The 54,561-nt window shown below is 42.9% G+C and overlaps 1 protein-coding gene across 18 annotated transcripts; it reads right to left on the reverse strand.

The window, feature by feature from the left end:
- Positions 1-16,955: 16,955 nt before the first annotated feature.
- SRRM1 (serine and arginine repetitive matrix 1) lies at positions 16,956-52,138 on the reverse strand. 18 transcript variants are annotated; one of them, XM_038531579.1, is made up of 20 exons: positions 52,022-52,096; positions 51,572-51,644; positions 44,811-44,900; positions 44,425-44,547; positions 44,013-44,142; positions 42,148-42,318; positions 41,334-41,449; positions 39,886-40,089; positions 38,880-39,074; positions 38,042-38,161; positions 35,908-36,182; positions 30,825-30,905; positions 30,223-30,309; positions 28,171-28,315; positions 27,746-27,787; positions 24,042-24,152; positions 21,771-22,250; positions 21,001-21,196; positions 18,510-18,719; positions 16,956-17,987 (listed from the first exon to the last, which is right to left on the reverse strand). In XM_038531579.1, the coding sequence occupies exons 6-20, from the start codon at positions 42,301-42,303 to the stop codon at positions 17,883-17,885; spliced, it is 2,523 nt and encodes an 840-aa protein (XP_038387507.1). In that variant the 5' UTR covers positions 42,304-42,318; positions 44,013-44,142; positions 44,425-44,547; positions 44,811-44,900; positions 51,572-51,644; positions 52,022-52,096; the 3' UTR covers positions 16,956-17,882. The 18 variants fall into 18 exon arrangements, with proteins under 18 accessions (XP_038387507.1, XP_038387504.1, XP_038387503.1 ...); XM_038531576.1 differs by lacking the exon at positions 44,013-44,142 and having other exon boundaries at positions 52,022-52,095; XM_038531575.1 differs by lacking the exons at positions 44,013-44,142; positions 51,572-51,644 and having other exon boundaries at positions 52,022-52,138.
- Positions 52,139-54,561: the final 2,423 nt, after the last annotated feature.

Raw genomic sequence — 54,561 nt, forward strand, 5'->3', positions numbered from 1 at the left:
GGCAAGCCCTCTTGTCTGGGAAGAGGGGGGCTGGGATGGTGTTTAGACCCGCTGCCTGGACTGGGGAGGCTTCACTTTCTCCACCCTCCACATTGGTCTTAGAGAAGCTACCCACACCCCCATTCTCGGCCTGCTCCCCCAGCCCTGGTCGAGGGCGGTGGCCCCTGGCCCTGGGGTGGCTGCCAACTGCAGCTGCTCCATCAGGTTCACTTGCCTTGAATTTGCGATTAAGACCCAGGCGCCAGTCCCTGTTGACTGTTTGAACCGAAAGGACCCAAAAAGTTGGACCGGAGTCAGCCAGGAGCCCTTCCAAAATGAGTGCACAGGGGGCGGGGGTGGAAGGGGCGGGTAACGGCATTTTTTTCTTTTCTGGTTCTGCTTCTGGCCCCTGGGGAGCTTCTGCCCCTGTGTTGCACGAGGATCCTGCCAGTAGCCCCCCCTCACCCCCCATCTATGCCTGAGTGGGCTGGGCTGAGTGGGTTCCTGTCCTTGTAGCTGAAGTGAGGCCTGCGTGTGCTTGTGTGTCCGGGTTGGTGGGGCGGGGGGGGGATCGTGCATTAGATGGAGAGCCTGTGTGCTTTGTGAGGCGCATCCCTGACTGTTCTCTGACTCCGAGTCTTCCCACTTGTGTGGGGAGCGGTTGGAGGAGCAGAGGCTCTTCTGATGGCCGGCTTTCTGTGGCAATTCTAAGTGCCTCAAAAAAAAGCCACATTTACTCAACGAGTCAGTCATCCATTCTGCAGATGTTTATGGAATACCTACTACAGGCCAAGCATTGTCCTAGGCAACAGGGATGAAGCAGTGAATAGAATAGACAAAACCAAACAAAACCCTTTATACAGATTGGCCTCAGTTCCCCTATCTGGAAAATGGGGGCACTGAACCAAAAACTCCTTGAAGTTCCCCTAGGCTGCAAGCATCCGTGGTTCACTGACCTGTCCATCAAACCTGCTTGCCCTTGCCCACAAGACCTGAATCCGCCAGGAGGCCGGGCAGGGGACCTGGAACCTGAGAGCGAGGGGGGTGGGCGGTGAGGGTTCCTGGGCTCATGTGGCAGGCGTGGCCGGGCCTGCCAGCTGGCCCGGCCGCAGCCCCATTCCTGGCCACCCTTCACCTGTTATTGCTCAGCTCTCCCTATTTAGCCTGGGGGCTGCCCTCCCCACCCTCTGACTCACCCGCCTGGGCTTCCCTCACAGTCCACCCTTGACCTCATGGTGCAGCGGATTCCCGGATACCGTGGAACCCCAGTGCCACTGCTTTCTGGCTGTGTTACCTCAGGCAGGCTTCTCATTCTCTCCGTGCCTCTGTGTTTCCCTCTGTGGAATGGGGATAATGATAGCAGCTTTTCCTCATGGGTGATGGACCAGTATATGGCTGGCACATGAAGTGTTAACATCTCATTACACACAGGCTCCTAAAGGAGCAACCGGGCTGGCCTCGGTTCCAGAACAGGAGCCTCAACTTTCTCCTCTACGGAATGAGGATAATAAAGATGTTGGAAGGATAACAGGCAACGCAAAATGCCCCTGCGTGGGTTAGAATTCAGCTCTGCCTCTAACCACACGGAGACCTCGAGCTCATCTCTTTTCTTCTGAGATAGACCCCTCCTTCCTCACCAGCAAAACCTGGATGTTGGGTTTGTTTGTTTTATAAAGAGCCTACTTACTTATTTGAGAGAGAGAGGGAGAGAGAGAGAGAGAGTACAAGCAGGGGGAGGAATAGAGGGCAAGAGAGAAGCAGACTCCCCACTGAGCGTGGAGACCGAGGAGGACTCCATCCCAGGACCTTGAGACCATGACCTGAGCCAAAGGCAGATGCTTCACTGACTGAGCCACCCAGGGGCCTCCAAACCTGGATGTTGTTTGCCCTTCTTTTGGTACCTTGAGCCCCCAGGAGGGCCCCGCATCACCCTACCCCCACCTCTACCCCTGCCCCAGAAGAAGTCTGGTTCCCTTATCCACTGATTGGTTCAGGCAACCTGCCCAGTGGGAAGCAAGGGGGAGCCTGCAGGGAGTGCTGGGAGGGTCTCATCCCTCTTAAAGTGGGTGACAGGAGAGCATTCCCTGCTTGCCTCTGGGTGCCACTGCGGGTCCCTGACATCTCCACAACCATTTGGGGACCGTGAGGGAGAGATGGGCCAAGGCGCCAAGAAAGGAGCCCATCAAGAGGGCAAGAGTCCATTTCCTGATGGCCGGTGGTGTCCTTGGAGTACAGAGCTAGAATTTGCCAAATCTAGAACTATGGGGGTTTTGTGGGACAAATGTTTTTATCATTTAAGCCACTTTGCGTTGGCTTGTCTGTTGCTTGAAGCTAACCGAATCCTAACAGACTCTATTTTTCTTATCCATAAAATGGAGAAGGTAATTCCCACCTGTCACTGTGAACATGATAGGAGGGCACGTGTGTGAAGAGTCCAGTGGCCTCCGCATAACCGGGGCTCCCTCTCGTTTCTTTCTGCCAGGCCCAGGCCTAGGCCCAGGCGCCCCTGGGCACCGTGGCTGACTCACTCCGTCCTGCTGGTTGGGCCCCAGTTATGCCTCCCAGGCTGACTGCATTCTCCTGGCCAGTCCAGCACCGTGAGCAGCAACACCAATGTCAACCCCGACTACACAGTCAATCCAAGTAAGCCAGGGAAGCGGTACTGGGTCTCCTTACAGACACATGTGGCCCAGAGGCAGCCAGGCCTTGGGGCTGAGTCACAAACCGTGCCACCGCCCAGATGTGTGTCATCAGACAGTTACACTCACTGCCGTATGTCTCAGCTGTTTTGTCTGTAAACTGGGAAACAAGGGGCACCTGCCTCCCAGACCAGCTGTGATTAAATGGGCAAATATGGTCAGGTGCTTGGCACCAGTAAGTGGCTTGAAAGCGGCAGTTCCCATCATCTTTGAGTCCCCGGCTTGGCCCACTACAGCTTCCGGGCCCTTCGAAGCCTGTGACTTCAGGGATCATCTTGTCTGGCTTCTTCTTCGTCTTTTTTTTAAGTAGTGCCACTTCTTCAGATAAAATCTTGTGTGAAGGAACATTCATAGCTGCTTCATTTGTAATAACTAAAAATGGAAACAATTCAAACTGCCCCAAAACAGGTCAACGGATGAACAAATTGTGGTGTTCCCATACAGCGGAATATACTGCTCAGCATTAAAAAGGAATGGACCACTGATACTTTGCCAACATAGATGAATCTCAAAATAATTATGCTGAGTAAAAGAAGCCGGACAAAGAGTACATACGGAGTGCTCCCATTTACATAAAATTCTAGAAAATGCAATGAGGGAAGGCAGATCGGTGATTCCTGGATCTATGGGGAGATTTCTTTCTTTTTTTTTTAATTTTTAAACTTTTTTTTTTTAAAGATTTCATTTATTTATTCAAGAGACCCACAGAGAGAGGCAGAGACACAGGCAGAGGGAGAAGCAGGCTCTCTGTGGGGAGCTGGATGCGGGACTCGATCCCGGGACCCCGAGATCACACCCTGAGCAGAAGGTAGATGCTCAACTGCTGAGCCACCCAGGCGCCCCCATGGGGGGATTTCAAAAAGGTCACAAGGAAACTCTTGAGGGGAATGGGAATGTTCACGACCTTCATTGTGTCGATGGACAAAACTTATCAAATTATACACTTTAAATATGTCAAGTTATTGTATATCCACTTTCTCTCAGTCAAGCTGTAAAAAACAAAACAAAACAAAAATCTCATGGGAGAGCCGAATGTGTAAGAGTTGCTAGTGAAGAGTGGAACAGCTCTGGGGATGGGGGTGAGGCCTGGAATCCCAGCCCACGCCCTTGGCCTCGTCCCACGGCTCAGGAATACCCACGGCACGCCTGGCCTTGACCGAGCGCAGTCTGGAAAACCACAGAGGCTTCCGAGAAACGCACAGGGCCTTGCCTGAAGTCCTCCAGACTGCGCGGACTGCAGCCAGGCCAGAAGCCGGGTTTCCTTCCTGTGTAGCCAGAACTCTTCCAGTAGGCGCCGGGGATCGGGGGTGGGTTCAGCAAAGACCTCGAGGAGGGGCGTCTGGGTGGCTCAGCGGTTGAGCACCTGCCTCCCGCCCAGGCTGTGATCCTGGGGTCCGGGATCGAGGCCACACGGAGCCTGCTTCTCCCTCTCCCTCTCCCTCTGCCTGTGTCTCTGCCTCTCTCTCTGTGTCTCTCATGGATAAGTAAATAAAATCTTAAAAAAAAAAAAAAAAACACTCAAAGAGGAGCCCACAGCACCATCAGTCACCGGGTGCGAGGCTGGATCTGTGTGCAGCCCTCTCCTGGGCCCCGAGGGGAGCACGGGAGGCAGCAGCCCCCGGTCTCTGGTCCTTAGGGAGCGCTCGGCCTCACTGGGAGCGAGGACCTGAGCTTCAGGAGGAATCAGAGACCCAAAATTATAAAGATGCCTTGGCGTGGCCTCCCTGGGCTGGAGCACTGCTGCCGGCCAACCACCCGGAGGGCGTGCGTAGGGGCAGTTGCTCCCCAGCAGCCAGGCACAGGGAGTGACGAGCAGCGCATGGTGACAGGCACGGGACGTGCTCTTCCTTACAGGCCCAGGCCTCAGTAGGTGCCCTCGAGCCACGGTCCCTTATTTCCAAGTGCAGACCCTGCAAAGGGGCCAGAGCAGAGCTAGAGCCCAGGTGTCTTCACTGGGCCCCCCGGTAGGGCTGGGAAGTGGGTCCTCCCTGCCGGAGGCTGTGCTCCTCCTGGAAGGACAGGCTGTGGGGGCTGGTCAGCGAGACCAGGGCACCACAAAGATAGGGGCAGAGAGGGGAGGGGGGGTACAGCCAACCATCCAGGCCTTTCCACGGCTGATGCTGGGTCAGGCGACGACAGACTTCCCCGCCAGTGAGCCCTCTGGAATGCTTGGAACTCAGTGGTGACAGTCCAGAAGTTTCCCTTCCCCTGGAGGGCCCTGGAATGGAGGGAAAGTTCTAGATAAGCACCCAGGGCTTTGGCCTTTCGTCCTGCCCTGCCTCCTGTTCCGGGGCCTTCTTGTGTGCAGGGGTGGAATCAGCCACTCCGGGTCACTGGCCCGCCCCTGTGGGCCTGCCCACTTCCCGCCCCAGCGCCTGTGTGGGGACTCAGTAAAGCAACGATCCATGACATTTAGGCAGCTCTTCGCAATCTGCAAGGAATGCTCACACGTGTCTTCTGGAAGTGTTTCTCCCCAGTCCTCACGATGCAGGCGAGACTCACTGGCCCCATTGTACAGATACGGAAACAGAGGCCCAGAGAGATGTGTGGTTCGCCCTGGCCACAGAATGAGCGCTCAGAGTTTGGGTTTTGTTTTTTTTTTTTTTTAAGATTTTATTTGTTTATTCATGAGAGACACAAAGGCAGAGAGAGGCAGAGACACAGGCAGAGGGAGAAGCAGGTTCCATGCAGGGAGCCCGACCTGGGACTCGATCCTGGGTCTCCAGGATCACGCCCTGGGCTGAAGGCAGACGCTTAACCGCTGAGCCACCCGGGCTGCCCTGAGTGCTCAGGGTTTGCTCAAGAACCCAAGGCTCGGGCAGCCCTGGTGGCTTAGTGGTTTAGGGCCACCTTCAGCCCAGGGTGTGATCCTGGAGACCTGGGATCGAGTCCCGCGTCAGGTTCCCTGCATGGAGCCTGCTTCTCCTTCTGCCTGTGTCTGCTCCTCCACCCCCCCTCCCCGTGTCTCTCATGAATAAATAAATAAAATCTTTAAAAGAAAAAAAAGAACCCGAGGCTCTGGCCCCCCACTTCGGCCAGCCTGTTGCCACCTACCCTGGCCTCCTGTAAAGACCAGAGGGATATTCGCGGGCTTGATGCGTGTGATGGAAAGAGCCAACGGGCTCGAGACACCCAAGGTGCGTCTGAGCTTGTTGTTGCTCCCTTTTCTGAACAGACTCGACCCTCTGGGTTTCAGTTTCCTTATCTGTAAAAGGGGGTAATAATAGTAACCACCCATCAGGGTTGACGTGCGAAGGAACACGACGGTCACACATGAAGTACTTGGCACACGGTGGGCAGAAAGCACTCAGTAAATGACAGTGGCTGTTCTATCACGGGCCCCGGCGGTGACACCGTGTCGCCCTGCAGCCCTGCCTCGTCCTGGCTCCTCACTGGCTGCCCAGAGATCGCATGAGAAGGCAGATGGCAAAGGTGCACCGTGTGGGGATGTCTCTCTGCTGTCATACGAACGACCACGCAAGACCTGGCTGTCTGACGTGAGGCTTCTCGTTTTCTGCCTCCTTTGGACAGAAGGGAGCTAAAAACATCCAACATCTCAGACGCTCGGTCCAAACTTCTGCTTTCTCGGAAGGGAAAGCACCGAGGCCCACAGAGGAGCGGGGACGTGCCCAAGGTCACACAGCGAGGCGGGGTGGAGACCGACCTAGAGTTCTTCCCACTGGGCCTTGGGGTTCCCCCGTCCCTCCTCCCCTAAAGAGGACCGGCCAGGAGAAGCCTAGAAATTGTTGCCACATGTGTAAGGGCAAGACCAGGACGTGAAAGTCACGTCTCAGCAGGGGCAGAAGGGAAAGAGGAATATGACGGGTCATGAGTCAAGAGGACAATGGGTCTCCCAAGGCCGTCTTCACCAGTGATGGAGCCATGGCACACACTGTCGCCGGATGAAGGGGCGAAGGCATGGAGGGCCTGGGCCTGTCCTTCCCTCCTGGAGCCTGGGCCCAGCTCTCACCTCGGCTCTTCAGAGGGACACAGTCAGACAAGGCAGGTCTGAGAATGAGGTGAGGAAGATGAGAGCACTCCCCAGGGGGCACCGGGGGTGGTCATTAGGGCTCTGTGTTCTGCATGGGTCGGAAAACCCAGCTCAAAGTAGTCTAAACAATCAGGGGAATGAACTAACACTCACGACTAATGAAATAACGAATCGTGTATCAAAGAGATGGACCTTCAGGTATGAGCCGATCCAGCAGCTCAAGTGATCTTACCACAACGATGATTTAAAACTAGTCCACAGGATCCCTGGTGGCGCAGCGGTTTGGCGCCTGCCTTTGGCCCAGGGCGCGATCCTGGAGACCCGGGATCGAATCCCACGTCGGGCTCTCTGCATGGGGCCTGCTTCTCCCTCTGCCCGTGTCTCTGCCTTTCTCTTTCTCTTTCATGAATAAATAAATAAAAATCTTTTAAAAAATAAAAATAAATAAATAAAACTAGTCCACAGGGACGCCTGAGTTGAGCGGCTGCCTTCGGCTCAGGTCGGGATCCTGGGGTCCTGGGATCAAATCCCACATCGGGTTCCCTGCAGGGAGCCTGCTTTCCCTCTGCCTGTGTCTCTGCCTCTCTCTGTGTCTCTCATCAATCAATAAATAAAGTCTTTTTTTTTTTTTTTAAATAAAACTAGTCCAGATTCTTTCCCACTTCCTTCAAAGGAAGGTCCTTCACGACCTCAGGGCATGAGATTGAGTCCTGCATTGTGCTCTGTGCTCCGCAGGGAGTCTGCTTAAGATTCTCTCTCTCTCCCTCTGCCCTCCCCACCCAATAAATAAATAAATCTTAAAAAGGAAAAAAAAAGGAAGCCTAATTATCCTCCCCTTGAACTGTGGATTGGTCTTAGTCACAAGGGCTTAGAAAAAAAAGTGGAAATGACGGGACACAACTTCAGAGACTAGACCATGGAAGGCACTGCTGGTTCCTTCCCTTTCTTCCCCATCACTCTGGTGGAAGCCATCTGCCACGGAGACGCCCCCTTGGTGGGGAACGGAGGCCTCCTGCCTGTAGCCAGGTGTGCGCCATCCTGGACGTGGAGCCCCCGGCCCGTCAGGTGACTTCAGGTGAGTGCAGCCCTAGGCAACATCTCCCTACAAACCCATGAGAGCCTGAGCCAGAACCACTCTCCCAGGCCTCTGCTAAGTCGACCCTCAACCATGTGAAATAGCGTTTGGGTCTTAAGCTGTTATGTTTGGAGTGATTTGTTCCACAACTGTAGGTAACTAATAAAGCCATGGACTGGCTTCTATTTCTCTGGGAAGTCCCTGGGCTCTGCCTTCCTCTGCATGTTGGCCTCATCCTCAAAAGGAACCCTCTTTCGGCATGAAGAGCTGCCTCTAGCTCCCACATCCCCTCCACGTGTTGTCCGGGGACATTCTCTCCCCTGCAAGCTCTGCTGCTTCTCTTGACACACCACTGGCTCTGACTGAAGAAGTGTCTGTTGTTGTGAGGGGGCAGTGGATGTGTGGCTTGGCCTAAGCCGCCTGAGCCCACCCTGGAGCTGGAGGCGCCACCACCCTCACCCCATCAGATGGGATTCCAATAGAGCCAAATGTGGCTCTGATGGTGGAAGACATGGGGAACCGAGGCTGGGAAGCTGCATAATAGCGGTGACGTCAAGGTGGTGGGGGGGCATGCTCAGGAACAGGAAATTCCCCACAGGCCCAGAGCATCCTCCAGGGTATGGTGATAACATGGCTTAGAAGTTAAGGTGTGGGGGATCCCTGGGTGGCTCAGCGGTTTGGCACCTGCCTTTGGCCTAGGGCGTGATCCTGGAGTCCCGGGATCGAGTCCCAAGTCGGGCTCCTGGCATGGAACCTGCTTCTCCCTCCTCCTGTGTCTCTCTCTATCATGAATAAATAAATAAATAAAATTTATTTAAAAAAAAAAAGTTAAGGTGTGGGCTCCGCAGTCAGACAGGATCCAAATCCTGGTTCTACTGCTCACCAGCTTGGGTGACCTTTCTGTGCTTCAGTTCTTTCATCTATAAAATGGGGTTACGAAGCCCAGGAACACAGATGGAAGAATGAAATGAGGTGCAGTAAAGGTTCGATATGTAAGTCCTATTTTTCATCCACAATATTCACGGGGCAACTCACTGCTGCTCGACTGTCTCTTGCCCTGGCTAGGCCAAGAGGCACCCAAAGGAAGAAACTGTGGTCGTGTGTCTGTCTTGGTAACCCCAGTGCTTGGCACACAGGCGGTACGTGTATGCGGAGCCGAGCCGAGTCATTTGGAAGAGGGAGTAAATGTTCTTTGTGGCTCCAAGGGACAGAGCAAAGCCCAAAGCCAGTGTTGTGGAAGTTTTAGGAATCAGAATGCAATTTGCTTTAAAGGAGAACTTTCACGTAGTAAGAGTAGAGCCACTTATAGGAGTAAATGGGAAAAAAAAGAATTATTTGTTGTTGAAGACTTGCTATGTGCCAAGTCCTGTCTCCTTGAATCCTCGAAACGTTGGGGTAAATACCATCATTAGCCCCATTTCACAGGTGAGGGAACTGATGCACAGAACAATTGAGCACATTCACTAACTCGTTCACCAAATGAGGGCCTCGCCTGCGCCAGGCCCTGGGGATTCAGCCGTCAACAAAGTAGACAGGGGCTGGAGCCAGCGGGGCCTTGACACCTCAGCCGGGGAGTCGTCAGAGCCCAAGTGCATGACCCTTACATGGATTCCTTCCGGAAGAGGAGCCTTACAAAGTGGTGAGTTTCCAGCCACCCAAGGTGTGCAAGAAACTGGAGGGAGCTGGGGGCTGGCTGTGAAGGAATTCCAGTTTGGCACGTCCTGGAGCCAGGGGACTGCGAGGGCTCCACGACTGTCAAGCTCCGGAACCCCCGCAGGGAGCCTCTGAGCAGAAAGGGATGGGGTGGGGGGGGTAGGAAAGAGGAAAAGCGGGAGCAGGAGGGTTCACTGTCAGGGCGTCAGCCCCCGCTGCAGGCACCCAAGGCCGGAGCGCCACCTAGTGGAGGAGTCTGAGAACACCGCTGACGCCGAGAGCGTTAGGGCTCAAGGAAGGAGCTGGAAGCAGGTGGAGAGGCTTATAGTGATGGATGAGCCCGTCGCTAGGAGCCCTTTCCTCAGCGTTGCGGGCCTTTCTGTGCATAATACTGCATGGAAGGTGAGACATACACGTTGTAAGACAGAATGAAAGACCTCTTTTTCTCCTCCACATTGTAAGTCCCCTGAAACGGGATGCAGCCTAACAGATGGCAGCGCATCTTCCGATTGCCAGCAGCCCAGATTTGATGAAACGTGGTCCTAACTCCCACTGGTGGAGCCGTCCTGATGTGCCATGCACAAGCCAAGCCCTTCACATGATGGCCTTCTAGAATCCATGCCTAAGTTCTAGAAGAGGAAACGGAGGCTGAGGGAAGTGAAGTTACCTGCCCGGGCTCACAGTAGGTCTATAGTTGAGAACTGGCAGCACAACACTATCTCGTCCACTGACCCAGTGCCCTGATGTTCTGTCCCCAGTCATATGGTTTTATCATCACTGATGGCCCCTCTGTTCCCATCCCCCTTCGCCACCAGATGTGTGAGATCCACTGGGGTAAGGACTGGGTGTTCACTGTTAATCCTCTCCCAAGCCTTAGGAGAGGCGTACCATTGCTACCAGTACACCTACAGACCTAAAGTTCAGTGGAGACATCTAAAAATCTTTGGTCTACTTCTTACCCAGTCATTTTATTTTATTTTTTTAAAATTTATTTATTAATGAGAGATACAGAGAGAGGCAGAGACACAGGCAGAGGGAGAAGCAAACTCCATGCAGGGAGCCTGACGTGGGGGATCCAGGATCAGGCCCTGGGCTGAAGGCAGGTGCTAAACCGCTGAGCCACCGGGGCTGCCCTTACCTAGTCATTTTATTTATTTATTTATTTATTTTTATTTTTTTTTTAAAGATTTTATTTATTTATTCATGATAGTCACACAGAGGGAGACAGAGAGGCAGAGACACAGGCAGAGGGAGAAGCAGGCTCCATGCATTGGGAGCCCGATGTGGGATTCGATCCCGGGTCTCCAGGATCATGCCCCGGGCCAAAGGCAGGCGCCAAACCGCTGCGCCACCCAGGGATCCCTACCTAGTCATTTTAAAAGGGAGAACTGTAGCCGTGTTTTGCTGTTGGCATGGAGTGATTTATCTAATTTCCAAATGTCTTGGTTTTAGAAAACATATAAACCGTACTCTCCAATGTTAGTTCACAATATGCCCAATGGATAAAAGAATATAAAGCATTACGCATGTATGGCACGACCCTGATATATATACTCATAAACAGGTAAGAAGAAAACCTGGTTTGTTCCATATATTAGAGGGGAGCTGAGTGAGTTTGGGTATAGTCAGGTAGAGAACTTGACCTGAGACAGGTGGCTTTGGTTATATTTGGATGGTGGGACTGCCAATTTTTTTTCTATATATTTTTGTCTCCCAAATTCTCTAAAAGTCAGCATGTATTTTCTTTATAACTGGAAAACATCATCTTAAAATACATTCGTGAAGTCCAAAAAGGATTTGGACATTAGGAGGCAAAGAAAGGACATTCCAGGCAGAGAACAGTAAGAGAAAAACAACAGAATGGAAGTGGGGGATCACAGGATGAGCCTTGACCCGGCCTTGAGCACCTGGCAGGTGCTCAACATATCCTGGCTGCCTGGGGAGATCCCGCTGATCTGGTTGGACTTCACCCTCCAGGTGGGGCTGAGACCAGTCAGACTCACCTCCCACTGGTCATGTTGGTTATGTACACCAAAGCCTCCATGCTTAAAATGCCAGAAGGGTCCCTGCCTGGTTGTGTCCTAGGGAGGTTCTTAACAGATGTCAGACTCTTGGAGACCAGAGGCCATTCTTGCTTATGTGCCTAGAGGGGGTTTTTCCTTCCACGTTACCAATACCCGCTGAAAGCTACCCCCACCCACCCGCCCCCTCCTTGCTTCTGAGGCACCTGGCTAGTTTCACTGGGTCGGCTTCCTCTCACCGCAGCATAATGCAAGTTGGGAGACACTGACAGCCCCCGGCCGAGGCAGTGAGATGAAGTGGGAAAGTACCCGGGGGAGCATTATCCCCAGTGCATGGGACCTTGGGGAAGTCTGTTTGCCTTTGGACTTTTTCTATAGACAAGGGCTAGGCAGATCGGTGGTTTTCACATGGTTTGGGGGTGTGGATCCCTTTATTCAAACAGAACACAACAGGAAAAGCCCAAAGTTAAAAGAAAAAAAATATGTATCTGTATCTCTAGATGCTCACATCAAAGTGGAGTCGAGCCCTTAAAGGTTTATGTTGATCGTCTCTCCTTCACGTCCAAGCCCAGCTACCCAACTACCTTCTCACAGAGAAAATCTCCACTGTCACTTGCCTCACTTAAAGCGCTACGGTTTAAAAACTGGTGGTGGGGGGGATCCCTGGGTGGCGCAGCGGTTTGGCGCCTGCCTTTGGCCCAGGGCGCGATCCTGGAGACCCGGGATCGAATCCCACATCGGGCTCCCGGTGCATGGAGCCTGCTTCTCCCTCTGCCTGTGTCTCTGCCTCTCTCTCTCTCACTGTGTGCCTATCATAAATAAATAAAAAAAAAAATTAAAAAAAAAAAAAGAAAAAAAAAAAACTGGTGGTGGGCCCAGATGATCTGCGAGGTAGTGGCTTTCCAGTTTGCGGCCCAGTACACAAATATACACATGCACGCATGGCCACAGACACACACACGTGTCCTAAAACAACACTTAACCTACTATAGTTCATACTCAAATTACTATTTCATGTTTTCATTTTTTCTTTGAAGATTTTATTTATTCATGAGACTCAGAGAAAGAGAAAGAGAGAGAGAGAGAGCGAGAGGCAGAGACACAGGCAGAGGGAGAAGCAGGTTCCATGCAGGGAGCCCGACATGGGACTCAATCCCAGACCTGGGGATCACAACCTGAGCCGAAGGCAGATGCTCAACCGCTGAGCCACCCAGGCGTCCCCATTTTTTCCCCCTTTAATGCTGGCTGTGATCCAGTACATTTTACAATCCCTTACTGGCTCTCGGTCTGCAGTCTCCCCAAACACTTTCTTAAGGTCATTTATACCTGAAGAGTTTATGATTGTTCCATCTGGTTAGAAGAACCTATAGCCCTCTGCACATATGCTGCCACTCTTGGGAATATTGGGAACATGTCAGCTCCTCCTCCTGTCTGATACACCTGAAATAAAAGGGCATCTTGGCAAAAACCCTTTATGATATACTAGATAGATTTATTCAGAAAAATGCCAGGTTTGGGGTGCCTGGGTGGCCAACTTCAGCTCAGGTCATGATCTCAGGGTCATGGGACCAAGCCCTGCATCAGGCTCTGCGCTCAGTGGGCAGTCTGCTTCAGGACTCTCTCCCTCTCCAATGTTCACATGCTCTCAAAGAAACATATAACTGGGTTATCAGATGGTAGGAGGGATAGTATATTAACTAGACTTGCATCTACCCCTTACTTTTAGTGGGACACAGTCTCCCTAATCTGATCTTTATAAAACAGGAACAAATTTTGTTTGGCCACAGCCCTCCAGCTCCAACCCCTGCTGGCGGTATGAGAGCGCTACAAAGCACTTGACGAATGAGTTATTAGCTCTACCCTACAGACTCGGACAGGGTATGGACTGAAACCTACAGAAATTTAGAAAAATTTTCATGCAGTTACAAATCAGCTTACAAGGGTACTGTGGTGTATCAGCAGATGAAGAGGTGGTCCACATCATTAGCCATCAGGGAAATGCAAATCAGACCATGAGATACCACTTCACACTCACCAGATGGGGTATAATCAAATGGCCCAGCTGAAACAAGGGCTGGTAAGGATATGGAAAAATGGAACTGTCATGCACTGCTAGTGGGAATGGAAGATGGTGCAGCTGCTTTGGAATGGTCTGACACTTTCTTTTTCTTTTTTTTTTTTTTTTTTAATTTTTATTTATTTTTGATAGTCACACAGAGAGAGAGAGAGAGAGGCAGAGACATAGGCAGAGGGAGAAGCAGGCTCCATGCACCGGGAGCCCGATATGGGATTCGATCCCGGGTCTCCAGGATCGCGCCCTGGGCCAAAGGCAGGCGCTAAACCGCTGCGCCACCCAGGGATCCCTGGTCTGACACTTTCTTAAAAAGTTAAGTTGCCGTTATGACCCAGCAATTCCACTCCTAGGTATATATATATATATCCAAGAGAACACCTGTCTACAAAAACTTATATGCAAATATTCTATTCATATTAGCCTGAAAGTAGAACAGCCCAAATGCCTAACCGATGCATGGATAAATGAAATGTGATATATCCATACAAAGGAATATTATTGGGCAATTTTTTAAAAAATGAGGTACCATGTTTGAACCTTGAAACATTATGCTAGATCAAAGAAGCCAGATATGAAAGGCCACATCTTGTATGATTCCAGTGACCTGTCCAGAACAGATGGATCTATAGACAGGAAATAGTTGCCAAGGGGCTGGGGCTGAGGGGACTGCCAGAATAGGAAGGGACTACTAATGGGCATGGAGTTTCTTCTTGGGGCAATGAAAATGTTCTGGAATAGATGGTGGTAGTAGCACACCGTGTGGATATATTAAGTACTACTGAGTTGCACACTTTAGGAAATTTTGAGTTAGATCTAAAAACCAAAAGGGAAGAAAACTGCATCAGATACGGCTGTGATCGCATTGGTTAAAAATCTTTTACAGACACATATGCTAAAATTAGCCATTACCAGAATGGATGCAAGTCACACAGCTGAGAAAATGGGAACCTCTCTTTGTGCTGTTATTGCATGCTATGTATCAACTAATACATTAGAAAAAAACCTTGAAGCCACTGAAGTAGATTGCATCATTATTTCCCTCATTCAGAAGAGGAAATGGCAGCACTTTGGCTCCAGTGTAACCTGACCAAGGTGACACAGAAGTTATGGTTAGAAACCCCAGTCTATAATATATGGCCTGCTTCTCCTTAAAAAAAAAAAAAAAAAGAAACCCCAGTCTACACAATGCTCTGCCCCTCCAAGTTGTTGTTTATATGTTTATATCCCTAGTAGGTAAATACTCCTTGAGGGCAACAATCATTTTTTTCCTTTTCTTTCTTTTTAAGAGACACAGATCAGAGAGAGAATCCCAACCAGGCTCCACACCCAGTGGCCACCTCGGGCCTCAATCCCATGACTCTAACTAAGATCATGACCTGAACCAAAACCAAGAGTCAGATGCTCAACAGACTGAGCCTTCCAGGTGCCTGTCTCTCTTCATTTCTTTACCTCAGACCCTACCTACTAGCACTTGGCAAATATAAAAACAAGTCAATTAAATTTACTCATCTGTTCATCAAATACTTGCGCTTCTACTATGTACCAGGTGCTGACAACAGCTATGAACAAGACCAAGTTCCTATGGAACAAAAATGTATCCTTTGAGGTATTCACAATGGTTCTAAGAGAAGAGGAAGTTCGGGAAGACTGCCTGAGGAAAATCAAGTAAGGAAACAAGCCACAAGATCAGGAGGAAGGGTCTCTCTGGATGAGGGGACAGTGGGAACAAAGGTCCTGAATATCAATTTTGGTGGGTCAAAGGCAGAGCAAGGCAGCAGGTATGGCACGAGCAGATCGTAGGGTGATAATGAGGTTGCCAAAGTAGATTCAACCCTGCGCTGTCCGGTCTCTCAGGCCATAGTAAGTAACTCGGTTTTTACTCTGAGGCAGAAACCTATCGGAGGGCTTTGAGTGGTACCATGATCTGGCTTAGGGCATTGATCTGGCAAATGGAATGGCCTTGGTGTGCCTAAGTGTTGGGAAGCAGACAACACTACTGACAGTACTAACTCAATTTTGAGTAAATGAGGATTATAGAGACTGAAGTAAGACAGGGATTAAGATTAGAGGACGGCATTTAAAAATTTCTCTTTTGGATATGTTTGGGTAGGTGGCTGGATAGGGTCCAGGTCAGGGGTTAAGTTTAGACGGCAGAGCAACTTGACAAATCAACAAAATCATGACATTTAAAGTCGAGGGAGCAGGGATTAAACGTAGGGAAAGCTACGTTTCCCTACAAAGGGCAAATACAAACTCTTTTTATGTTTGAAAGGAGCCAGAAGACACAAAAGGACCAGCTAGAGAGAATTGAAAAACTAGAGTTGCATCTGGAAGGTAAACAAGTATCATCTCCTAGAACCCACTCAAAGAAAGTGTTTCAACAAAGGAGTGATCCACTGAGCCAAATCCAGCCAAGGACCAGTCAAGTACAGATCAAGAATTGCTCCTGCAGATTAGCAGAACAGGAGCTACTGCTGTTCTGTCAGGTGGAGGAGAGGAAGCACACTGCATAAACAGGATCAGTGAGCATGAATGAACGGCTGGATAGATAACAAGGGCCTGAGTGATGTTCACTGGTTTGTTCACCCTAGAAGCGGAAAGTCATCAACCACCATTTTAGAAACTGGATATACTGTGCTTTTCTTGAATCACAGAATTATGCAATCAAAAGGAAGTCACATGTAAGATCTTGAAGACTTGGTTGCAGCACACAGGTAAGGTGCTGTTACCAATTACAGACTACCTTAGTTCACTACAGAGCAGCTTCATTTAAGTTTTGCCGCCTTACAAATCATCCTAAAAACCCACCTGTAAAAAGAGCCCCTTCTATGTCCATGTCCTTCAGGTAAACACTGTCCCCACTAAGTCTTCCTATAGTTAAGATGTGTAGACATTTTCTTTTAGTTTCGACTACCAGAAATCAATCACATTAACTGCCCATGTGTCACTCAGCTTAGATCCACGGTGTCAAAAATTCCCTTCTAACTTCGTTATGTTGCTAGTTTACCTTCTACAAACCAACTCCAAGTTTCAAGTCACTTTGCTCTGCTAAATCTGAAGTGCAAAAATGACTCACTTGTCACTAAATACACAGACCCCAAGAGGGAGGTTGCTCCAGTCACTCCTTTGGCCCTCCTGCACTTCCTGGAATGTGCCAGGCTCCTTCTGCCTCTCCAGCTGTACGCAGATACTACTCTGTTGGAGCGCCTCGCTGACTTTGCCCTGTCTAGCATAGGTGTTCCCATCTCACCACACACTTTGCCTTCACAGCACTTACTGCACTCATTATTAAAATAAAGACGGAAAAATAATTTCACCATTTATTTCCCTTGCCCAATCCTCAGTGTGCCAAAGGTGCCAAGGGGGGTAAAAACATAGGCTTAACTAAGATTTCTATTAAAAAAAAAAAAAAAGGTGGGTTCCTGCAGTATTGAGACGGTTAAGTAAAAGTGAGTGGCCAACATTTTTAAATTTAGAAATTTATTCTGTTTAATCCACAAGCTTTATATAGCTTTAGTTTAAAAAAAAAAAAAACAAAAAAACAAAAACAGTGAAAACAAGACACTATTTCAAAGTCTGGGCCCTTCCAGCCTTCCAAATACGAGAGCTCTGAAAGTTGTATATACCAATTGGAAGAACAAGACAAAATTATGAATGGAGCCATGACATTTCATAAAACAAACTTTTATATAACTGAAGGATCCTTCCTGGGACTAGTTAATTGCCTTTACAAAAAAACACAACAGAATAGAATGAATTCCAGTGTTCCAAATCAACTTGTTACACATCAATATAAACCCACAGTGTCCTGGCAAACAACATGCTTTCATTTTCCATCTCGTCCTAGAGCTCGAATCCTGATTCATTTCAGCAGAGACTCCACAGGCAACAGGAAAGATTGTGGCATTAAAATATTCATTTATACTTTGTGGTAGTTCAACAGTGGTCTTATTTCTGGGCAAGCTTGCAAACCATACAAGGTTGGAAGCATCATAACTTAAATGGGTGCTAAGACTCAAATGAGAAAAAAATAAAGAAAAAAAAAATGACAAGAAAGGAAAACCTCTGGGAATAGCCAAGGCCTTTAAAGAAACCATAAAAATGCCAACAATATTGAAACCCCCTTTTTTAAAAAGAGGATTTTTTTTTTGGCTTAAAATATTTCACTCTAAATGAATTTATGTCAGCTGTCAATGAAAGAATGTCACTAATACACTGTGGACACCTTTTGCAATGTAAATCCATGCCCCTTTTTTTTTTACATGGTGAACTTCAACCTAGCAATTATTACAACAAATGTTATAGTCTAAAGCTCAAACACATTTTAGCAATTTTGAAATTGAATTGCATACAAACCAAATAAAATGTACATCGTGACACACATTCCCGCCTAAGACTGTGGGGACACTTGAGCCTTCCGCATCGACCTCAGCGCCTTTTCACGCAGGTGCTTCTCTAAGTCGTCGAGGTTGTCTTCAGGCTCACTCTCCGTTTCCTAAAACCAGAGGGGCCACACTGGTGAGTCCTGACACACTGGCAGAGAGGTGTAGGGTGCAAGGGCAGAACCACATCATGGCAGTGACTGCACAACTCTAATACACTAAAACCCCCTCAATCAGCTGCACAACTCTATGAATATACTAAAAACCCCTCAATCATATACTTTCTTTTTAAATTTACTTTACTTAAGTACTCTATACCCAACACAGGGCTTGAACTCACAACCCTGAAACCCTGAGGTTAAGAGTTGTGTGCTCTACTGAGCCAGCCAGGCACCCTTGAGTGCCTTTTAATAGGTGAATGGCACGTTAATTATATCTTAAAGAAGTTATTTTTTAAAAATATACAGTAAGCATTTGGCAGCCATTCATATTCTTCTCCTTCGTCTTGGTAGATATCAAGAATGAGGATAGATCAGAAGAGTTAGCTAACAGCCGAGTAGCCATTATTGTAAAAAAATTCTTTTCTTCTCAACAAGTGACCAAGCGATCTGTAGAAGTCTAAGACACACACGTACCTTCTTAGGCTCGGGCTCTGCCTCCGGTTCCTCCTGTGCTGATGTGGTCGTGGGGGCCGCAGGGGCCGTGGGAGTGACAGCTGCTGCAGCGGCTGCTGCCATGGCCTTTTCCTTCTTGTGTTTTTTGTGCTTCTTGTGCTTCTTATCCTTTTTGTGTTTCTTGTCCTTCTTTTTCTTCTTTTTCTTTCCACCTCCTTCTGGGTCTGAGTTCTAGAAATCCAGAAAAATCCCAACAATAACATCAATCAGATTAAAATGTTGTCCAATAAACGTTTTACTTTCTCAAGGGAATAATTAAATGGACAAATCTCAGGAGTCCCCAAGGCTTTGGGGGAGGGGGAGCCCAAGGGCAATCCCTGCCAAGAAAAGTATGAAAACCACATTGCAAGTAAAGATGCTCTTCCCAGATTTTAAGATTTTAAGATGCCTGGGTGGCTCAGTGGTGAAGCGTCTGCCTTTGGCTCAGGATGTGATCCTGGGATCTGGGATCAAGTCCCACACTGGGCTCCTTGCGTGGAGCCTGCTTCTCCCTCTGCCTATGTCTTTGCCTCTCTCTCTCTCTCTCTCTCTCATAAATAAATAAAAGTTAAAAAAAAAAAAAAAAAGTCAGAATGGACCCTGAAGGACCTTTCTGATCTCCCCCACATTAAACCAAATTTCCCAACCATGAGAGGCCAGTCAGGTGTCCAGGATCCCAAGCTACCTCCAAATATAGGGAAAGCAACATGTGCAAAAGAGAAGTCTCTGAACTCAGCTAGACTTCAGGTGAATCTGGCTCCTGAACCTGTTCACCATTTGACCTCAAATATTTTTCTAAGCTCCCTCTGTAAACCTAAATGGGTACAGCAGTCCCCAATAAAGCTGTCAGGGTCTATCTGTAAACTGCCCACAATACTAGCCTAACAGGTGGCAGGCTTTCAGTAAGTACAGTTATTATTCTAAACACACACTCATGTGAATGCCCCATTCTCCAGCCACTGTTACAGCTTCTCCTGGCTCTAGACTGGAAATTGTTCCTTAATGCATAACCACTGACCGTTGAACAACATGGGGGATTAGAGGCAACAACTCTCCATGCAGTTGAAAACCTGTATATAACAAGCCCTCAGTCTGTACATAGACCAGAAGCCTTATGGGTAACATAAACAGTCACTGAACACATATTTTGTGCGTTATGTACATTTTATGCTATATTCTTACAATAAAATAAACTGCAGAAAAAAACATTAAGTATAAGGAAAAAAAAAGTATAAGGAAGAAAAAACACATTTACAATGCTGTACTGTATTCACCAAAAATTTCCATGTGTAAGTGGCCCCGCTCAATGCTATTCAAGGGTCCAACTGTTAACGCCAAAATTATGCAAAGGGCAATTCTGCTGTAATTGAATTCCATCTGTAATTCTCAAATTTCACATTTGTAAGCAGTTACTTAAAATTCCTCAATCCATTCAATTACTTTGTAAAGTAATTCAGGCAACCCGACTGCTGACATGGACATCTAACTACTGACTTCATACAATAAAGAAACCTATTCAAGATCAGATTAATGATTCATAGAGGGGATGATATAGTTTAAACTCCAATACTTTAATATCCCAATGACATTTAAACTTCACAAGGTAAAAACAAGTGTTATTCTTATTTATGCAACTTTTTTTTTAATTAAAGATTTTATTTATTTATTCATGAGAGAGACACACAGAGAGAGGCAGAGACACAGGCAGAGGGAGAAGCAGGCTCCATGCCGGGAGCCCGATGTGGGACTCGCTCCCTGGACTCTGGAAGCACACCCTGGGCCGAAGGCAGGTGCTCAACCGCTGAGCCACCAGGTGTCCCTTATTTATGCAACTTGCCAGAGGTTAAGACTAAACCAGACAATACTGTACTTTCCACTTCAGCTAGTATTTTACAGGTTGCCAGGTTCATTTTTTATAGAAATATATTATTTCTAATATATTAGAAATAGAAAAAGGGCACTACACGTAAAGAAAAATTAAGATTACTCATCACTTCCCCTTCTCACATATAATCACTATGAACATTTGGTACTTCTTTTGTAATATTTTTTCCTTCATAAACGTGGAATAATACTAACACACATGATCTAATTTTGAAAGTTTTATTGATTTTGTGATCTTCAGTATCCAGTATGTCAAATGCTATAGAAACAACAAAAAATACTAAGCTATTTTCCACTATATAATAGATTCATGGGTAACTCTTTTGTTATTCTAGATTTTCAATATAGCCCAATTTTAACCACTAAGATGAGAGAATTTAAAAGTATCAGACATGGTGTCAATTAGTGGGTGGGTGGAATATGAAGCATGGACTGTGGTGTAACCACCACCACTTAATTTCATACTTCCCTGAAGTCCAGCTGAACTACAGAAAATAATGCTGCCCTGGGTCGCAAATAAGTAATAACTTGTCTTTGCTTCCCAGTGACCACATACAATTATAAACCCCAAAATAGGGCAAACACATACCCTTGCCGGAGATGGGCTTGGTGTTGGGCTTTTAGCCTTTTTGACCGGTACCGCTGGTGACCAGTTGGTAGAGGGGGACTGAGACTGGACAGGGGATTGAGGTGCTGGGGGTTTTTTAGCTGCTGGCTCAGGAGATCCTGAGACAGATCGAGAGGACGAAACCCTCCTTACAGACTGAGGGCTTGGTGAGGCAGCCCTAGAAACAGAGGGAAAGAACAAAACATTTAGTATCCAAGAGCAAAGGTCTTTCCTAAGAGAAAATAACCAACCACCATTATATAACCAAGTCACAAACTTTACATTTTACTATTAGTTTGCTAGTTGATTCTACTAACACACATATCAAATTTGTATGGTCTAAATCTCTTAGCAGTTTAAGCCCCATAATCCTCTGTCCATTCTGTTAACAATTTTTCCTAGATGAAATTAATAATGCCAGTTCCTTGTACTTCAGACAACTTTTACCAGTCTTACACAGACATCCAAGAAATGTTCTATGCATTATTTCAGAGTTTAGTTTTGGAAGCACATTCCCCTGATACCCCTAGGAACCAAATATGGAGTCCTATGGCATTTAGTTTGTCCCATGAGGAACTATCCTGAAAAGAGAAAATGGATCTGTGTATAGTACCTTTAAGCTGCCTTAAAAGCCTGTATTCCCAGCTTATTCTTTTCTGTAATTTCTCAGTAAAGGGGGGAAAAAAGCTTCCAAACATAAAGAGCTATGCAAGTTAGTGTTCCTAACCAAAAAAAGCATAAAATATTTTTACTTTTTTGTCTTTTTGGGTTCCGGAGTCCTGGAGACTCTCCTAATGGGCCTAGTACTTGGAGAAGGGGACTGCCTTCTTTGGGGTGATGATGATGCTCCTCTTCGAACAGGTGGAGGACTTGAGGAGGTCTGAGGAGCTCGAGGCCGTGGTGAGGGCGAATGCCTTTTGTTTGGTTGTGGTGACCGGGGCTCCCGGGTAGACCGGCTCGGGGAAGACCCTTTCCTATGCTTTGATGATAATGAAGGCGAACGTCTCTTGGTGACTGGGGAGCTTCTTTGTTTGGGAGGTGGAGAATGGGAGACCCGACGCTTTGGTGGTGGAGATGGTGATGCCCTTCGTTTAGGAGGGGGAGGGGGAGAAGCCGTTCTTCTCTTTGGAGGTGGAGAAGGAGAGTATCTCCTCTGTATCGGAGGAGAGTATCTTCTTGGGGACGGTGAGCGCCGGCGGGGGGGAGGAGAAGGAGTTCTAGGAAAAAAACACCATTAAGGTCCAAAAGAATAAGGCAACAGAATGCACAGAAACCTAACCAGCAGTTATGGCAACACTGTGTTAAGCACCAGGCAAAGACAGAATTTTAACTGGAAATGCTATGCCTTTATCCTCATGTAAAGGAAAAGAAATCATTTAGTGGATTTGTTTATCCTAGATGACTAAGAAACAGGACATTCTGCATAATGGAGAAATCTGAAGTTTCCAGACTGAATTCTAGTTTGTCAAAAGTCACTTAATATAATCCATATGGAACCAATTTAATGAGTTTTTTTGAGAAGAGAATCTTGCATAAACTGTGAACACCCATTATTATGTAAGAGCTAGGTGGCTACATTAGCAGGACTCTATTACAGGAAACTTAGGAAGTCTGTCCTTTAAAGAGCTCTCCTGGGGGCACCTGGGTGCTTAGTTGGTTAATAAGCATTCTGCCTTTAGCTCAGGTCATGATCTTGGGGTCTTGGATTGAGCCCAATGTGGGGCTCCCTGCTCAGTGGGGGGGGAGTCTGCTTCTCTTTCCCCTGCTGCCTCTCTCCTCTACCCCCACTCGTGCTCTCTCAAGTAAGAAAAATCTTTTTTAAAAAAAGAGCTCTCCGATGTGGTGCTCTCTTGAACTGGCATTTGGACTATAAGTTCACTTGCATACATTTTAAAAGATCTATCTATACCTACCCCACCCTGCCAAGGAGAGACTTGGATTTTGTGTCTCAAAGAAAGCCACTTTTCAGTGGAAGTCTATCTTCTAGGCAGAATGCATCCCGACAGAAGTCCAAGCTGACCTTCGATTTACTTAATGCTTGATTCTTGTGTAATCCTAATGTGCCTTTAGAAATTAGACCTGAATATGACATTCAGTTCCAACTGCCTAATTTGTTCCTGAAATGTTCAACCTTGAGCTCAAAATATTTTACTGCCTAGAATCAGCTTTACAACAGGCTACTTTTTGGTCAATGAGGTAGTGTGCACCTCTATTTCCTCACCTGAAAAATGGGAATACCATCACCTACTAAGCAAGATCATCTAAAGGACTACAGATTAACAAAAATGATCAAAACTATGAAATTAGCCACAGCACTAATTTAGTATTAACTAAAATACAAGCCTGGTTTTGCACTAATGTTTCTCTTCTGATCCACATTCCAAAAATCAGAATTATATTTAGTTATCATGTGTCCTTGGTTCCTGCCAATACGAGACTATTCCTTTGTCTTTCAGGATTATCATTTTTAAAGAGTACTAGTCAGTTACCTTGTAGAATAACCTTCAATTTGGGTTTGTCTGGTATTTCCTAAAAAATCAGACTGGGGTTCTATATAATTGGTAAGAATACTATGGAGGTATCAAGAATTACATAATGCTAATATGTACTCTCGACTGTTAAATGATTCCTTAGTTAAGGAGGTATCTGCTGGAATTCTCCACTGTAAAGTTAGTATTTTTCCCTTTATAATCACTAAATAGAATGACTTCACCTTTAAATTTAACATCTTTGTTGACATGTGATTCACATACCATAAAATTTACCCATTTTAAAGTGTACATTTCAACTGTTTTAAGTATTTTCAGTCACGTAACTGTAACAACTCTCCCTATTCCCACCTGACCCTAGGCACTACTAATCTGCTTTTAACTCTTTGATTTAGGTGGTCTAACTTTACATATTAACAGAATCACATCATATGTGGTATTCTGTAAATGGCTGAACAATGCCACTCTAAGATATTCTAATCATAAAGAAAGTTGCTTCAATTAGTTCCAACTAGCACTTATCTGATAAAATACCTTCGTCGTGGTGGTGGCGTGGGAGACCTGCGCCTACGAGGAGGGGGGGCAGGAGAAGGGGAACGTCGCCTTCTGGTGGGTGGTGGGGAAGGACTCCTCCTCCGTCTACCACTAAATCACACAAACACACACACACAAAAAAAAAATACAGGTGATTTGGAGTTAGTAGCATTTATAAGTGATCCAGATGATATAGTTTCAATCATTTTTAACCCAAAGTGAAGCCAACTGTTCCTCTATCCCTTAGAACAATGTTTTTACAACTATCTTTCAAGACCATTAGTCAAGACTCTGGCTGAGAACCAGCATTTTAGAAAATCAGTATATTACTTTTGGGAAAGGCAAATTTTGTTTTGTTAAATTTTTGTTTCAGTATATAAATATGCAGAGTCTGGGTCATGAGACAGACACAGCATGACACAAGGTGAAACAAGTTTGAAAACACTGCCTATGGCATCGTTCTTTAACTGGAATGCACATCACAATTATCTAGGAAGCTTATCGGAGTTTGTTCACCAGGTCTGGACTATGGTCTAGCTGGCGTATGCTGAAAAGGCTCTCTAAGTGATTGATTCCTTATTAGGAAAAACTGCTTTAAAACTCATGTTCTAATGCAGAAATTTAAAATTTTAATGGTTACCAATGGCTTAAGGCCCCAAATCTGGGTGTCAACTGCTCTGAGTCCTCAATTTTTAAAAATGTTTCCGCTACTCAAGAGTTGCCTACTACCAACAAAAAAACACTATCTCAAAGACAAAAGATTAAAAGCTGGAACACTAAAGCTATCACTGGGAGCAACATGGTTGAAATATAGACAATCATAGATAAACCGAAATTCTGAGCTCTGTTATACACTTAACCAATACAAACACAAACATGAAAAATACAATTATATCAACTGGACTAACCTAACTCATAGCAGTCTCCAAAGGGATATATTAAAAATATACACCAAGCCAGTTTGCTACCTTTTGGCTAAGTTTGCATGTATAAAGTAATCACATACTATAATTTCTTGACCAGCACAGGATGGAGGGTTCCTATAAATCTGGAAATATTTTCTAAAGTTTACTAGTCTTGATTCCCCTTTAAAACTAAGGAGAGCTCTGTTACTAACAGAACAAAGAAAATTCTGAAATTTGCTATTTAACTTAATACTTATTTTCATTATTTAATTTTCAATTTCAAATTGTTTATGCCTTGTGGGGCCTAAGACATCACTTGTAATATATTTAAAATAGTGAACTACAAGAGGGAATCTATGAAGACAGATAAGCTTTGGACAAAATGAAACGTAGATAAGAACTACTAATTATAAGAAAATACAGGAAAACCCACTTTACTAGCAGGGTTAATCTCAGAATTATAAGATCTGGAGAGACAGCATAAGCACAGTATTGATTTAAGATTTCAAATAGGGAAAGATATTTGGGTTTTGACTTAAAAAGAAAACAAAAGAGAAAGTTTATAGGTGCAAACTTAGAGGATTAAGTGATATAAAGTATAACTCCCAGTGTTATCAGTAAATACAATCGCATAAGAAATATTACTGTTGATTATGTGGCTTCTCTTTAAAAATATTCTAATTTCCGTTTGCAAAACCAAATCAGAAATTCTCACTAAAAAACTGAACCGAGATTACAATCTATTACAATATGCTAATGATCAGAGGTATTTATGGTCTCATCTTCATTCGTAAGACCAAATGCTCAGAGTACCCAAAAAGTCCCTTCTAATAATGACCTTCAATGTGCTGTTTCTATGTGAGCAAATGATCAAAAAGAATATATAAAACCATAACCAACTAGCATTAACTTAAGGAACTTCCAGAAAAATGAGATAATCACTTAAAACTGGAGTCTTGATACCACATGGCTCTATGATCTGAAGCCTACAGAATTTCTACCTGAACTGAGAGGGTACACATTTCAAGGGTTAAAACAAAAAGCTAATTTCTTTGAGATCAATCTATTTCAATGTTTCTATACGTGCGTAAAAAAAAAAAAGTGACATAAAACCAAGTTCAATATTTTCTAAGAGGTCAAGCTTGTTAACTGTATTATTCAAAATTCTGAATGCTTAATATATTTCATCTGCTTAATCTAACAACAAGCTAAGCATTTTCTAGTTACTCTGAATAATAACGCCAAGCTAAGCTTTCAACTATGTGTAGAAATTGAGTAGTAAAGTTCCCTATCAAATTGTGTGAGAACCAGTTGCATAAGTCTCAATATGTGATATTGTGATACAGCCCTCAAGTATGCAGAAAAGGCAAGTTTTATCAGAAGGAGCCAGCTTGCTATCTCTGCAGTGAGCTCTCAGAACAACCACTTTGCTAGCCCCGCTGGTAATGAAGACAAGAAGTTACAGATGTGACAACTATCTTTTTTGTGTGTGTTACTATTTCCTTTTTACACTATGATTAACATACCTTTTATCCTTTAAGTTAGAGTGTTCGATACCCAAAGACAAGTGTCTCAAAACACGAAAAATATTATAAACTTTACATATGAAATAATCAAAACCAGGTCATATGTCCCCTCTTAAAAATAGAATACTGAAGCACAATTCCAGTAATTCTTTCTTCATCTATAAATCCTAGATACCTGATACAAATTCCTACTTCATTAAAACTGGAAGCCTTTTTAAAGAGGATAAACAAAACCATCCTGGAGCAGGGTAGTGAACATCAGTGTTGATTTCCCTGTTGAGGAATCACTTTCCAAAAAGAAAGTAGTTCCATAATGGGGGAAAAGGGGATCTCACCACTAACCTGATTTTGTAAACCAACTTTTTAGCTGCTATACTAGCAGCTAAACTAGGGGTTACTATAGTGGGAAACAGAATACCTCAGCAACTGAATTTATTTTTTCTTAAAGGTTTTTATTTTTTATTGTTAAATATTCCAAAACACAAATACACAACTTTGCTCCACCATAAACACTGCTGACTAGTTCCAAACAATCTTTCCAAAAGAACTCTAACTACTGAGACTACCTAAGACAGCTTCAAAAAGTGAGCTATAAAGAGGACAATGTGATAGTTTCAGGAAGGATAAATACTCAAATTTAGCAGTAGCTGAGAACCCCCAAAAGCAGAAGACTAACAAAGACAGTATAAGGGTATAATGTCAACAGCATGATCCCAATAGGTATGGGATCAAGCTTTTTCACTTTATACCCTAAGAAACTCATTTTACTACTTCTGGGCCTCTGTTTTCTCATTTATGAGATAGGCCTAAATTAGAGATTTCTATTTATGATTAAGCTCTGAAATGTTACAGTTTTATAGTCACAAAGACACTTGATCAAAAAGGTTCAATGAAGATATGCAGCCTACCTTCCTATTATAGAGAACACTGAACAGGGCCAGATCCTCACATTCATCTTTTTAAAAGACTTTCCCAAAAGCCAGCACTAATTTCCTCCCCACTAAATAAAGGAGCTATTATTATCCTATCTCTTGGAAAATATCCAGGTACTGTAACTGCACGAAAATCTAAGCTCAAATGGTCCTCTAAAATGAACACCGTGTAGAAGTCTATCGTTCATTTGATGTGCAAAGAAACACAACCACCTGAAATGGGGGAACTTCTCCAGTCATCCCCACCATATACCTAGGGATAGGAGCAGGTTACCCGAACAGCATATCCCATCCCTAAACTCTGACATGTAGCCTCATGTACAAAGTAGTGGCTAACCAACCTTTTAGTCACTGGCGATTGCCATCGCTTTCCCATTTGCATCCTGAGAGCAGTGGAGAAAAACAAAGGTCAAGAATTCCATTCACCAAATTTACTTTAATGGAGTTAAGCATTACTAATGGGGGTGTATTTCTGTTTTAAATGTTCAAAGATGTGCAGAAGTTAATGCTATAGTTGCACTGATCTAGTCATGCAGACGTAAGACATGGTGGTATAAAACTAACCAAGATCTCATTAATCGTGATAACCACCAAATAAAGCCAAAAAAATGTCCCCACCCCACTCCCAAATCTGACCATCTCTTTCTGTGAATCCCTGACATGAAGGAGTTAACCAATTTCCAAAATAAATCTGTAGCCCACCCCTTAAATTAGAAGTTTCATCAAGACTACAGAACACCAGTGTAGACTACTGAAAAGACATTACCGAGGTGAAGTCTCTTTCTGGCGCTTTCGAGGTGATGGAGAGGCACTCCGGGAAGGGGAATGTCTCCGCCGCCTGCCTACCTCACCGTTCTTCACATGGGACCTCTTGGGTCGCTCATCTTCTGAGGAAGAAGAGGAGCCAGAATCTATAATTACACAACAAACAAAAAATTAAATTATGTCTGTGCTTAAGAGTCTACCCACATTTTCTCAATCTAAGCAGATGGGAGTGTTTAAATTAGCAAGTCCACTTATGAAAGCAAGCAAGTATACAAGCGAGCAGTTCTAAACAAATGTTATTATCAATATATGGGCAATGACTTAAAAGTCAACCATAAATATACATCATTATTATATAATTTATATAAGTCACTCCATGGCACATTCCAACAAAACAGAAATGTCCTTTAAGAAGCTAGCGATTTTCCAAATAACTAAGCTTAAAAATCATCTCAAGCAATTACTTGATGCTTGTTACTCTAAGCACTTTTAAAACTGCTGAAAGTCCTATTAAGGTCTGAATAACTTCTTTCCACATTCCTAGCATTTATCACACAAACAAAAAAATTTATGTGACAAGCTTTTCCTACAGGCCTGGTGGCAAATGTCTGGGACTGCGAAAACAAAACAAAGCAAAAAACAAAACAAAAAACCAAAAGAGCAAAAACAAAAACATGAAAACCCCCCAAACCTTCAACTGTTTGTATATGATTTCCTTAACCCAAAATAATTGTTCCCAAATATCAAAACTTATACTTAAAAATAAAGTCCTGGGGCATCTGTGTGGCTCAGCTGGTTAAGCATCTGACTCTTGATTTCAGCTCAAGTCATTATCTCAGAGTCTTGAGATTGAGTCCCATGTCAGGCTCTGTGTTGGGCATGGAGCCTGCTTAAGATTCTCTCCCCCTCTGCCTCTGCCCCTCCCCTCATGTGCTCCTTTCTCTCTCCTTAAAAAAAGAAAACAAGGGATCCCTGGGTGGCGCAGCGGTTTAGCGCCTGTCTTTGGCCCAGGGCGCGATCCTGGAGACCCAGGATCGAATCCCACGTCGGGCTCCCGGTGCATGGAGCCTGCTTCTCCCTCTGCCTGTGTCTCTGCCTCTCTCTCTCTCTCTCTGTGACTATCATAAATAAATAAAAAATTTAAAAAACAAAACAAAACAAAACAAAAACAAAACAAAGTCCCAAGTACCAAAACCACTCAAAACCTATATGCTTTTTTAAGCCTTTCTATGATTAACTTCATTTTTAAAGAGCTGCAAAAGCTCTACGGCTTTTCATGCACTTAATGCCGCCGAGTGCTTTGGTATCTATTTTATAAATGAACAGTAAAGCTAGCATACCTAGACTCAGTCACAAATACCCACAGAGCTAATTAATTATTATTTAAATAATAAATATTATTTACTTTACTATTTCACAAATATACAAATATAATTACAAAGTACACAAAAACAACCTACATTACATGCCCAAGTAGGTGACTGGCTCAATAAATTATATAATTATAATATTAGACAATATAGCAATATTAATTATTACAGTAGAGCCAATAAGTTTTGGCTATTTAAAAAATTAGATCTAAGAACAGGAAAGCTATCTATCTATCTATATATATATATAAAGCTAAAAAAGGAGACAAAAACCATCTAAATTTTGAGCTTATGCAGTTTTGGAGGTTTTTTTTTGGGGGGGGGAGGGTTTGGTGGCCTTTTTAAAACCATAGATCCCTATACACAGCACAGAAAATTTCTGAAGAAAAGCTTTTGGGAATAAGACTAGGGATTGGGAAAAAATTAGAATTTTTCAAATTTAATACCCCTGTTCTGTTTTACTGTCGTACTGTAAAGATCTACTACGTTTATAACAATTTAAAAGAAAGTTAAGAAAGGACTTAAAAACAAAAACCAAAAGTAGGAACTTCCTCCCTTTGAACAGATTTCTATGTAGGCATATATTTTTCCTAAGTACACTCACTACATGGATGGAGATTTGTATCTGAAGTTATTTTTCATTAGGAAATATAGGTAGGAAACAGTTGAACCCATGTCCATACCAGATGAAGACTGCTGGTTCTGTCGTCTGTACTGACGTCTCTGCTGCACAGAATCTGCTGCAGCCATTTTGCCACCTTTATCTTCTTCTGAAAGATGGATGCATTTAGAAAGCCTTTCTTTAGTTGTGCATACAGAAAATGTAACACACTTGAATTGGAAAATGGTCTCTTAAGCCTTTCTCTCACTGGATCAAGCAATACAACTATAGACATATTTTTTTCTTACAAAAAAAAAAGAGCTTAAAAATGCCAATTTTTTAAATGTTGATTTTAACTATGTTCACCAAATGTAATCAAAATTTATTTACTATAGGTCAGGCTAAGCACTAGGGACTTTATAAGCATTATTCCAATTAATCATAAAAAATCTACAGGACAGTACTTGTTATCTCCAATTCAGATGAAAAGTGAGGCTCAGATAAATTAAATAATTAAAAAAGCAGTTAAGTAAGGAAGCTGGGGATTCAAACCTTCACTTCAGAGTCATACCTCTTAACCACTAAGTCATATCCTATAATTAATCTTTAACCAGAGGGGGTGAGGAAATGTGCAAAAAATCTTAACAAAAAAAAAAAAAAAAAAAAAAAAGCACAAAAACTTACCCGATTCCGATAACTCTACTTTTCTAGGCTTAGGTGCTGGTGAAGGGGACTCTCTTTTCTCAGTACCTTTATGTTTTGTCACTAAAAATAATAAGGAAAAAAAAAAACTTACATACAAGGGAAAGCAAAAAACAAAAAAAGCCACACGAGACATTCACTTCTTAATGGTACAACAGTGTGACTTTCTTTAAAGTACTGATAATTAAGTAATTCCATAATTAAGTAATGAATCAATAACTTAATAAATTAAATGTTTGATGAAAAACCTTAAAAGGTTCTACGATCATATTTGAATCTGAAGATTCTCCCAAGAGAAATGCCAGGTAAAAGGAACTGGGAGTTGTTTTGCAGCAGCAGCTCTGTGTGAAAGGTATGTGTCAACTTTCAACTCCATAAACCTCTTGGTGTGAGGTACCTGGATGGCTCAGTCGGTAAGCTTATGTCTTTGGCTCAAGTCATGACCTCAGGGTCCTGGGCTCAATCCCTGCATCAAGCTCCCTGCTCAGTGGGGAATCTGCTTCTCCCTTTTCCTCTGCATCCTCCCCGGGTTGTGGGGGTCTCTCTCATATAAATAAATAAAGTCTTTAAAAACAACAAAAATAAAAAACCTCTGTGCTACCCAACCTTAAACATAGACACTCAACTAACTACAGAAGCCTCATCAGCACAGGAGCTTCCAAGCACCCTACTATAGGTGGGTTCAGAAAAGTAATAGAACTGGTAAATGGTTATGAAATAAGATCTGATGAAATCCTTCAGAGAAAGAGATCTGTTCAAGAGGAGAATGGGTTAGCCACCAAGAGACTAAAAAAATTTTATATACCAATACAACCTTCATAACATGACAAATTTAAACTATCCATTAAAAAGTAAACTCTCATAATAGTAAGATAATTAACTACTGAGGCTGAAAGACTCTTTCCAAAGCTTAAAAACTGAGGGGGAGGAGCAGCTCTAAAATACACCTAAGGTAGTAGGACAGCTAGAAGCACTTTATGAATTATCCAAATTCTTCTTCCAGGTTGCATGGAAAATTATTATGGCAATAGTCTTTTGTATGCTTGCTGTATTATTAAGCAGTGCTAAGGCACAGGTGCTAGTGTTACCCCCCCCCCCCACCCAGTTTACAGGAGGAGAAAACTGAGGCTTAAAAAGAAGTTACTTCAAACAAAGTCACATAGATAAAGTGACCTAGGATCTGAACCCAAGACTATTTCTAGAGCATAGGCTTTAATTTCCACCATTTAGCAGCTCTATGTATAATATCCATCCACTGTTTCAACTAAAATCAAAAGTATATGCAGATAAAACCATCAATCTTACTACAGATTATCCTAAAACATCACCTGAGAACATCCTGCTAAAAACTAAATCTGAAGACAATATGATCCCCTAAGAATCCTTTTATCTGTTTTTGTTTGATTAAAAGCAATTACCATGGGATGTTGACCCAGAATGTAGATACATTTCTTTTAACATGCTCATACTCAGAATTCTGCAAAGGCTTATTCTAAGCAGTAACTTAGAGAGCCAGTGATCTAAAACAGAAATCTCACCTTTGCTGAAGTAATTGAACTGAGGAGTTTACAATCCTTTTTAAAAAGATTTGAGAGAGAAAGACAGGGGCGTGCATGCATGACTGTGAGCACAGAGGGGTAGGGGGAAGGGGCAGAGGGAGTATCACAAGCAGACTCCCCACTGAGCATAGAGCGCAATGAAGAGTTTGATCTCACAATCCTGAGATCATGACCTGAGCCAAAATCAAGAGTCAGATGTTTAACTGACCGAGCCACCAAGGCGCCCCCATCTTTTTAAAACTACAATACTTTTTAAATGGCCTGTATTTTATTAATGATTCTACCCAACAGGAGTTTTGGACAAACCATTGGATTGGGTAAAAAATGGTTAATACCTAATCAGTTACAGTGAAATACAGCAGCAAAAGTGCATTTACTACTTGTATTTTAACAAATTCAAAGAAGTAAAATACAAATGCTTTTTAACTTTTAAGGATTTGAGGCTATTTTCTTGGTCAGTATTCTCTAAAGTGTCAGTTACTCTTCAAAAAATAAAATAAAATAAAGTGTTAGTTCATCTTCAATTCTTGAAAAATTATTAGAGGCATCCAGTTATCTATAAACCCCACATGTCCAAATTATGACCTAAAAGAACTAGGTTCCAAAATGTTTGGAAGACATTCCAAATTCCATTCTGAATGTCAGAATGCATTTCCCTCTAAGATACATTAAAAATACAGCTATGTTTGCAAGACAGTTGACATATGCCAACTGAATAAACACAACTAAACTAGAACATATATACATTTTCCTCCACAGAAATACACTTTTACAATTTTATCTAGATCCAATCTCTCATGAATGGCTTCGCTAAGGTCTACGGTCAAAATATTCATACCATTACAAATATCTATTATATACCCCTATTCTGGTTTAATAGGACTGACTGAATAGTATTAACATAGTTAATGTTTCATCTGAATTTGTTATCTAGAGAAGATTTTATAGTTTATTATGGTAATGTTTTATTTTTAGTATTCAAGGGGCAAAATCATTCTAGCGTAAAGTCAGAAATCTTCTAAGTTAAATAAAAAACCAGAATTTTAAATTTACTTCAGTAGTCCTATTAATTATTAATCTCCCAGACTTGTCCAAAAGATCACTTGTAAAGATAAGTCAGTTACCAGAATTGGTGAAATTATCATTGTCTACAGAGTACAATTTATAGGGTTAAATTGAGCTTATCCTAAAAATAATAGGTATAGATCCTCTGTAAACTATTTCATTAAATATCCCATGATTTCAAAGCACTACTTCATGTACTAAGATAATGCCAATTTAACCAAAATGACACTGATTACAAAATGCTCCCTGAAGATCTTTTCAGATGAGGATATACAATATACCTTGAACTATTTATTTACCTCTAAATTCCTCCCAATACTTTCTCTGCCTCCTTCCTACTCCATTTGCCCAATATTCAAAGTCCTGACTGGTTAACCACTACAAAAATATACAAGTAAAATCTATTACACTTTAATGGCATCACTGATCTTACTAGCCATGGCGTATCGTAAAAAAGGAATTCCTGAAATCACACCACCACGTACAGAAACTGAAGAATTTCACCCTACCCTGCATCTCCCTCCTCCAGCCATCAAAACAAACATTTTGGGGTAGGAAAGCTGGCAAAGTATACATTTTTTCAACTGAGAAGTGAGAACCCAAATTTTAGTCCTGACTGGTTGACCTTGACCAAATCACTTAACCTGAGAACCGGTTTCTTGATGACAATCTCTAAAGTCTGTTCTACCTCTGAAATTTCATCACAGAGGCCTGGGATCATTTTACTATAAAAAGTTATTTCCAAGTAGTGAGAGCCAAATTCAGCTTCAGGAGACACAAGGCAGTCTCTTTGGCTATGTTTTTTTTGGATGTGGAAGACCTGTCCCAGAATCCATAGGAATATAAATAGTTCTTTGTCTTCCACCATGACTTATTTCTCTATTTGCATATCCACTGTGACTTTTTCTTTTTTTGAAAGCAGTAGCCCACTCCCCTTAACAATGTATCAGAACACAAGAAGTTGGTGCCTGTGTAGACTGAAAAAGGTGAATTCTTATCAACCTATTTTAACAAAGATTCAGTCCTCCTGTTCAGATACTTTCATTCTTTAGCTGTCATGTAAATAGAAAAATCCCAACTTGATGTGTTTTTACAAAGTAATAGGTGAGAACTTTTATAACATTTTTTTTACTAGTGAGCTTTCTGGCTCCAGACAAAGGAAAAAAAAAATATTCAGAAATACAAACACTTCATAGAAAAGGAAAAAAAAAAAAAAAAAAACCGGTTAGGACAATGGGCATCAGATTTGGACATGGTGGCTGGAAATTATTTAAACATTCCTAATTTTGAACAAAGGTAATATGGGACATGAAGTTATAAAAATAAGTGACCCCTAGGCCCACTCCCATACTTAAATGAAGTCTGAACCTAGAAGACGCGAATGTCTCTATTCTCATCCAGCTGTCTGTCCGGGTATAAGGAGCTAATGCAACAAAAATGACCACATAACATTTAATTATAATAATCACCAAATTAATCCTTTAAAATTCAGAAAACCTATACACTACTCTCTACATATTAGCCTTATCTGCCAGTCTCCTGTCACTCTTATGGCTCGTCTATACCTCAATGACAGTCAAAATTTTGCCCATCTCCATTTTCTTTTTCTAACCTGAAAATTCAGATGTGATCAGAACAAGCCCCATAAATATCAAGCAACACACTGCTTCTCAAAAAACAATTACTATAGTAGCTTTTAGGATTTCTCCTCCCCCACTACTCACCCTTCAGGCTATCATCTCAGCCCTAAGCACCAGAAGCCCAATGCAAATAGATCCTACTGCTTTTCTCCTTGTGTATTTGATGTTAAAGGAACAAATCCCAATATACCACAACCTTCACTCAGACTAATATGGCATTCTACTTGCCTGGCAGGATCATAGATCATAAATTCCTCAGAAATCAATCTGCAGAATAAAGCACAGACAACAACACTCAGAAGAACCCTGCCTAGAGCCTAAATTAAAAAACAAATCAGCTTTTAAGGACACCATGTTCCTCCCTAGGGAGCACAATGGGGCCAAGAAAGAATTAAAACAGAATATGAAGTCCTCAGATGAGGTATCAAACAAAAAAATCTTCAGGGGAAAAAAGTTAACTGGTCTCACAGTAATAAAATGATCCCTTATCATGACAACACAAACTTTGACAATCAGTTACCGCAACTCAGCCCACGGCTGGTAATGTATTTCTCCACCTACTTGATGCCAGAGGCACATGCTGAAGACAAAACACGTTTACATGTAAACTCTATTTCAACAATCCCCAAGAACTTAAAGCAGGAAAGAAAAGGTGGTAAGGAAATTTACAAAGATTATCACATACACAAATATTACCCAGCTACTTTACACTCTGAAGAGAGAAAAGGCAGCAACAACTGACTGTGCCCTTCACAGCCAAATGAAGAACAAACATACTGTTTTTATGTGTCTGATTTTTACCTTTACCTGAAGTTCTCCCTGGAGAGACAGAAACACGACTTTTTCTTGTACGATTGGACTGCTGGGGTGTTGGGGAATGACGAGTTTTTGGCGGTGGAGTTGCTGGAGGTGATGGCCTATGCCTTCGCCTCGGAGGACTTGCTGAAGGAGATAACCTACGAGTTTTTCGAGGGGGACTGGATGTCCTCTTAGGAGGCTTCTTTGGCGGTGACCGGGAACGAGATGAAGAGGATGATGAGCTACTTCCAGACAAGGATGCTGATGAACGTCGTCTTCTGTGGAATAAAGTATTCACATTCATTACCTGTATACTTGTCAAGAACCACCTTACAGGTATGTACAGTTTACACAAAAATACAGCTATTTTTATCCAACTTTTGAGTTTATGTAGCTAAGCACATAAATAAATTTTTAAAAAATGGGAAACAAAACCACACAACCTAGGACAGGAAACAGCTAGTTCTGAGACTAAATATGAGTAACTTATTCTGATAAATGCTTCTGTTTGAGTTGTCTTTTCAGTTATAAAACATGTCACGTTGAGTGCTATAATACAGTAACTAACCAGTCTCTTTTTTCCTTAGGAATATCATCACTGTTTGGAGTTTGCATACAAAATTTGGGTGACAAAAGTATTTTCCATTTAATAGCACAATGTCGAACAACCTTTAGGTTGCATTTAAAAAAAAAATGTGCAGCAGGATTAGGAATTCATTTAGCTACATAAACTTAGAAGCAGGGGCCTCTCGAATTCTGCGGCAAAATTTGTGTAAGTTCTGTTGCAATTATGTGTACCTGCAGAATTCACCTTTGGCGGAAGAATTCCTGAGAACCTGAAAAAAAGAAACCCTACCTTAAGTGTGAGATAAAAACTGGCTGAAAGGGAATCTTACACAATCTGCAAAATATTTTGACTGCTAAATGGCTCAGTAAGCACAATTAAAACACGCTGTTTGCAAAACTCCAATATAAGAAATAGCTGTTTCCACTAATCTTGTACTAGAAAGCACCAGCATTATTTTTCTCCTAAAAGCGAATAACCAATTTTAGAAAAGTGTGATGTCTAAATTGACTGACCATTGACACCATTTGTCTCATTTGTCAGTAGTAACATCATATCTATCATTTTCAGCAGTAGTCATAAAAATGGTTGAGTGTATCACGACAATCCCCTCCCCAAATATTTCATTTTGAAAAAATATGGGACTCTGAAAAGGCTTACAGAAACAAAAAAAATCAAGGAACTTATTTGCCCTCTCGATTACCAAGTAGATTCATTTTCCTGCAAAAAAACTTAAAAGATTCAAACACAAAAACTTCTGTGCTCAGTATAATCTGAAGCACAATCATCATGGCTCTTTCCAAGGAGGTCAAGAAGGTACAAAACTCTGCAACCAGTGCACCAGGCCTTTACTTTGGGCAGATTTAGCCAATAATCTTTTTGTTAAAAGGGACAGACCCAAACATTTTACCTCATGCCAATTTTAAAATAACTTTTTAAAAAAGAACACTGGTACTGACAGGGTTACTTTTATGTTTAATCTCTTAAAAAATACCTAGATACCAAACTGCTGAAAATGGCTATATCCATATAATAGGATTAAGGGTAACTTTGTTATTTGTTTGAAATTTTATAAATACGTCTATTAACGAGAAAAAAACATTCTAAACAAAAGTTTGACTACATAGATTATTTTAATATTGGTAAAAATAGCTTATTGGCTCTGTGGTCATCTGCTTTTCAGAAGCCAGTGATAATTAAAATCCAAAGGAATAGGGTGTGTGGCAAATTCCCTTGTTCCTAGGACATCTTGGGGTCAAAGGGTAACTTAATACAAAACATCAGTAAAATGGTAAATTTGTCCCCCCCCCCAACACTGCACTAGCATTGCTTTTCATTGCACAATTAAACCTCAAGAGGCTCTTTAGAAAGCATCACCTAATAATATCACTCATGAGCTCTTTATTCTAGGGAGACACTAATTCAAACATTGCCTAAAGCAAATGTGGTGTACTTTCATGTACTGACACTTCCAAATTAAAAAAAAAAAAAAAAAGGAAAATCAGAAAAAGATAAAGAAAAAAAGCAAAGGAAAGGGATAGATAAAGAACAAGAAATAAAGAAAGCCCTCACCGTCTCACTGGAGATCTACTCCTTCTATGCCTGGGTGGAGGTGGCATTCGTCTTGGTGGGGTTCTTCTGCGAGGAGATGGCCGCCTTCTCGGACTTGGCCTCCTTCTAGGGGAGTATGATCTGCCAGAACAAACAGAATTAAGACCTGAATAAACAAGAGCAAGGGACGAATTCCTTGATACAGCTTTCTCAACAACTATATATATATATATATATATATACATATACACACACACATTTTTTTAAAAGATTTTATTTATTTATTCATGAGAGACATAAAGAGAGAGAGGCACAGACACAGGCAGAGGAAGAAAGAGGTTCTTTGCATGGAGCCTGATATGTGACTCAATCCCGGGTCTCCAAGATCACACCCTGGGCTGAAGGTGGCGCTAAACCGCTGAGCAACCTGGGCTGCCCAACAACTAGATTTTATTTTTTTTTTCTTTTTTTTTCCAACAACTAGATTTTAAAAATGGACTTCAAGGCATACCATTTTCCATTTACGTAGAGATTTTTATGGTACACAGAAAGTGTCCTCAGATTCTCTCTTTAGGTCCAAAGAATAACACTTGTACTAAATGCTTTCTACTGCTCTGAAATTATTTATCTAATTCTACCCAGAGGGATGCCTAGGTAGAAAGCTCAGTGGTTGAGCATCTGTCTTTGGCTCGGGTTGTGATCCCAGGGTCCTGGGACTGAGTCCCACAGGGAGCTTGCTTCTCCCTCTATGTCTCTGCTTCTCTGTGTCTCTCATGAATAAAATCTTAAAAAAAAAATTCTATCCAGAGAGCAGCATGCAAAACCCAAGATCTATGTCGATCTTGAAGCCATAGCTCACCTTGATCGGGATCTATGACGCCGTCTAGGTCGAGTATGAGACGGAGAGCGAGACCGTGTCCGGGATCTTGATTTGGAACGTGACCGAGATCTTGGTCGGGTCTTCTCCTTCTCCTTTTCCTTTTTGGAATTTTTCTCCGGAGTAGGTTCTTTAGGCTCTGGTACAGGTTCGGGTTTGGGAACTTTCAGGATGTCACTGTATAAACAGAAAGCTTATTTTTTTTCCTTTTTCAGCTGACTCCTAAGTCATAACATAATGACATAGTAGGATTTTTCTTTTTAAAATGTTCTCAGGGGTGCCTGAAAACAGGGTGGCTCAGTCAGTTAAGTGTCTGCCTTCTGATCAGGTCATGATCCCAGGGTCCTGGGATCCTCAGGCTCCCTGGCTCTCTGTCAAATAAATAAAATCTTAAGAAAATAAATAAACAAAATTAAATGTTTTCAAAATCCATGAAGACTTCTCCTTAACCCTAGATATATACACATCACTGAAACTTAAAGAGCAAGTAACGATCCTAACCACAAACATTTTTAAAGTACAAAGCTGTCCACGATATTGGAGAAAAAAGGCAAATTACAATATATAAAATATCTGAAACAATACAACCACCTGATAGCAGTGGTCACCTTCAGGGCATTTACTTAAAACTCTTCTGTAGAATTGGAATCTTTTCAACAAGCTGATTTTATGATTTAAAAAATATAAAAGGGGGGGGATCCCTGGGTGGCTCAGCGGTTTGGCGCCTGTCTTCGGCTCAGGGCGTGATCCTGGAGTCCTGGGATCAAGTCTCACATCGGGCTCCCTGCATGGAGCCTGCTTCTCCCTCTGCCTATGTCTTTGCCTCTCTCTCTCTGTCTCTCTCATGAATAAATAAAATCTTAAAAAAAATATATATATATATATAAAAGGGAAATAAGTAATTTTATGTTTGTAATTCAATTATATTGGCAGCCAGTTATTAACAGCCTAAACTATGATATTTATAAATGAATTTTTATATACTTGCCTAGTAGAAGTGGCCTCTTGTACTGAAGGTTCTTTTACTTTCACTGATGGTTCTGGGAGCTCTGGAGTTTTTTCCTTCTTTTCTGGAGCAGGGGAAGGACTCCGGCTCTTGGTTCTGTGACGGGGAGATCGAGAATGACTGCGCTTTCTCTCTCTCCTGACAGGGGAAGATCGTCTTCTAGGGGAAGGAGATCTGGATTTGCGTCTAGGATGAAAGTAATTTTTTTCAGGTTTTTGAATAATGTGGATTGGGAGAGATCAAAGGGCAAATTAATCTTTTTAATTACACCACTGTTTGTTATACCTGAGAAATTCCTTGTGAAAATAAGATATCTTGTCATATTTCCTTAACAGGGGAAGGGCCAAAAGAAAACCAGAAAGGCAAGCAAACAAAGGTAACAATATTTTCCGGTATACCAGTTATAAGAGGAAAGCACTGACCCAGGACTCTAGATTTAGATTTTTAATCATTCCTAGGGACGAGGAGACCAAAGACTAACTTTTCAGAGGAAAGGAATGCTTGAGAGGTAAAATGATATTCCCTAATAGTAACTCAAGTCCAACAAAACAATTTAAATGCAGAAAGATCCCACCACAGAGTTAGGTAGTCTATATATATTTTAGAAAAATGACTAGTGCAATTAAAGTAATATGCTCTTCAAAAGAGGAAAAAAAAAAAGTCAAACTTGCATAGTCTTTGAAAAAGACCACTTTCCTTTACAATTACAGTTTCTCTAACTTGAAGTAAAACAGCAGACCTGGTTCATCAATAGTTAACCACCATGATGTGCTGAACTCTAGAAGACTGCTTCCCTGATAAGGTTTTAATACCAAATATATAAATAAAAATGGACAAAGAAATCTCCTCCTCCCTTTACTAATTCCAGCAGACTTATGAAAAACTTAGAACTCTAAAAATGAAAGCCTAGGAGAATTCTCACCTTTCACCACAAATACAGTAGAAGCTGAGTCGTGGGTTTAAAAATGGGAACCTAACCATAGTCTCATTGGAAGGAAGAAGAAAAATAAGTGATCTGTTTTGGGTTCAGTACAACCATCTAAGAAAAGCAGAACAGGGAATTAGGTAAGTATAATACAACTAGCTAATGGGCACAGACTTCTAATAAAAAGGAAAGAAAAAGAGTAAAATAATTCAATGCTATATTTAAACAAAAGCAATATGGTAAAAAATAAAAATCTAGATTTTGATATAGGAATTAACAGTTGTATTATTCACCAAGATTTTAGAGACAATTATTCTAGTCAAATGTTCGGTCTCAAACAAAACTGATGTATTTCAGGCTAGAGACAAGCCTTATTCAGTCCATTGTGAAAATGAACGATGGAAGAAGTTCTCTGAATAGTGCTGTTAGCTTCCTTTTTATTCTGTGCAATTTTCTACACACAGAATACTTGCAAAACATCAGGTATGCATGCACTGCATTATACCTTCTTGGGCTTCGAGACCTCTCCCTTTTTTCTCTGCTGCTTTCTTTTTCTTCCTTATCCCTCTTATCCTTGTCTTCATCTTGCTTTTTCATAGATGCCAACTTTTCTTGTTCAATCTGCAAAGATCAAGTTTTCAAAGTAAACACAGCTGAACATTTGAGATCAACAAACTGAAGACTTTGCACCTCTCATAAACATCAATGCTGTAAATCATCGGCCTCTGCTTTTCAACAAGACTACTCTCAAGTCTACTTAAAATTGTGATTTAACGTACACTGCCCATATGAAGAACCTGTGCTTACCTTTTACATTGTTACTGAAGTTCAATTTTCTTTTCAACTTAAAGTACTCAAACCATTTTTAAATAAAGTATGTATCAAATTACTGGACTCTAGAAAAATGACATTTTATGAAAATATTTTATTTATTTTAGGAAGAAAGAGAGTGGGTCCATGTGTGCACATGGGGGGGGGGGGGGATAGAGAGGGAGAGCAACAGACACCCTGCTGGGCACAGAGCCCTCAGGGGCCCGATTCCACAACCCTGAAATCATGACCTGAGCTGAAACCAGGAGTCCGGACGCTCAACCAACTGAGCCATGCAGGTGCCCTGGAAAATGATACTTTAAACTCACAATGTTTGGGGTTGGGTTTGGGGGGGAAGGAGTGGAGAATAAAAACTGAATGGTCAATATATTACAGCAAAGCAAAACAACATGCTGATCCTAGCCAGGTCATGTAAAATTCAAAGGTCTTAGCAATCTGGATACCACGCTCTCAAATCAACATTACACAAAAGAGAAAAGTCTTATTACCTGTCTTTGTTTTATTTCTTCTTTCTTTAGTTCTAGAAAAGCAGAAGGGATTCCAGCGATGTTTTCTTGTGCACTTAAGAGCAGGGGCCACAGTTCTCCCATAAATTCTCTAGCATTTTTTCCATTCAAAAACCCAGTCAGGTTGATTTGCATCATTTTGGAGTCTGGATTCTGCAAAAAGACATGACAGGAAGAGAAACAGGTTACTTCAAAACAAGCCAACCAACCAACCTAAAACTCATTAAATTAGTATTTTTTAAGTCTACCATAGGGGCTTAAATACAAATATATTCTTTACTACTTAAATAGTTTTCCCTAAGTTTCTCAGCAATATAATCTCTAGCACAGATTACCAAATTCTCTCTCACTCTACCAAAGCATCAGAGCAGCCTGTTAATCCTTTGTGGATTTCGTAAGTATTTTTAGACTACGTGGCTGTTAGTGGGCCTTACATTTATTAACTTTAAAAACCATCATGAACATCCACAAATTCCTGCATTTACTAACAAGGAAAATGTTTGCTTGCTTGGGAATTTTCCCCCAATGAGAAATTGAAAAAGTACATAAACTGTTCACTTCTCTAACACTATTAAGATAGCTTTCTATAAAATATCTACCGTCCAGTTATGAAAACTAACAAGTTATGCATGCACTCTGTAACTTTTGAAGACTAAGCTGAAAGCCTGAATACTATATAAAGAAAATCTATTATAACAATGCCTCAAATTCTCAACTGTCCACAAAGGGCTAAGAGGTCAAGTTTTCTCAAAAATAACTGGGTTTTTAATGCTAAATCTGTTGGTCAAGCAACAAGGTCCATATAACAAGCACAGCTCAATAGCACAAAGCAAGTACAGATTCCAGGTGTCTTCAGTTTCTTCTTGGAACCTTGGGGGTTTGGAATCGCCAAGTCCCCTGTAGAGAAAGATGTTCCCTTGGCTTGCTTCCGACTCCCTACTGCAACTCAACCACCTTGAGTTTAATGTTATATCATTTATCTAAATTGCAAAAGACGAACAAGCAATAATGAGTACACAACCACAAAAAAAGAAAAGATTGTTTAAAAAAGTTCTAAACTTTAATCTCATGCTCACTACAAGGGGAATACTACCAGATACTTAGGTTTTAAAAAAGCACTAAAATACAAATCAGTAAAGCATTTCTCCAATAAAATCTATCTTTAATCATCATTTTAAAAACGGTTTCCCACGTTCCTGGTTTTCTAAGTAAAATGTATACATTTTTAAGGAAGTGCTTTCTTAAAATTAATCTTTAACAATATTCAAACCAAAATGTAATTACCAAATTATTTTAAAAATAGAAATACCTTATCAGTTGAAATGCCAACTGTTCTGTCAAAACACAAGGGCGAACTCTTTGGGAAAAGGATTAATGTAAAGGTAAATTCACATTGGTATATTTGCCAAAAAGGTCATATGGTACATCTTACGATTATCCTTTGGGTTGTTGTGGCAAAACAACAAACTATCTTATAATAAAATTGTTTTTTATACATCAATTGTATCATCATCTCATGAATGAAGAGAGGAATAATCACATTAACTGGTTCTAATAATGCTGCCAATTTATTTCAGTCTGAAGTTTAAGCATAACGTAAACAAAAAGTCTGCCTAAAATGTTAACTGATGACTAGCTGACATGCAGCTACAACTAAAGACTTCAGTTACTTGATTATTTTAAAAACAATATCCAATCAAATCAGAATTGCCCCTCATGCTTCACATAAACGTCCATCTCATAATAGTATTTTTAAAGAGCAGTGTCTAGATTTACCCAATTGCTCTTTCCTGTTTGTGTTTTTTTTTGTTGTTGTTGTTGATGTTCGGCCACTTTACACAACTCACCTCCAAACACACACTGCATCATCAAGGGAGTTGGGTCAGAGCGACATTGGGACACTCACTCTGCTGTGACCTAATAAGGTGATGGTGCTATACTTCAGACGCAAGGAATAACTTCCATTTTGGTTCAGGCCTTTTAAATCATAAATCACATTATCATTAGAAAATTGCTGTCAAAGTAACTTAACATGTAACAGCAAAATTACAAACAGTAAGTTTGATTTTTCACCTGTGTAGCTTTCAAAACTATGTACCTTCACTAAACTTCCAGGCTTAATAGTTGTTTACAAAGTGTTCACAACAAACATTGTAAAATAACCCTCCTATATTTGTATTCCATAGAAAAATTCAGTCTCCATAGATTCACAAAATTATGTCATATATTCAGAAATAAGAGTCATTTGTGTATTATTACCTTCACTTCCAGCTGGTTGAATATAAACTCAATCACAACATCATCTTCAAACCCAAGGATTTCCGTTACTCGTTTTGTTATCCAAGGCTTTATAACCTCCAAATTTACTTTGCTCATGTCCACCTGATAAAACATGCAAGAAATTCTTGAGTGCAAGGTTTATAATCCTAAAAGAAAGCTCATTTAAGAGTTTTGTCCAACCAAATTCCTTTTAGCTTATGAAATTTTTTGGTGTAGCAAGGTACAATTTGGTTCAGTCTTGTGTGGTTGTGCTATTTTGTGTGTGTTGTTGCTAAAAGGTGGAAAATGTTTCATTAAAACAGCCCCAAAATGTTTGAATCAACTCTGCTATGGAGGTGCATAAATAGTTTTATCCAGAAGAATACCTTTTTTTCTAGGCATTCTGCAAATTTCAGCTGCTTCAGTAGCTTCTTCTGTTTGTTGCTGAACCGATTATCCTGTTCTGCACTTGTTCCCTGCAGGAAGAGAAACACATTTTAATTAAGAGCTCAAAGTTAAATTCCTACTTTTTATCAGCTAATGATGGCTATGACCTTTACAGTAGAAATAGGATAATCAAGAAATCACCACAGCTAACATTCATAAGTGTAAAATGTATACTCCTTTCCCAATGAAGCATTTAAAAAACTTGACTATATTTAAAAATTACAAAATATAAGCTCATTGCAACAAGTCGAATATAGCAGTATAGAGCATTAAAGCTAAGCACCTCCCCCACAAGCAACTTAAGTTTGAAGTGTATCTTTTTACACCTTTTTCTATGTTAAAAGAAGTTTAAGGCTTTTTATAAATGAGAACACATTGAAATATTTACTATACTTAAATACATAATTCCAAACAAGACCATTAAATTTCATCCTCTTGTGACAACCAGTAGCATGCTTGCAAAATTACTGTGGCAATGCATATATAAGCAGGGCAAAAAAGGAAAAGCAACACCCTAGGACTCTATTCACAACTTTAAAAACTTGGAATGCACGAAAAATACGGGTTTACTTTAATTAACTCAATTTCAGCAATGACTTAGGAAAAATGAGAGCTTACAAATACTACCTGAGACGATTAAGTGATCACTCATTAGGCTGCATTTTGTCATTCCAACTGAACAACATAATCAAAGTAACTGGCTGTATGACCTGAAATCTACTGATTGGTTCACTAAGCTGGCCACTGTTCCCTGAAAAGTGATCAAGAAAATTCTGTTTAGGAATCTAAAGAACCTGGATTAGAACCCCAATTCTGCCACTGCTTAAGCCACATGACTCAAAGAAGTTCCTTAACCTCTTTGAGAATGTTTCTTTATTTGCTAAAATCTACTTTGCAAAGGCTGTGTATCTCCAAAATAATGTATGTAAAGTAATTGGCATGTGGTGGTTGTTCAGCAAATGAAAGCGATCATTTCTATTTAAACTGAAAAATTCAGCTTACTATCTGGCTGACAGTGCACTAAAAAACCTAACTGCCCTAAATTCTTTTAACGCAGTTTAAATCCAGTCAACTCCTCTAAGGAATTATAGGTAGTATCTAACACTAAAGCAAAAATTCATTTTAAAATTTATCAACCACGTTGTTCTTTTTCTCTTGGAACTCCTTTCCCTTGGAAGTAACAACAACAACAACAACAACAAAAAATCAAAAGAACAGGCTTTTGTGTCCACAGAATACATTTGGATTACAAGAATATTTACTACTTCAAAATACTTTGATGGTAATTAGAAAACAGAGTTCATCAACAGCATGGAAATGTCAATAATAAGCTCTCAACCGAAACTATCATTACAGAAATAACTACAGTATTGTTTGCACAACGTAAAACAAATAACTGCCTCTTTTAGGTAAGTGCTTGGAATAATACCGCAACTTTTGATGAAAAACTAGAAGGCACATTTAAAGCCAATTGAAGAATTTCAGTGTCGGCTTTAAAGTGCCAAGAGTTGTGTTCTTTGAAGTCTTGGTCTTCCCTTCTTCCAACCTTTTCCTTTAAAACACGCAAACCGCGCATTATACGCTCCAGGGAGTGGAAAGAGCCAACGTACATTACATACAGATTTCGACCCAAACCCACTGGTCTCTTAATACGGTCGTCCTGCACTAAAGGCATGTGCAAACTAGTCCCAGGAGTGTCACTTCCCACCCATCTACATCTCTTCTAGGTACGCGTTTCCTACCGGAGAGGAACTTGGGACTAACAGGCTCCAGCACTACCAGCCTCGTAAAAGTCTGGGCCCCGAGCACCAATTTCGACGAGATCGCTCCCCCGCCTGCAGGTGTTGGGCGCGCGGCCCCGGGAGAACCTAGGTAAAGGGGCCCCCTTTTTCTCCGGCGGACTTCAGAAGAGTTAAAACAAACGGGGGGGGGTGGGGGGGGCGGTGTGCGAGAAGGAGAGAGGATCCTCCCCCCACCCCCGCGCCCCTGCCTCCATACACGTGCACACTTTTTGTTGCACCCGCTGCCCTTAAGAGTCTCAGATTCAAACGTTCCAACTACCTATTATCGGAGTTCCCCTCCCTAAAGGAGTATCAAATTGGGCGGGAGTTCCCGCGAACTCTGACCCCGCGCCTCCGCGAAGACTTAGGACCAGGAGGGAGGACGGGGGGGGGGGGGGGGTCGGCGCCGCTCGCTCGCTCTCTAGAGAGAGAGAGAGAGAGAGAGAGAAGCCGCTGAACGCCGTTTCCTGCCCTAACACGCTCCCCGGGGCGGTACCCCGAAAACCGTACTCTCCAGAATCCTCCCGCCGCCAGTCACCTCAGGGCTTCCCTCCGCCCCCCCCCCCCCGGGACTTCCTCCTCGCGGCCCGACTAGGCCCCAGGACCCGGCGGCGCGCGCGGCCCGGCCTGCAGGCCCCACCAGGCAGGCGGGCGGCGAGGTACCGCTCCGGCCCATTCCCGCCGCCATTTTCCGGCGACCGTCGCTGCCGCGTAGGGGGGACGATCCCGGAGGAGGAGACTGCGCAGGGGCGCACCGGTCTCTCCGCCGCAGGGCAGGGGGGAGCGTCCGCCGGCGCGGAAGATCATCAGGATCTTCGAAGCCTCCCTCGCTGGCCACAGCCGACCCGAGTTTAGGCCCCTTTCCAGGCCTTCTCGAGGAGCCCCTCGCCTCACCGCAGATCCCCGCGCTTCTACTTACGCGGAAGAATCCCGCGTCCATCTTGCTGCCTCGCTCGGAGATCGCTCCCTATCCCAAGATACACCGCGCCGCCGCGACGGAGGGCGGGACCGGCAAGGAAGGCCGAGCGCCGGGACGCAGCGCGCGCCGCTCCACCCGCCCCTCCAGCCGACACGAGGCCGCGCCTGCTCAGTGCGGCGAGCCCCCCGCCACGCGTGCGCACGCGCGCCCGGGGGCGGGGCCGCTGCCGTCTCCGAGGCTCCCCAGCAGCCAGTCCGCGAGGAGAGTCTCGCGATCGCAGCCAATGGAGACAAGAGAGGGAGCCGTCGGGTCGCCCCGCCCTGCGAATCCTTTTGTGGCGCCGGATCCGCCTTGTTCGCTCAGCGTGACTTGACCCATCCTTCGACCCGTAGTGGAGGAGGCCTCCCGCCCTGGGGGGAGGGGTGTGAGTGTGTGTGTTCCAGGGAGCGATTGAAGAGGAAGGCTGTTACCTCAGAGTGACGCGGGCGACGCGGCCCTTGCGCTGGAGCGGGGCCTGCCGGCCCTTCGTGTCACCGTAGAAGTTGTGGTTGTGTCGCTTTCACGCGTTTACCAGTGACTAAGACCGACTCTAAGCAGTCGAGCTGTGTGGTAGCGGGTGAAGAGCCGGTTCCTCGCTCGCCCCCGCCGCCGTCTTCACACGGCTCGCCCGTTTGGGCGGGAAGCGGGCCCCTCTGGCCGGGTCTCCTCAAGTTCCCTCCCGGACGCGCACGCACGGCCGCTCCCTCCCCCCTTCCCTGCTCGGCGGCGGCGGCGCTGGCCGCTCCGGGCTGTGGGTGCCTCGAAGGCCGCTTCCGTGCTGACGACGGCTTGGGCCTCCGGCTCAGGCGCGCGTCCCCGTCCCTGAGCCCGTCCGTCCCGGCAGCTTCCTGCCTGACATTTCCGCTTGGATACGCCTCACGGACGGCTCGTGGCCCGGGACTGAGCTCCCTCCCTCCCTCCCCACACACCCCGGAAAACCCACCCGCCCCTCGCTCCCCCCCGGAGTCTCCTGCCTCCGTCCGCGGCCGCAGCTTTCCTTTGTTTAGGATGCGAGCCTCGGTGGTGTTCTCGACTTTTCTTTCGCCTTCAGCCCACTTCCAGGTTATCAGGAAACCCGCGGGGCTGCAGTCCTGGCTCAGGGCGCCGGCACCTTCTGCCTCAGTTTCTGCTTCACCCTTGCCACTCGGCGTCTATTCTAAGTGGAGCAGTTTTCCCTTTTAGGAAACCTTAGACACCTCAGTCTGAAGCGCAGAACTTTCCCAAAGTCCCTCGTTTTCCTCAGAACAGGCTAAAATCCTACCCGGTGTCCCCCGATTCCTTCTTTGAATTCCTCCCTAGTACCCTGACCCTGCTCACCTCTTGGACTTCCTAAGCTTGCTCTTGCCTCAAGACCCCTGCATTGGTTGTAACTTCTGCCTAAAATGCTCTACCCCCAGGTATCTACTTGGCAAATGTCAAGGTTTTGCTCAAGTATCACCTAGTCAAGGAGGTCTACCCTCCTAGTTACCCCCTGGAAACTGCTTACACACCCTCTCTAGGCTCCCGATGCTTCTTAATGTACTTTTTGTTCCATAGCATTTACCACCTTATATTTCTTTACCTTTTTAAAATGTTTGTTTCTTATCCGTTCACCACACTAGAATGTAAACTCCTTAAAGTCAGGGCATTTGTCTTTTTTGCTCATTGTCCCTAGCATCAAGAACAGTGTCAAGAGGGACACCTGGGTGGCCCAGCTGCCCAGCTGTCTGAGCATCTGCCTTTAGCCCAGGACGTGATCCCGGACTCCTGGGCATGGGCTCCCTGCATGGAGCCTGCTTCTCCCTCTCTGTCTGTGTCCCTGCCTCTCTCTTCTGTGTTTCTCATGAATAAATTTTAAAAATCTTAAAAAAAAAAAAATAACCGTGCCAAGAGGCTCAATAAAATTTGTTAAATGAACAACAGCTTTGTAAGAGAATCAAAGATGGGAAGGTGACTGACTGGCTTCCACAGAACAGAACAGATGGAATTATGAAATCACAATGTCCCACATCTCACTGACTATTCTCACTGGTTCTGATCATTGTGTTGTTTATCTTTTCTTTACTCTTTTTTGCTGCAAATCCCATAAATGTTGATTTTCCTTGCAGTTCCGCCATTGACCCTTTTTACTTTTCACTCAACAAAGATGACTTATCTGTCCTCTCTTGGCTTCAATGGCCATTTCATCTGCTAAATCAATTTATCTCATACATACTTTTGCCCCACCTATATATGCAACTTCTTATTACATTGAACTTGGGATGTCCTGTAAACACCTCACACTCAACATGTCCCAAACTGAATTCATCTTCTTTTACTTGCCTCAACTTTGTTTTCCCATTCTCAATGAATGAGTCTACCTTTCTCCCCATCATCATTCTCTTTTTCATACTCTACTGTAACTAGATCTTGCCTTTTCATTTCTGTTGCCTTCCTTCTAGCCCTATTGCCTCTTTTTAATTTGGATTACTCTCTGGGTCATCGCAGCAACAACCTATTAACCATTTCCCCTCCCTTCAGGGTTGATGTCTCTACCCTATATTGAAAGTGATTTTCTTTCTTTCTTTCTTTCTTTCTTTCTTTCTTTCTTTCTTTCTTTCTTTCTTTCTTTCTTTCTTTCTTTCTTTCTCTCTCTCTCTCTCTCTCTTTCTTTCTTTCTTTTTTTAAGGTTTGATTTGTTTGAGCGAGAGAGAGCACAAGCAGGGGAAGAAGCAGAGGGAGAAAGAGAAGCAGACTCCCTGCTGAGCATGGAATTGGACTTAGGGCTCCATCCCAGGACCCTAGGATCATGGCCTGAGCTGAAGTCAGACGCTTAACTGATTGAGCCACTCAGGGTGCCCCTCAAGAGTGATTTTCTAAGATAATAATCTTAATCCTTTCACTCCCCAAATTAAACCTTTCCGTGGCTCTCCAATCCTCTAGATAAAGTCGAAGCTAGTTACTGTGGCTTATAAGACACCCTTATGATTCATTTACTGTTCCCTTTTTCAGACTCATCACAAGGACCCCTCTCCATTTGCACATCCTTCCCTTCTAAGCTGCAGCTACAATGAACTACAGATACGGTCTAGTTATAAACAGGTGTCAAAAATCAGTCTCTTGTCTGTGTGTTGGTAAACCTAAAGTTACTAAGTGACTCAAATATCGCTTCCTCAAACAAGCCTTTTATGACCAGCCTTCCGAAAATAGCAGAACCCTCTCCCCATTCACTCTATCATACCTTGCTTTATTTTTTTCTTCATAGTGCCTAATAGTAGTTGACATTGTTAACTATTTTGTTTACATGCTTACTATTTACATGCCCCCCATTGTTAACTATTTTGTTTACATGCTTACTGTTTACATGCCCCCAATTAAAAAAAAATAAAGTTTATGAGTTTCTTGTTCATTAGTGTCTAGAACAGTATCTAGCACATTCTTGGAGCTCAATAAATATTTGTTGAATGAATGTATGGATAAGACTCTGGATCAGTCACCAAAGGCCATTTCTACTAATGAGGAGTCTTTGAAGTAGTATAAACATTTATTCTATCAGGAAGTGTCCACATTGAAAACTCTGCCAAGGGAGATAAAACTCCCTACAGGGGAGAAGGATAAGCCTACTCCCTGCAGTGAAGTCCTTGGCAGTGAAGGTATTTGCAGATGCCATCTCCTGCTCACTTTGATGCTGTGGAGATCAAAATGGCTCTTAAAGCCAAGATGCTATCCCAGTGAGCCACTGGTGGCTCTTTGCTAGGTCGGTCTTTAAGTCCCCAAATAAGCCCTGAGCCTCAAAAAGCTAAGGGGCAGCCAACCTTGTTGTCAATCTTCTGGGCACAGATTCAAAGATTCTCTATCTCATCAAATGCTTTCCTACACTGTTTGTTGATTGCTGTGGATAATGGACCTGTTCTATCTGCTGCCACTACCCTTTGTCCTTTAGAGCCACGATGACTGAACATAACTGTCCCTTAGGCATGTGCACTTTTTGTAATTTTCTCACCTCTTTCAGCTTGTATTTTCATCCCCACTTCCATCCCTGTCTTTTCTTTCTTTCAGCTCTGCTTTTGTGTTTCCTAGGTAAAATGGAATAACCATCTTCAAAAAATATCTCAAAATCCCAGCACAAATTTACCAGACAAGCTATGGACTAAAATAATCCCATAATCAAAATGAAAATGTATGATGGATAAAAGCTGATGCATTTTGCTTTGGAAGGTGTCTTTGAGCACATCAGGGAGCGTATTCATTATTTACTGCCGAATAACCCCCCAAATTTTTAGTAACTTGAAAGAATAAATGTTATCTATCATGCACTGTTTCTGTGGATCAGGAATCTGGAGTGGCTTCTTTGGTTCTGGCTCAGGGTCTTTCAAGAAAATGTAGTCAGGATATTGGCCTATATTACAGTCAGTTGGGCCTGGAAGATGTGTTTCCAAGAAGTTCCACTCACATGGCTGTTGGCATGAGGCTTCAGGTCTTTGCCACATTGACCCCTCCTTTGGCTGTTTGGATATCCTCATGGCATGGCAGCTGGCTCCCCTCAGAGCAAATGATCCAAAAGAGAGCAAGACATAAGCCATGGTGTCTTTTATGACCTAACTTCAGAAGTCATACACCATAGTCTCCACATTATCCCTTTGATGACACAGGTTACCTATATTCAGTGATGGAGGGGACAGCGCAAGGGTGTGAACCATTGGGGGCCATCTTGGAGGCTGGCTACCAGTGCAAGTGTTGGAAAGTTGAAAATGTAGGGGCACCTGGATGGCTCAGTCAGAAGAATATGTGACTCTTAATCTCGGGATTGTAAGTTTGGGCCCCACGTTGGGTGTACAGATTACTTAAAATTTAAAACAAAAAAGAAAAAATACATAAGCATAAGAGTTTGTATACTTTCAGATTTAGGAGGGACTATATATTCTTTCTCTCCCCTCAGAACCTTTGTACATATTCTATCCCTTTGATCTAGAACTACTGTTCTCTCCTTTCCAGGCTTTGCTTTGCCCTCCCCACCTTGTTTTTCTACTTTCAATCCTTTTAACTAACCAACTCTGATTCTTCTTCCAGGATTTAGTTTAGGTGTTACCTCTTCTAGGAAGCATTTCTAGTGGTGGAACTTAGTACTTACCATCTGAGTATCTTTTAGGGGATTGCTCAGCCCCCAAACCCTTAGACCCAGATCTTTGCAAACAGGTTCTTCATATTCTACTTATTAACATATTTTCTACTATATTCTAATCATGTACATGCTCATCTCCACTCTTGTGTACCCCCTCCTGCCCCAGCACACAAAAACTCTTTGAAAGCAGGAACTGTCTCCTCTCTTCATTATCAGCACCCAAACCAGTTTGGCAAATAAGAAGTTCCAAGTATATGGGCAACAAACACACGCTTTTGCCAAATGCACAATAGCTGCGTGTTAAAAACAATGTTCTGCCAAAGCTAAAGACTTCCATCATAGAATACACTTTTGGATACAAGAATAAACTTTTATCAAGAAAGTATGAAATTTGGGGGTACCTGAGTGGCTCAGTTGGTTGAGCATCTGCTTTCTACTCAGGTCATGGTCTCGGGGCCTTAGATCAAGCCCGTATCAGGTTCCCTGCTCAGTGAGGGGTCTGCTTCTCCCTCTCCCTCTGCTCCTCCTTACCATTCCCCACCATCCCAAGGCTTTTGTGTGTATGTGTGTGCGCATGCGCTCTCTCTCAAATAGATGAATAAAATCTCTAAAAACAAAAAAGTATGAAATTTTAACAAGTTTAACTACAACTTTATTATTAAAAATTTTGGTAGTCGGGGTACCGGGGTGGCTCAGTCCGTTAAGCGGCTGCCTTCGGCTCAGGTCATAATCTCAGGGTCCTGGGATCTGAACCTTGTGTCTGGTTCCCTGTTTGGTGGAGACTGCTTCTCTCTCTCCCTCTGCCTCTCCCCACTGTTCCTGCTCTCTCTCTCTCAAATAAATAAATAATCTTTTTAAAAAATTTAGTAGTCGGAAAAAAAAAAAAAAAAAAAAAAAAAAAAATTTAGTAGTCGGGATCCCTGGGTGGCGCAGCGGTTTAGCGCCTGCCTTTGGCCCAGGGCGTGATCCTGGAGTCCTGGGATCGAGTCCCACATCGAGCTCCCTGCATGGAGCCTGCTTCTCCCTCTGCCTGTGTCTCTGCCCCTCTCTCTCTGTGTCTCTCATGAATAAATAAATAAAATCTTTAAAAATAAATAAATAAAATAAAAATAAAATAAAAAATTTAGTAGTCAAATTAAGTCTGGCATTATAGTGCAGGAATAATAGCTTCTTGGCACTACAGTGTTCCTGCATTCGCTATACTGCACATTTTTAATACTAAATAGACACTTTATGATTCCTGAGTTTCTCATGGCCTTCTCCATATTTATTTTACTGTCACTAATCAGATTCACTATGAGGTTGACTATATGAAGGGCAGAAATCTCTTGGCAATAAAAGAAAATAAAAGCTTAGTTGAATTTACCATTAATATATCAAGCTGTCAAACAATAAGCAGATTTCTAGTTGTTTTTTTTTTTTTGCATGCATAAATATCAAATATGTAAGACATAGAACAGCAGTCTGAGATTTTCTGAATCTCTCTTTCCCAGTCTAATAGCCAGATTCACTAGATGGCAGTCTATCCTCTCAGAGGGAAGCAAACAATGACAAAGACACTGAACTGTTGGTTTGATTGGTGGGTTTTTTACTGAGCCCTGACTATGTGCACCTTGGGGTTCTTAGATGTAGTAAAGAATACCAGGGATGCTTAAGACAGTCCTCAGGGAGTTTATAATGTAGCCAGAAGATAAAAGCAACAGGCAAATGTCGCAACAGAAAAATATAGCTGCCTGCTTTGCTTTTTATCCTATAGAAAGTTCCCCCACAGATGTTACATTCAGGCATTGTGTTGGTGTATTTTTAAAAGAAAAGCTGGAAGAACAACACAAATGCCCATCAGATGGGGAACAAGGAACCATAAATGGGAA

This window comes from Canis lupus, chromosome 2, assembly GCF_011100685.1.
Source record: "Canis lupus familiaris isolate Mischka breed German Shepherd chromosome 2, alternate assembly UU_Cfam_GSD_1.0, whole genome shotgun sequence".
Taxonomy (NCBI): domain Eukaryota; kingdom Metazoa; phylum Chordata; class Mammalia; order Carnivora; family Canidae; genus Canis; species Canis lupus.

Excerpts from the sequence above, each read along its gene's own strand:
- SRRM1 (XM_038531562.1), bottom strand. The coding sequence starts at position 47,592 with ATGGACGCGGGATTCTTCCGC. Across the intron at positions 39,075-39,885 it reads CAAGAGGCCACTTCTACTAG|TGACATCCTGAAAGTTCCCA; the intron begins GCAAGTATATAA and ends CTGTTTATACAG. Across the intron at positions 36,183-38,041 it reads AGTAGATCTCCAGTGAGACG|AAGACGACGTTCATCAGCAT; the intron begins GTGAGGGCTTTC and ends TTTATTCCACAG.